A 72,089-nucleotide genomic window follows, 5' to 3' on the forward strand; every position below is an offset into this window, starting at 1 on the left:
ATCAAGTGGTGCCAAGTAATGCATTAAAGATGTTTTTCAGTTGATGAATATATCAAAGCAACTGAATTATAATTCTATTTCGAGTACCCTAATTCTTTTGGTTAACTACATGCATTTTATTTGGAATAAGCTTCATATCTTTTTTTTTAAATCTAGCATTTAATTTTATGTATCAGATTATGAAAACAAGCACAGAACGGAAAGATTGTCAATATTATTTAAAGACTTGGTCTTTATTTTTTTTATTTTCAAGTAATTGTAGCTAACAAAATAGTTCCATACATCATACCTGCCATGCACCTTCACTATACAGTGAAAGAAACACAAGCATTAACCAATATGTACTTTCAATGTAAAACTTGAAATCTGGTACTACACTAGGTTAAGGAAATCTCAGTAGGCAAGGTGGAACATTTCACCTGTTGAGTGAAATTGTCCCCACCACTTCAGGGTTTTTTATTCCTATCAGTAACCAAACCAGCTGCATGCTCTGCAGCCAGTAAGTAATATTGATCTATTTTCATTACTGCTTGCTTAGATGGACAGCAAAAGACGTGTTTACCTATCTTGGTTCAAAGGCAGCAGGAAGAACTTCGCTATCTGCTTTTCTTTTTTGTCTTATGCAATCCTCTCTCAATACCAGCAACAGCGACTTCAAGTATTTTTAGGACTATCTTTTCCTCCTCAGTGAGGTCGTTTTAATCTCCCTTCTTTTAATTTCATTCTGCTCACTAGATCTACCCATTTATTTCTTATTTCGCCTATTGTTCTCTGCATCTGTGATCACCACTATTTTCTTCATAACTAAATTTCCTGACACTTGCTAAATAGAACAGATTTGTGCAGACCAACCGTTTCAATAATTGTTCAAATTCTTCTTTTGAAAAATTGGGTTTCCTTGGCACACCTGCCATTGTATGTAATTACATAATAAGTCTTTAAAGTTGATTACCATAGTTACTGATTTTTGTCAAAGCAGATATCAAAAGACTGATCGCAAGTGACAGCACTTGCAGTGTCGACCACTGCATACATCGCAAGCACAGAACTTATGAAGCAAGAAATCTAAGAAGTTCCTTTCAGGTTGGATAGTACCAGATGTTTTAAAATGAGAATATACATTTGCTGTAACGTGTGTTTTTCAAAATTCCACATTTAAGACTAACATAACAAAGTGCACAGCGGGTAAGATTTATTGAATTGTTTTCTTTGCGAACATTACTTGTGTTATTATTCAGCATGGTGTTTACTATGTGAGCAGAACTGCATTGAAAGTAACATTGATCAAATGACTGCACAGTCATAGCCTTTTAATATCACTCCAAAGGGACGGAGGATAAACAGGGTCTGTGTCTGGTACCCCTAGCCCAGGGGTAGGCAACCCTGGTCCTGGAGAGCCACAATCCTGCAGGTTTTATAAGTATCTCTTAATCATCAATTGCTGAATACCTAGAACAAATGTTAATTCTGACCAATTAAGCCCAATCACTGAGTCAATTAACTCAGTAAGAGGCTTGGGTAAAATAGAAACCAGAATACCCTACAGCTCTCCAGGACCAGAGTTGCCTACCCCTATCCCAGCCAAACAAGTATTAAAACACACAGGCGTTGATTCAATCAATATTTTCAGTTTTGCTGTGGAACTATAATATAGGTGCCCTCCACTTATAATGGATCCTTTTAAGCTGGGTCCACACCTGAGCGATCAGTTGCGCAACTTAGTTGAATGCAACTGAGTCGCTTATATGTGGACGTCCCTGCAACCAGTTGCAAGCAGTTGCTTGAAGAACTGCCGGGGACTACTTTCCAAGCAACCTCCCGAGCGATTTCTGTAGACATAGGCGATCATGTGGCAATTCGCAAACTCTAATTGGTTCTTATAATGCTGACAGCATGGCTTGAATATCCTGTCAAAGAGGCACTAATTTTAAAAATGTTGGCAGTAAAATTAAACTGGGGAGAGGAGGCACTCAAGCACACTGCAGAGTTACTGCAGGAGAGAGAGAAGTACTATGGAATATTAGCAAAAAGTCTTACAGTAAAAAACCTTTACAAGACATAGCTATACAGGACTTAGCGGAGCAACTTTGCTTAATTGAGCCGTGTATGACTGTGGAGCATGTAACAACAAAGCTGCACTTACTCCGCATTGTCTATACAAGGGAAGCAAAAAAAAAAAATTGAACAACATATACAAATCGTCTGTTTGGTGGTTTGATCTCTTCTCCGTTTGGAAAGATCAGGCCACCTGCAAAAAAAACACCTCAGTTATCATAAAAAAATGTATATCTTGTAGGACGCGGGAACTTTGTTGCACAAGTAATTGATCAGATGTGGACTTGCGAGTTGCGTGATTTCGGGAGCAATTGGGTTGCGTAACTGATTGCTCAGGTGTGGACCCGGCTTTAGAACGGAGTTCCGTTTGCAATGTAGCGAGGAGGCATGTCCCAGCCAAAGAACCTGGGCTCTAAAGGGGAATTACTCTGGTTAAAACAGATTAGTACATAACATATACACCATTTAATATGTACAGTTTTCCTGTTCCACAGATAGATATTTTGCAAAAATAAGGTACATCCAGGACAGTAAATTACAGTCACAGCAGCATTTGTGACATCAGGCAGGAAAAACAGTTGCTGCATATTTTTGTTCTTCTATGTTTCTGTTTTTACATTTAGCGAAAATATAAATTCTTAAAATAGTACAACTTATTACGTTGTTTTGTATAAAAAATAAGTTCCTGTTCTTGGCAGTTAAGCTTTCTTGTACTGTTTATATTTAAGGTACTTATGTTCGTAGTTACATACAGCATTTTAAATTGTTTACTATGTACTTTGTTTATAAAGTACTGATTTCCATTGTCCCTTGGAGTCTGTTATAAGAGAAGAGCACATATATTAGGTTTTACACAGATTATAATTGTGCTCATGCAGTATGTCCATCAATTAAATTCCTTTTCAATATGCTATACTGCATAGCACGATAAAACAAAAGAAAACTGACACAGAGATACAGTAGATTGTGCAGCTTTATCTATGTCACAATATTTCAATACCGTACAGCAACTTAATTACAATAAAACATTATAATCTTATGTAAAATCGGTTGTATAGTATGACTGACAAATACGATTGACATTATACGGAATGTGATTGTAACTAAAGACGTACTATCAAAAGCATGTCTCCACTCACTATATTCTGGCTAGGACAATTCACATGGTGGCAATCAGTGGAGTGCGATATTAAAGTGATTGCAAAAAAAACACTTTAAAACTCTCACCTGTTGCGCACTTCCATTCATTATATACAGTGGCTCTCAAAAGTATTCACCCCCCATGGACTTTTCCACATTGTATTGTGTTACAACATGGAATCAAAATGGATTTAATTAGGAGTTTTTGCCACTGATCAACACAAAAAAAGTCCATAATGTCAATGTGAAAAATAAAATCTACAAATTGTTCTAAATTAATTATAAATACAAAACAGAAAATAATTGATTGCATAAGTATTCACCCACTTGAGTCACCTTTGGCAGCAATTACAGCCATGAGTCTATTTGGATAAGTCTCTACCAGCTTTGCAAATCTGGTCACTGCAATTTTTGCCCATTCAAGTTGGATGGGGACCTTTGGTGAACAGCAATTTTCAACACTTTCCGCATATTCTCAATTGGATTGAGGTCCGGGCTTTGACTGGGTCACTCCAGGACATTGACCTTTTTGTTTTTAAGCCACTCCAGTGTGGCTTTGGCTGTATGTTTGGGGTTATTGTCCTGCTGGAAGATAAATCTTCTCCCAAGTCCCAGGTCTCTTGCAGACTTCAGCATATTTTCCTCCAGGATTTCTCTGTACTTTGCTGCATCCATTTTGCCCTCTATCTTCACGAGCTTTCCAGGCCCTGACGCAGAGAAGCATCCCCATAGCATAATGCTGCCACCACCATGCTTCACGGTAGGGATGGTGTTCTCAGGATGATGTGCGGTGTTAGGCTTGCGCCAAACAGAACGCTTAGCGTTGAGGCCAAAAAGCTCTATTTTGGTCTCATCAGACCATAGAATCTTCTTCCACTTGGTATCAGAGTCTCCCACATGCCTTCTGGCAAACTCTAGCTGAGACTTGATGTGAGTTTTTTCAACAATGGCTTTCTTTTTGTCACTCTCCCATAAAGGCCAGTTTTGTGAAGCACCCAGGCTATTGTTGCCGTATGCACAGTGTGTCCCAGCTCAGCCGTGGAAGACTAACTCCTTTAGAGTTGCCATAGGCCTCTTGACGGCCTCCCTGACTACTGCCCTTCTTGCCCGGATACTCGGCTTTTGAGGACGGCCTGTTCTAGACAGATTTACAGTTATGCCATATTCTCTCCATTTCTTAATAATGGACTTTACTGTGCTCCGGGGGATATTCAATGCCTTGGAAATGTTCTTATATCCTACCCTTGATTGGTGCTTTTGAAGAACCTTATTCCGATTTTGCTTTGAACGTTCCTTTGTCTTCATGGTGTAGTTCTTGTTAGGAAATATCCTAACCAACCATGGGACCTCCCAGACAGGTATATTTAACCTCAAATCATGTTAAACACCTTAATTGCACACAAGTGGACTCCATTCAACTAATTATGTGACTTCTAAAGACAATTGGTTGCACCAGTGCTTATTTAGGTGTGTCATAGCAAAGGGGGGGGGTGAATACTTATGCAATTAAATATTTTCTGTTTTATATTTGTAATTAATTTAGAACAATTTGCTGATTTTATTTTTCACTTTGACATTATGGCCTTTTTTGTGTTGATTAATGGCAAAAACTCTGAATTAAATCAATTCTGATTCCATGTTGTAACACAATAAAATGTAGAAAAGTCCAAGGGGGGTGAATACTTTTGAGAGCTACTGTAGGTCGCAAATGTGCAGCTGTGAAAGAAACATGTTTCAGAAAACACTGACTAGTATTCTAAAACATAGATAAGATAACTGGTGCTACATAGTGAATGAAATCTCTTTTCCCAACCCTTAATTTCCAGCTGTTTTCCCTACTGACTCACATGCTTTCAGCCAGTAACATGCTTCAATCTAGAATACACTGCTGAGCTGAAATGACCCAGGAAGTACAAGTGTAAGACTTTCTTAGAGCAAATCTTAGAAGCTAAGAACTAACCTAGTGTAGTACCAGATATCATGTTTTAAAATGAAGGCATATGTGTGCTATAATGTGTGATTCTCTGAAACTGCACATTTGAAATGTAACTAAAGGAAGTGCACAGTATGTTTGTATTTATATGTTTGTATTGTATTTTTGCTAGCTCCAGTTCCTTTTTGATTGATTGCACTGACCTGGTCTTTGAGCTGCTTGCAGGAGTGCTGCAGGGTGAGGACCTGGCTGAGCAGCGGGCTCATCAGGGCGTCTCTCAGCATGCTCAGCCTCTCGCAGTGGGTCACATCCCCCTTCTCTTTCAGCTTGGACTGCAGTCTCTCCAGCGCCTGCACAACCTGCTGCCTGTCTGTGGCAGACATACCTGAACAACAAACACCTTTAAGGTACAAGGGACACGTGTCCCACAAATACAAATGAGGAGAACTTTCTGATTTCTGCACTCTGGTGCACGAAACAGGGCTTACAGTTTACTGACAGGTTGGATCTGGTCAGCCAAATTGTCAGTTTCGAACCTCGAGTGACTCTCAATTGTATTTTAAGAAGAAACCGTTTGAACAACTGCTCAATTCCTTGCGTATTTAAGGGGTTATACAATGGAAAACTGGGCTTAGGACAACGTACAGTACCACATAATGTTTCACAGACAGAACAATATATTGTTTCTGATTGTAAAACACTGCAAACATTCCAAATATATGTAGTAATCTAGAATTTGTATCTTTCAAAACTATGCTATTGACAAGAAGATCAATTTATGCCTGCATTGACCAAATGAAGCAATATACTTTCAAAATATCTCGAGTTGCTGAGTGCTTATTCCTAATTTAGTAATTCATAGATCTTTTTTTTTTTTTACCTTTGTAGCAGATATTTATTGGTAATCTATCTTACGCTTGATATTGTCCATTAGATCATCTAGTAGAAATTGGACTACATGGACTATTTACCTGCCAATTACCACTGAACTTTGAAAAGAACAGCAAAGCAACTACTAAAGAGGAGAAGAACTGTGAATAGACCAGTAAAAGAAAGCGTTTCTTTAACAGCTATTTAGTAAATTATATATATATATATATATATATATATATATATATATATATATATATATATATATATATATATATATATAACACACACACACACACACATACCCAGCCTTTCCAGTGTATTAGGCCTTCTCTGCACAATTGAATTTGGTATTGCCTGAATTACTGATGCAAAGGGTGATCATCTGATCCCTACTTGACTCAAACCAGTTGGGAATACATCAACAGCGCATATTTCATTATTCCAGAAGTTTATTATTCAAATAGATGTATAAACTTTTAAAGTTCAAAAGTCGTCCATATTCATTAAATCATAACTTTTAAATGTGTGCATAGCACTATCGCCAGATTATGGGGCGCAAGGCAGGAGATCAATGTAGTTTATCAAGCATTGTATTTTATCTATAACTATAGACCCTTTAACACTGGCATGCTCTACCCGGGCCGCGACCAGGTGTCATGTGGGTCAGCAGCACAATTTGCTGTGGTGGACTCCCTATTGACAATGCTGTATCAGGGGTTCTGTTTATTTATAAACACCTCACAGACTCGTCGGTGCTGTCGTGGGCCCCCTATTGACAGTGCTATATCAGGGGTTCTGTTTATTTATAAACACCTCACAGACTCGTCGGTGCTGTCGTGGGCCCCCTATTGACAGTGCTATATCAGGGGTTCTGTTTATTTATAAACACCTCACAGACTCGTCAGCGCTGTTGTGGACCCCTATTGACAGTGCTATATCAGGGGTTCTATTTATTTATAAACACCTCACAGACTCTTCAGTGCTGTCATGTAACCTCTATTGACAGTGCTATATCAGGGGTTCTATTTATTTATAAACACCTCACAGACTCTTCAGTGCTGTCATGTAACCTCTATTGACAGTGCTATATCAGGGGTTCTGTTTATTTATAAACACCTCACAGACTAGTCAGCCCTGTCATGGACCCCCTATTGACAGTGCTGTATCCAGGGTTCAGTTTATTTATGGTCCAAACCATTTGTTACAATTTTAAATTCTAAAAGATCCATACCTGCAGGAAGATTTTCATACATGCTTTGTTTGCAGTGTCACCTCTAAAAAACAACTACAAAAAAAAAAAAAAAATGATGTTAGCAAATGCATTTACACACACATATAGACGAAAGGCGATGTATTTGCCCAATTGGAGAAAATGCCATATTGCCCAGACACGTGAATAGCTAGAACCACAGACGTTCGTAAATCAAACAAATAAATCGTATTATTTCCTTTTTAATATCACATAATCATTCTCTGAAATTTTAACAATACGGTAACAAATATGAGGGCACTATACACTACATATACAAAACTACACTATTTTCATTCTAAATAGAATGTTTTAAAAAGTTGTAGGATACTCTATTAAATTAAAACTGTACAATATGTTGCAAACATGTAACAACTGCAAACAGCCTAGTTACTGTAACAAAACAAATATTTAGTGCAGGAACAATCCTACAATAGCATTTTAGTCAACTAACTTCCTAACAGGAAGTTATATTTAATGCTAAATATTTGGAGGCGGAGTCTGTTTCAGTAGATTCTCTAGTAACTGAAACTGTACACTGAAAAAAAAAATCCACACAATTAATTACTTAACATTTAAAAACAATTCCCGGTGGATTTCAAATGTCCGCGATTTGTGTATTTTATTTCATTTCATTCAATTTACCGGGTCTTTAAACGCCAAGCTAGCTACGTCAGGCTCTTCCAGTTCCAAGAATGTTACAGTCCGTGCGATGATCAGAGAACAAATGGCAAAAAGTTCGACAGCAACTTTACACATAAGTCTGTTAAATTAGCAATAACTTTTTTTTTTTTTTTTTTTTTTTTTTTTTTTTTTCTGATGCGAAAACAATACGATTGAGAATTCTAAAGTTGTAAGTACTTTCACCTCAACCCCCTCCCTCCCCAACTCTACCTCGGCCAAATCAGACTGTGATTCCTGGCTCAAAGTCAAACGTCACATAACTTGCACATTATACTTTAAATCATTTGTACGGACTTTACTTGTACGGTCAGGTGTTTGTAAAGTCGTATATGCTGTGCTAGCTAGCTACAGACATTATTTAGGAGACTTATAATGCACTGATTTGCCCTTAGTTCAGCTTACCTGTGCAACGGAAGTGTTTAAGCTGAGTGACCGCACCTCACCTGAGAAACAGGAAGTAGCTCATCTGTGTCTAGTCGACATCAGCGCAGGGCACTTCAGACAGCTGCATATAGTAACCCTAAACTGCAGCTGGCAAAACAAAGTGCGTTTTGCATTGCTAGACTGCATCTTAACTGTAATTATAATGCGGCTTCTGACTTACCTGTACTCCAGTATGATTCCAGCAGTCATACGGCGTGGTGATAATAGGAACAAGGATTTACTGCTCTTTTACTGGGCAACAACAAAATATATATATATATATATATATATATATATATATATATATATATATATATATATGGGTAGTGGTTTTGACTTCTTGATATAATATGAACCTGGTATATTATAGAAGAAAACCAGCATCAAGTCTCTTTAACCAACACAGACAGTTGAAAACAAACAAACCATCAGCTTAAACCAGTGCTGGTCATTTCTGAAGCCTGTGTTATAAATAATAGTCATTAAAAAAAAAAAAAAAAAAAAAAAAAACATTAAAACCAAGTAAAAAATTTAGAAGAGATTACTAACATTTAGAAGGGTAAATAAATAAAGAGGAAAGGCACCTTTGCCAAACACATTATTATTGTGTATACAGTCACATTTGTAAATTTCTTGTTCCCATATGCATTTGTAACATATTATGTTTGAAACATTTGTACCTATTCTATTGCCAACGGAAGCTGCAACTGTATCTGAAGCGGTACAAAGTGTCACAAATACGTATTCATGCTGGAGCCTGAATTTCACTTGCTGTTCATGAAAACTCCCAGAGCAATAAATAGCAAACTGTTTGCCTTGGTAATTTTCCAGAGCCCTTTGGAACCGCCTGTTTTGCTGGGCGATGAAGTTCCCTGATGTGCAACAGTATCACAGGAGCTAATACACGTTATTAAACTGTAGAGACAAAATGTTTGTTCCGGTAAAAATCCATTTATAAAACTGTAGAGACAAAATGATCGTTCCGGTAAAAATCAGTTCCCATATGTATTAAAGTATCTGAATTTGTGTTAAAGGAGCGGGGTGGGGCATTTACACCTAATTACTTTTTGATGTAAAAAAAAAAAAAAAAAAAAAAAAACTATCCTGTTGAAAATGCAAAAATTACTGAAAACTTGAATTAAATGTAGTCATTATGAGTTGTTGCTGTATGAAATTTCAGTTAGTATAAAAATCAGTTATTGCTACTTTATTCTAAAAATAAAACAAGTTGATATTTAAAAAATATGACTAAAAAAATAAAAGTTAATGTGTTTCTAAAATGGGGCTGAAGGTTTTGATTTTATAACAAATCAAGAGCTATTGATTAAGTAAACCACAACAAAACTAGGGTTGCCAGATTTGTAAAAAAACTGGATTTTTTTTCTTTAATTCTTTGAAGCTGTAGCAATTGTGAAACAGTTAAAATAAATATATAACACACAATCATAATTTAAAATGAAATGTGTGTGTGTGTGTGTGTGTGTGTGTGTGTGTGTGTATATATATATATATATATATATATATATATATATATATATATATATATATAAAAGAAGGATGTGTGTACCAGTGCTAAAAGAAAGTTTACAAACTTTTCTAAACCAGGGCGTCTGTGAAAAAAATGTATCAAAAAAGTACCATTCCAGCCATAAAGGCACAGAAAGGAAAAAGATGACAACTCCCAAAAATCCACAAAGTTTTTATTCTTACAAAATTAGCTTATACGTTTCAACAGTATGTCAATTCCCATTAAATCCCCCAACAACAGTAGAATCTTATTATTGTATTCTGACTGACAACACTTTTCATATTATTTATTTATTTGGCAGACGCCTTTATCCAAGGTGATTTATAAATGTTACAGGGCAGTAAAGGGTTACAATGGAAGATTAACATTTTGATACAGTGTAGATGTAACAAGTTAGGATTAAAACAAGTTATATCTACTATGACATATCAGTAGTACAACCCATGTCAAGAGTGTTGCATGATAAGGATGCAACCTGCCCGTCTAAGCCTTGCAGAACAACAGATGCCATGCTCAAGAAGGCGAACGCATTGGCAGCGCTGTCAGTAAGTGCAGCAAATGCCATGGCTATACTGGTGCTCTATCAAACCCAAACTCTTAGTGGAGAGGCTGCAGGAAAGATTCACAGAGGCAGACATAGGGGAGCTCCAGGCAGTGGCAAAGTCGATGACTGACCTAATGAGGGAGTTAGGCCAGGCATCAGGGAGGTTTCTGGCGGCGATGGTGGCCGCTCGCCGGCATTTGTGGTTGACACAAGCCAAGGTCGTGGAGACCGAGAGGGTGGCGCTACTGGATGCCCCCATTACACCAGGCAGACATTTGGGGTGCCCATTGATGTGAGCCTTGACAGTTCCCACAAGTCCACGGAGGCCGCCTCCAAATTCTCACGCCTTCCGGCTTACCGTCAACGCACAAGGTGACATTCACAGCCTGCTGGGGTAAAAGGGCCTGAACACCGCCCTCCACCACAGAGTAGACAAGCAGGCAGAGGAAGAGCTTGGGCAAGGGACCACCGTCAGCCAGGGTTAACCGATTCTCCGGTTGGAGACCGAGGCCGGGGCCTAAGAAAGACCCGTCCCCTCCCAAGCCCAAGGGAGACCGCCCCTGAGGGGCCCCGGCTGCCACCAAACCCCCCCCCACAACCATACTGACCAACGGCAATGACCCATGGCAAGGCTGCACCCTGGACTCCTGGGTGCTATCGACAATGAGACACAGATACACTCTACAATTCCGCATAGGTCCGCCACCCTTCAAGGGTGTGCTCCTCACCACTGTCGAACCAGCGAAAGTGATACTTCTTCACCAGGAGATCGCCAATCTTCAACAGAAGAACGCTGTACACTTGGTAAGTCCAAGCGATACCCTCAGCAGCTTTTACTTCAGGTACTTCCTGGTGCCCAAGGGGGATGGCGGTTTCAGACCAATTCTGGACCTCAGGGCCCTCAACTTGTTCCTCAAACAGAGGAAGTTCAACATGTTGACAGCACAGCGTATCCTCCAGTTTGTCCAACCAGGCGACTGGTTCACATCGATCGACCTACAAGACGCCTACTTTCCAGTCCCGATCCGTCCCAAGCACAGAAAATATCTGTGCTTCACCTTTCAAGGCAACACGTATGAATTCTGCGTGCTGCAATTTGGCCTCTTGCTGGCGCCCCGCACATTTTCAAAGTGCATGGATGCAACACTGGCTCAACTCAGGCTGCGGGATATTCGGATCCTGAACTATCTGGACGATTGGTTAGTTTGCGCACATTCCAAAGAACACGCAGAGGCGTATACAAAACAGGTCATAGATCATGTGACGAAGTTAGGGCTCTTGATACATCAACAGAAGAGCAACTATGTACACTTTCAGTCCACAGTGTTCCTGAGGATCAAATCGAACTCTTTGAGCATGCTTGCCTCACTGTTAGAAGACAGGATTCTGCCATGGGAGGCCACACTCTCCCTATACAGAGAGGATGCTCTCCTACAGGTCAAAATATATCAAAGGTTGTTGGGGCTGATGGCAGCCGCCTCGAGAATCCTTCCACTAGGGCTGCAGAGAATGTGCCCGCTTCAAGCCTGGGAAAATAGGCTCAAGGTGCACCCGGTCTGAGATTGGTACCTGCTGGTGCGAGTATCCAGACAATGCCGGAAGACACTGGAGTGGTGGCTCCGTCCCGGCAATCTGCGCTTCGGATCTCCCCTCTGATCCCCCTACAGAAGGGAAGTTGTCACTACAGATGCCTCCAGTCTGGGCTGGGGAGCAGCCTGGAACGGGAAAGGAATAACAGGTCAGTGGAAGGGACATTGGCAGCAAACGCACATAGATGTGCAAGAGCTGCAAGCAGTGAGCCTGGCATTATCCCATTTCACTGGCAATTAGCGCACAAACATGTGCTGGTCCAGACGGACAATACCACAGTGGTAGCCTACATAAACCACCAAGGCGGCCTGTGCTCGCCGGGCCTTCACCATGCAGTGCACAGACTCATGTCCTGGACGCACAGAAACTTGCATTCTATCAGGGCAATTCACCTCCCCAGTGTGGACAACAAGACAACAGACATCCTGTCCAGAAGAGCCCCAGACAGCTCGGAATGGAGACTGTATCCCCAAGTGGTGCAACAGATTTGGGAGAGGTTCCGTACTGTGCGGGTCGACCTCTTTGCCACAGCCGAGCCCACTCATTGCCCCCTATGGTTCTCAATAGAGAAAGAAGGGGGACCCCCTGGGAGTAGATGTGCTATCTCACCCCTGGCCACAGGGGCTTTTATTTGAACAGAGCCGTCTATTCAGGTGTGGTTTGCCAGATGCAGTGGTAGAAACACTATAGTCTACTAGGGCGCCGAGCACTAGAGCCCAGTACTCATACAAGTGGAAAGTCTTCCAAGACTGGTGCATCGCCGAAGGTCACGATCCTGTGACCTGCCCTATTGAGATGATATTAACCTTCTTGCAGCATCTGTTTGATGCAGGAAAATCAGTGTCTACTTTGAAGGTAAACCTTGTAGCAATATAAGTGTGCCACGACAAAATTGACTTGGTGTCCCCTGGGGCATATTTCCTGGCAGTACAATTTCTTAAAGGGGCTCGGAGGCTTCGTCCTCCCATGAAAAGTATAGTCTCCAAGTGGGATCTAAAATTGTGGGTCCGTATGGGTCTCCCATTTGAGCCCATGGCGTCAGCAGAACTGCGCGCTGTTTCCTTAAAGGTGGCGCTTTTAATAGCCATTATTTCTGCCAGACGAGTAAGTGAGCTTCATGCTGTGTCCATCAATGACACATGCATGGCTTTCACGGGAAGTGACTCGTGGGTAACATTACAAACAAATCCAGCCTTTTTGCCAAACCTTTTTGGTATCTTCATTCCATATCAACCAGCCGGTGGTTTTGGAAACTTTCAGACCTCCCCAGCACAAGTCAGAGGAGGACCATAGACAGCACACGCTCTGTCCAGTTCGGGCTCTGTGTTGTTACCTGGATAGGATGCCGTCTTGGAGACAGTCCAACCAGGTGTTTGTCTGCTATGGGTCCTGCTCTAGAGGTCAGGCCCTATCGAAGCAACGTCTAGTGCAGTGGGTGGCAGATGCTATATGCTTGGCGTATGAACAGACGGACTACCTCTTACCGAGGGACATTACGGCCCATTCTACCAGAGGCCAAGTGATTTTGTGGGCTCTCCTTCATGGCGCCTCCTTAGATGAGCTATGCAATGCTGCTACATGGACAGGTAGTCAGGCATTTGCGTGTTTTTACCACCTTGATGTTGCAAACCGAGCGAGACCCTCTCTGGGCTCTAGGGTGTTGCAGGCGGTATGCTATCGCCGTGAGGCTGTATTGTCGGTAATCTGGAGCCACGACAGCTTTGGTACAGCTTCCCATTCGGTAATGATTGTCATTCCATTGAAAGGGAACGTTAGGTTATTACCATAACCCTGGTTCCCTGAAAGAGAATGACAACCATTACCCTTCGAGGTTGTGTCCCCAGCTGACCTCTGATTTCGAAAGAAAATGGCAATATGTTACTATGAGAACTTATCTCTTCAACATAAGGTGGTTGGGACTTCCCCCTTGCCCTGATAGGGCAGCTTTTTTATATATGCTCATTGATTGACTGTCAGACAGGGCTCTTTCTCATTCGGTAATGGCTGTCATTCTCTTTCAGGAAACCAGGGTTATGGTAATAACTTAACGTTGTCTCCTCTAATGAGAGAAACTCTCTGGACTCGTCCAATTAAACCTGTGCTATATCACGTGATCTGCTACTGCTAGTACTATGGTTAATAACAGATAGGAGTGTATAATGGAGCCTTGCCTCCTCTGAGGAGTCAAATTTGCTGTTACTATGTTGAATCTATGGTTTAGGTTAAAATGTCATTTTTTTCTTGCACTTTAGACAATATTTTAGTTTTATTGAACATTATTATATTATAATGCTACACATCTATCTATCTAGATAGATAGATAGATAGATAGATAGATAGATAGATAGATAGATAGATAGATAGATAGATAGATAGATACAGTTATATTAAAAGTGTACATAACCCAATGGAAATGTATAATTTTTTTAAATTTCTCAAAAACAAATAATTATAGGAAAAATCTTTTATAGCAAAGTTTTGCTTTTGTGGATGAGGAGAAAAAAAAGTTACAAGAAACTTCACGATTATTTATTTCAGCATATTTTTTGCAAAACTCTAAAAATGCTAATTCAAAAGTATTCATACCCTGACAAGGAAAATGAAATTAATAGCTAGTTGAGGCAACTTTAGCAATAATAACCTCTTTAAACAATTAGGAATTGGCATAATTAGGAACAATTACCTTTTGGCATAATTCTTTAGTGATTTTTTACCATTCTTCAACGCAAAATTGTTCCAGTTCAGCACAGCCTTTTCAACTCATACCAAAGATTCTCAATCATATTTAAATTGGGACTTTGACTAGTCCAATCCAGAACCTTGATTTTATTCTTCTTTAACCATTCTGAAGTAGATTTTGATGTTAGCTTTGGATCGGTGTCGTGTTGGAACATCTAGTTGCGCTTTAAACCAAGTTTGGTAGCGGAGGGTTTCAGATGATTGGCCAATATCTTTTGGTATGCTATTGAATCCATTTTGCCACTTATCGTAACTAAAGTCCCTGTGCCATTGGAGGAAAAACAGCCCCATATAAGGATATTACTGTACTAGGATATTAGCACCTCCATGCTTGACAGTAGGAACGGTGTTCTTTTCTTTGTACGCCTCACCAGACTTTCTCCAAACGGAATGACTATCAGAGTGACTAAACAGCCCCATATTTGTTTCATCACTCCACAAAACCTTTGACCAGAACTCATATTCATCATTCAAATGCTGTTTTGCAAACTAAGCGATTGTCCTTGTGACGTTTTCCGAAGAGTGGCCTTTTCCTTGGCCTACAACCATTGAGACCTTCACCATGCAGTACTCTACTTATGGTTGAAATGGAAACCCCAGTCACACTTGCAGACAATTCACTCTGAATATCTTTGGCAGTCAATCTCGGATTGTTATTATATTAACCTTACTCACAATTCTTCTACTTGTTCTTGGTGAAAGAACCTTCTTTCTTCCAGACCGAGGGAGCATTGTGACAGTACCATGAGTCTTGTACTTCTTGTTAATAGAAACAATAGTTGGAATTGGGATACTCAAATGCTTGGAAATCTTCTTGTATCCTTCTCCAGCCTCTGCCTGAGGTCTTCAGATAGCTCTTTACTTTTTCCCCTATTAATTATTGGTAATGACAGCAATTATCCTATGCCTAACCCTTTTATACTCCCTAAGAATGTTCACTTACAATCCAGCATTTTCTAGACTTTTCTATGAATTTGGTTCTGCATCATCATAGTGAAATTTCAAAATACTTTTGAATTAGTATTTTTTGAGTTTTGCAAAAAAAAAAAAAATACTGAAATAAATAATTATATTTCTTGTAACTTTTTTTTCCACAAAAGCAAAACTTTGCTACAAAAGATTTTTCATAAAATTCTGTTTTCCAGAAATGTCTACAAATTATACATTTCCATTGAGGTATGTAAATTTTTGACTACAACTGTCTGTGCGTGTGTGTGTGTCTCTCTCTCAAATTGTTGTGCTATTGGGTTAATCAAAACACAATAGGGTTAAATGGAAACTTGTGGCTTGAAAGCTGGTGGCTCTTCTAAGATAAAAACATAAAAAAATTAAAGAAATTATCCATGGTCCAGGAAGGTAAACAGAATATTAATTCTAAAAATGTCAATACAAAACAGCAAACCCGGGACGATTTAACAATGTTCCTGTTTCCAATCCAATTGGAGCAGAACATTAAGGCTGAAAACTGGGACAATCCCAGCTATCCCGGGGAAGCCTAGAAAAACGTAACGTGAACGACTTCATTTTGCATTCAGTGTACTTGCACATCAGTTGCTATAGAAGAGCAATTGTGTACTGCCTCTTTAAAATCAGAGCACGTTCGCGAGTCACGTGAGAGTACGTTTGTTCCGACATGGCTGCATCCAGGAAACGAAAACTGTGTTTACCTCCGCTTTTATGTTTCTTATTCTATCGTATTTGTTCCACCCTGGACGCAGTTTCGGCAGGAGAGGTTGAAAACTGCAGCGAGCTTCGACTGGGACAATATCCTTTTTTTTTTTTTTGTGTGTGTAAATAATTGCCAGTCGTTTTAAATGATCGAGGGTGCCTGTTCTGTGCGGCCTCATAAGAATCCATTCATATTGGTGGTTGTCTATTGAAAATAATTGCGAGTAGGATATTTCAATTCAAAACTGAGCTGATGATTTTGAATACAAATCTGTAGCGAGTAGCGTAAACCTTTCTCTTTACTGTACAGGTCACGATTAAGATCTATGTTATTATTACTGTGCTTTCTAGTTCTACATCAGCACGATTTGATTACTGAGTTAACACGACTGGAGAATCTAGAACTACCTACAGTCGAGTAGACCAAAAGTTATAAAAATATATTTCCCTACAGCCTACATTGCGTTAGTCACAGTTGTACTGGTTCTAGCATCATTGTGCAATTAAGCATGTTATCGCTAATGCATTTTCAACACTTAAAAAAAACACACACACACACACACACAGAGAAATAGCTGCAAGACGAAGTCGTTTCCCTAAGTAATGTCTAAGTTAGTTGTTTTAAATAAGGCTGAATGTTTAATACAATAGGTTTGTAGTCTTAGAATTCGTTTATTACGAATGGTGTGTCCACAAAATATTGAACGCTTTCCTTATTGTTTAATACATATAAATGTGACCCTCCTAAAATAAATCATACAACACAAGAACCTGAAGATTGCAGCAGTTTTGCAGCACGTGGTATGTATAAGTATATGATTGTTTGTTTCTCTTATTTCAGTGATGGATATACTCCCGTTGCAGTTCAATGCAGGTTTTAACTTGATATTAATATTAACATAGACAAATGAAAAACATACTGTTGTATTTGTTTTAAGGTGAGCATTGTATTTTTTTTTTTTTTGACATAACATTGTTAACACCATAAGGTATATAAAGAATCCAGCGCTTGTTCAAACGGTTTGTTCTTAAAATACATTTGAGAGTGGCTCATGTATCACAAGGAAGCCAACCATTTGGCTGACCAGATCCAACCTGTTAGAATTTTAAACCCTGTTTCGTACACCTCATTGCAAAAATGCTAAGTATTATCTTTTAAAAAAAATGAAAAAATATCCATCACGCCATGATAGGCTGTCAGAAGAATCACTAGTCTCATGCCATTCTTACAGATCTCTCATATTAGTAGCAAGCAAGGCAGTTGTGTTAAGGGTTAGAGAATATAACATGTTAAAGACTTACACAGGCCCACTCCATTGTTAATGTATGGCATGGGAAATGTGGAAAATCAGACCTAAATGTTTCTTGTTAAAGTTTGACCTTTATTATACAAATCATATACACACATTATTAAATATATTGGTATCATTGAATAGATTACCACCTCTCCTATAGAATTGTGCAACACAGAAGGCCATCTCACAAGTACAGTCATTACCCAAAATGTTATTAATTTTCTAGGAGGACCATTAGACCCACTCAGACCCCTTGTTTGTGTCCCTGAATAGATATCTGTCTCCTAAAAAAATGGGGAGAGGAATGTAATGAAATAGAAATTCCATCAGTGCAGTGGTACCACAACTGTTATCCATTTACTTCCACTGCAGAAAAAAAACTGGTTGGGATGTTTGGTCTTTATGTTCTCCGAATAATAGGTTTCTGCAGCAATGATTGTGTGAGATATATATTACTCAATAACTCAAGGACAAATAAAGCATGGCTGTGAGCTCCTGAGTGGCGCATCCAGTAAAGACACTCCACATGGAGTGCAGGATGTGCCCTATAGGCTGGGGATCGCATGTTCGAGTCCAGGCTATGTCACAGCCGACCGTGACCGGGAGTTCCCAGGGGGTGGCGCACAATTGGCCGAGTGCCGCCCGGGTAGGGAGGGCTTAGGTCGGCAGGGGAATCCATGGCTCACCGCGCATCAGCGTCCCCTGTGGCCGATAGGGTGCGTGTTGCTCTGCAGTGGAGCCGCAAGATCTGTGTTGTCCTCCGGCACTATAGGTTTGGTGGCCTCGCTGTGAATCCGCAATGCGAAAAATGACAGATTGACAGGAGCACATTTCGGAGGACACCTGCTTCAGCCTCCGTTCCCCGAGTCGGCAGGGGGGGGTGCGAGCTGTGAGCCGAGGATACAGATAATAATTGGGCACACTAAATTGGGGAGAAAACCAGGGTAAAAAATTGGAAATGACTAAACTAAAAATAAATAAATAAAGCATGGCTGAGGTGACACTAATTAACGATACCTGTTCCAAAACCACTGCTTACAGATAAAACATTTACAGAGATGCTGTACTTGTAGAAAAATGCTGAATGACTGGGTGAAGCATTTGTTTCTATTTTACCCAAAAAGCGATTTTATTGAGTGGTGGCTGCCGCAACTGGCACAGGTAGTCTTAGCCAGAAACCTGTTTTTGAGGGTAAAGTGAAAGGGGCATGTCATACCCAGTCATTGGTAGTAAATGGATCATATTTGAGGTACCACTGCACTTGTGGGACAGACTGCTCATTAAAATGTACTACATAGTTCTAATGAGGATGTGATTATGTATACAGGGATAGCAAGATATTTAATGAGCAAGTAAGAGAGGTTATTTGGCAGAAAGTTTTACTGCTTTTGTACAAGAACCCCAACATTTTGGGGTTTGGGGTACCATTCTACTTTAGAGGTGTAATGTGAATGAAAATCTTTGGCATATTTTTATAGAGGAGGCAATGATCTATTAAGAAGTACCAATATGTTTCGTTTTCTTGCTGTAAATTGTATATTTCCATAATTTGTGTTGGCACTGTATATTAAAAAAAGCTTTGATATTTGATGTAGGAAATGTCAGATTTCTTACCTTTTCTTTTGCTTTCAGTTCCTTGTTTTCCTGCTCCCAACATTTCATGCCGGGATTACAAAGGGACTGAGATCAACTTCAATGGATCACAAATTGGATTTTACAAACATATTCCATGTCGAAATGTGTGAGTAAAGAAATGTATTTCTTCAAAATAAATTGAAGTTGATGTAATTTCTGACTCGCAAAACATCTATGAAAAAGCACCATTCAAGTGATTTTACTGAACAGTTCTAAACACTACCATCACATACAAAACACTATTGTAATATCTGTGAATATAATCGGAGAGGTCAACCTTCTTGTTGTAGTAAACATATAGTATAGGAAGATACACTTGAGACAGAGTTGGCCGCTATTTTTTATTCATGTTGCTGCTAGTTCCAACTGCAATAAAATCGGGGCCACAATTGTCTTGTTTAACCTAGGCAGGTGTGACATTTTTCTGTGTATAACGTGGCCTTTTGTAGATCTCGCCTCTTTATAAGGCCGCTCCCTTTATGCTAACTTGGCCTTTTTTCTACAAATTATACAAATTCACCAGTAACCAGGTCATACCAGTTTAGCTTTAGTAAGTATGGACATTTAGAAGTGTTTGCCAGGTATTCCCAGTTCACTTTTTAGCATTTTGAAATAAAAAATAAATCACACAGACCAAAGTTAGGAAAGAGTGTTTTAATATTTCAGAAGTGTAAGAAATTGAAATGTGAGAAACAATATTATTAGTGAAGGTAATCTGATCTCAGTTAATAACAAGGATCAACAGATGAAATCGTCGTGATGATGAAGTGGCAATCTAATTGAACACATGCAATGTCATCCATAACTATTAAACATTCAATAGTGCTGAATTTAGAAGTGCTAAACTTAATAAAGTCAATGAAAACTTCAGAAGAAAACATTAAAAAAGACTTATTGTTAAATGGTTTGTCATTTAATGTAGGCTGTTTTAATATATGAAATGTACTGTGTGTGTGTGTGTGTGTATATATATCTATATCTATTTACATTTCAGTGCCTTGCAAAAGTATTCAGACCCCTTACCAATTTTCTCATATTACTGAATTACAAATGGTACATTGAAATTTCATTCTGTTCGATATTTTTTTTTTTTTTTAAAACACTTCAAGTCAAAATCATTTATTGTAAGGTGACATTGGTTTTATGTTGGGAAATATTTTTAAGAAAAATAAAAAACTGAAATATCTTGCTTGCATAAGTATTCAACCCCCACACATTAATATTTAATAGAGCCACCTTTCGCTGCAATAACAGCTTTAAGTCTTTTGGGGTAAGTATGTACAAGCTTTGCACACAGTGTCTGAGTGATTTTGGCCCATTCTTCTTGGCAGATTTGCTCCAGGTTGTTCAGGTTGGTTGGATGACGCTTGTGGACCGCAATTTTCAAATAGTGCCACAGATTCTCAATGGGATTGAGATCAGGACGTTGACTGGGCCGCTGTAGGACATTCACCTTTTTGTTCTTGAGCCACTCCACTGTTGTTTTGGCCTTGTGCTTGGAATTATTGTCCTGCTGAAAGGTGAATTTCCTCCCAAGTTTCAGTTTTTTAGCGGACTGAAGCAGATTCTCTTGCAGTATTTTCCTGTATTTTGCTCCATCCATTCTTCCTTCAATTGTAACAAGATGCCCAGTCCCTGCTGATGAGAAGCATGCCACCACCATACTTCACTGTAGGGATGGTGTGTCTCGAGGCATGGGCAGTGTTAGTTTTGCGCCACACATAGCGCTTTGAGTTTTGGCTAAAAAGCTCTATCTCGGTCTCATCTGACCACAAAACCTTTTCCCACATTGGAGCTGGGTCACTCTCATGCTTTCTGGCAAACTCCAGACGTGCTTTCAGATGGTACTGGAGTAACGGCTTCTTTCTTGCCACCCTCCCATACAGGCCAGTGTTATGCAGAGCTCTTGATATGGTTGATATGGAGGCCAATGGTAAGGTAATTGTGTCCTCGTTAGGGCAATTTCTTTCATCGGTGCAAACTGGGAGCTTCCGCAGCACAGGGGTTGAATACTTATGCAAGCAAGATATTTCAGTTTTTTATTTTTTTTTATTTTTCTTAAATATTTCCCAACATAAAACCAGTGTCACCTTACAATAACTGATTCTGAGTTTCAGTGTTTAAAAATAAAATATGAAACGGAACGAAATTTCAATGTACCATTTGTAATTCGGTAATATGAGAGAATTGGTCAGGGGTCTGAATACTTTTGCAAGGCACTGTGTGTGTGTGTGTGTGTGTGTATATATATATATATATATATATATATATATATATATATGTATGTATGTATGTATGTAAAATAAAATAACATAACCACCTCTGATTGGTTAAACAGCATCACATGACCGTGCGTATATAGAGCGTATACCATCCATTGCATACTAATGAGCCGCTTCACACTGAATAAATAGCTACGCACCACTACATTCTAAATTTCATGACAAACTGCCATTTTATTTGTTATTAGTTGCAAAATCACTACCAAAAATGAGTGGTATTTCACTTATTTCCTTTTAATATATCTGGGGATGAAAATCCAAGTAACTGGTACAACACCAACTTTGAGTGAAGACAGCAGTCCATCTAAAAAAAAAAAAAAAAAGTGCACCAGCAAGAACAGACACAACAGTTGATGAAGAACAGCTAAATGAAATAGAAGTAAAACAAAGATCGAAAAACACACAAAAAAAAAATTACAGCAGCGGCAGGTTAATGTACTTAAAGAAAAAAAAATATGGACATTCATTTTCTGAATGCAAAGTAACAAAATCCAAAGATATCTCAACAACATTAGGGGATTTTATGCCAGTGGAATACATTAATCTAAGGACCATTATTCAGTCTCCAGTTTTATAAATTTGAGCTGTACTAAACACACATTTTAACAGTAGAAGTTTTAACATCTCTGCTTACAGCAAGTTATAATGGACTTTACTGTGCTTTGGGGGATATTCAATGCCTTGGAAATGTTCTTATATCCTACCCCTGATTGGTGCTTTTGTAGAACATTATTCTGGATTTGCTTTGAATGTTCCTTTGATTTCATGATGTAGTTTTTGTTAGAAAATGTACTAACCAACTGTGGGACCTCCCAGAGACAGGTGTATTTAACCTGAAATCATGTGAAACACCTTAATTGCACACAGGTGGACTCCATTCAACTAATAATGTGTCTTCTAAACACAAACTGGTTGCACCAGAGCGTTTTTAAGTGTGTCACAGCAAAGGGGGTGAATAGGTATGCAGTCAATTATTTTCTGTTTTGTATTTGTAATTCATTTAGAATAATTTGTAGATTTAATTTTTCACTTTGACATTATGGACTTTTTTGTGTTGATCAGTGGCAAAAACTCCTAATTAAATCCATTTTGATTCTGTGTTGTCACACAATAAAATGTGGAAAATTCCAAAGGGGTTGAATACTTTTGAGAGCCACCGTAGAGTCATTATTTATCAATCTCATGTAAAACAGATACGATTCTATAATATATGTTGTAAAATGAAGGTATACTAGAAAATACAGTTTTTTGACTTTGTTCAAATGCTACGGTAGTGAACGTGAGGCCTTAGGCAGTAGTGCTGTCGGCAAGAGTTCCGTGTTCCGCCTGTTCTGGCTTTTCCCTAGTGCAAGTGTAAGCTTCTATTGCTGCTGTGGCGTTGAAGAACAGTGTTAACAAATCACTTCTGAGTCTATTTTCTTTGTTTCTGTAATAAAGATAATTTGATTTCTAAGATGTGATTGTTGTGAGCATTTTGAGAAATGGGTAAACAAGCCAAAATCCGTTTTTGTATTCTTTAAAATCAGAAAATGGAAAACGACTTGATTGCTTTTTGATTTCTCTGCTTAAAAAGAGTGAATGTAATGAGTCGTCATTTTCCAGTTTTCTCTTCACAGAGAGATTGGACTCAATGTACATGGACTGTTCATCTGTCTAAAATACTTTCTGCATTGTAGAGAAAGTAAAATGGATGCTATCCTTGAATTGCAGGATATACCTGGACAGCACTTGTACTGTATTTACTGTAATTGAGTTTTTTTTGTGATTCTATTTTTTTTTTATTTTTAATAACAAAGCATAAAAAAATAATAAAATAAGCTATTTACAACATTGCCAATGCTTGCCCCCATTAAAAAAATAATAAAATAACTAAGAAAAAGTTACTACAATATTGTTATCTAAAAATAAAATGACATACCAAAAGTATAAGCTAGTATGAAGATAATGGAAAGGAAGCCCATGTCATTTAAAATCAGCGTAGCCAAATCGTCAGCAGTTGCACTCCATGCCTGTTTAGTTGTCAGACGTAACTTATTAATCCTGACTGTGGCGCATTCCAAAAAACAACGCTTCTAAAGTCAGAGAGCCAGGTAGCAATCATAGGAGGAGTAGGTTCTATCCGAAGCCGTAAAATGCATTTCTTGGCTGCAGTTAACTCTGCCAGAAGTATCCTGCTCTGGTGTAGAGAGGCCTAGGGAGGAGTCATCATTCAATAGAAATACAACCAGATTTTTTATGATCTGAACCTCCATCAGCTCAGTAATAGTTTGAGCTACACTGTCCCAGAACACAGCCACAATCGGACATTCCCAAAACATGTGTAGGTAAGTGCCCACTGCACCAGTCTGACAAACTGCACAGAGCGGACTAGGGGTCCTTTTCATTTTAAAAAGTATGTATGGAGTAGCATATGCTTTATGGATAAGTTTAAAGTGTATTACTTGGTGAGTTCTTGGAAGATAAAAGCGTATTGTTCCATACACTGTCCCAATCGGGAGAAAAGCCCAGCTTTTCCATTTCACGCTCCCAAATTTGTGTAACTGGCAGAGTATTACATGCTTGTTTTAGCAAGCGTCCATAAATAGTTGAGACTGTCCCATGTGAACAGCTGTCGGTCACCAGCCAGTCTATCAAAGGATGAGGACATACATCATGCAGATATCTTTAAAACTATGCACACTGCTATTTGACAAGACAGAGTATATAAAAGGCTTACATCCTGTCAGTAAATGATTACTATTCCAAATAGGAGACGAATGAGAAAACTAAAATGGACCTACCATAAATTTTTCCACAACAAAAGGGCCAAATTTGAAATGCAAGTTTTTCTTGGGGATGCCAGTAAATAAGTCCTGTAGTCTATGTGGGTGAACTATAACTCCTTCCAAATTACGCCAGGCGACCTTAGAGTCTGTGTTGGTCCATGTTTTTAAGGCTCTAACTTGAAAAGCCCAATGGTATATTTTTTAAGATCAGGAAGAGACAATCCACCATTGGCTTTTGTACTTTGCAGTACGTTAGACGAATGCGGGGACGATTTTCATTCCAAATAAATTTAGATATAATAGAACTGGCTTCCTTAAAAAAACTAGGATATGAGAATAGGGTAACAGAAAATTAAAAAAAAAAAAAAAAAAAAAAAAAAAACTCTCGGTAATATGTTCATTTTAATTGTGGCTATACTGCCTTGTAAAGGGAAATGCAAGGGAGACCATCTCTGCAGGTCTTGTTTAATTTTGTTGAATAAAGTTGTGTAATTAACTTTGTTTATAAGTAGCAGAGAGGGGTGAATATATTCCCAAATATGTACATTTAATATCAGTTGGGATTGTATAGGGAGCACTGCATTCTTTGCAGCTAGATTTAGAGACATTAAAATTGATTTAGCCCAGTTAATTTTATAACCAGACATACTGCCAAATTTAGTAAATCGTGCTAGACAACGAGGAGTTGGTTCTGAAATATTTGAAAGATATAAAAGAATGTCATCTGCGTAAAGAGAAATGTAATGCTTGTGATTGTCATTGGAGAGATATTTATACTTTGTCTAACAGCTTGAGCTAGCGGTTCCAACGATAGAGCAAATAGCAATGGGGAGAGAGGTCATCCTTGACGTGTTCCCCGTTGAAGTTTAAAAGGAGAGGATTGACAGCTGCCAGTTATCACAGATGCCAAAGAATTGTTATATAGTACTTGCACCATATGAATAAAACCTGGACCAAATCCAAAGCATTCCAAGACCAACCAGAGGTAGTGTCACTCAATTCAATCGAATGCCTTTTCCGCATCCAGTTAAACTGCACAAGATTCAGATTGGGAGGCAGCATCACAAATAACGTGATAATCTATGAATATTGTCAGAAGCTAGACACCCTCTCACGAAGCCTGTTTGATCAAAGTGGATCAAACTACCAATATATTGTTCTAATCTAGAAACCATGACCTTAGCATAGAGCTTTGCATCTGTGCATATAAGGGAAATTGGACGCTAACTGGAACATCCATTAGGATCTTTATTTTTTTCAATAATAGTGAGATTAATGCTGTATTTTGGTCCCAATAAAAAGAGACTGTTTCAATAGTGTAGTTTTATAGAGTTCAATATAAGAGGACCAGCTATATCCCATATTGCTAGCAAGAACTCAGGGGGGAGGCCATCTAAGCCCGGAGACTTATGCTTTTGCATAGATTTAATTCCCTGTTTTAATTCTTCTAAGGCAATAGGTGCATCAAGAAGTTTACTTTGATCAGGATCCAGTTTAGGAAGATTTAGTTCGCTTAGAAGCAGCGTGATCTATAGTGGTCTCTGATGTATATAATCTGGAATAGTATTCTTGAAATGTTTTATTAATTTCTTTAGGTTTTGTAACCAATATATTATTTACAGGTTTAATCATGCTAATTGCTGCCAAACATTCATTATGCTTTAGTCTGAACCAGTAATCTACTAGGTCTTTCCCCGTGGTAATAATAATTTTGCTTGGTGCGATGAATGAGGAATTCTGCTCATGACAACGTCAGGGCTTTAAATTCGGTTTTGAGAATATTTCATTGTTTTGCTCTATCATCAGAAAAAGCCTGCTTCTAAAATTTCGGTTTCACCGTTAATAATTTGTGTGTTTCTAGAGGTGTGTAGATGGGAAGAGAATGCAGTGCAATTACCTGTCAGAAAACACTTAGTAACTTCCCAAAGAACGTGGGGATTCTTAACAGAGCTGAGATTAAATTTAATACATTCTTGTAGTTTTATTAAGTTGTGTAATCTAAACTGAATTTTGTAGGAGAAGTATTAAAACACCATCTCTTTGCTCGTGGAGGTGTATTGTAGGTAATATATTACACAGTACAGGGGAAATTAATATTGTCAGTGTCAATTTTTGTCACATATTCACTAAGTGTAGATGAGGTAAGAATATAGTCAATCCGAGAATAGGTTTTTTGTCGAGCAGAAACGAAGGTGTAGTCCCTTGCATTATCATTCTTCAAAATGCCAAATATCCTGCAAATTAGTATCTCTAATAAAATTATTAAAACCCACTGACGAATTCAAACAATTATCAGCTGAATTGGAATTAGATCGATCTAAAACTGGATTACTTACTGTATTGAAATCTCCTCTTATTATTAACTGGTGCTCAGAGACAAGCATTCGCTATACCAGGAAGAAACTTAATATCATAGTCATTAGGGGCATAAACAGAAACAAAAGCAAATTTAACATTGTTCAAGGAACCTAGCAAATAAACAAAACTCCCTGAGTCATCACCCCCAGATCCTTCAACAGAAAGTTTTCGTTTTTTATTTACCAATATAAGAACCCTCTTAGTTTTATTAGTTGCAGAACAGTATGCTGCAACACAAAAGTGTTTATTTTGAAAGCGGTGAATGTCCTCAGATTTAATTTGAGATTCCTGTATTAACGCAATCAAAATCCTTTTAAGGTGCAAAAATTTTAAGCACTTTGAGCGTTTAACAGGAGTAGTTAAGCCACGGACGTTCCAAGAGAGAATATTAATATCAGCCATCATGGTGGATCAGCAAACGAAAACCCCTCTCTCAGGAAAACAAACAAAACTAAGACACACATAGGGTGTATTCTACTAGTTGCAGCAAAGAGCACATTGTGTGAAAAGATAATATACCAGTTAAAATAGATATTGGACAGATATGGTATGCAAAACAGTACAATATAATTGTAGGCAACCACTGGCAAATAGAACAGCAGAAAAGAACAGATTCGTAGAAAGTCAACACTGAGACATATTAACAATAAACACAAGGCAGTCGGCAGAGAGGTAGAAATTACTCATCTGCCAAAAACATAAAACTTTGCTGATTCGTGACCCCTCGACACAGCAAGGTAACTCTCTGATCTCTAAACCCCCACCCTGACTCCAAGTCAACCACAAGACAAAAAATATCTGTATATTGGCTTTTTTAACCTTATACACCTAGCCCCGAAGAGAAAAAAAGGGGGACTTTACAGTATAGCACAAATGCAACCACATTAACAAATAATTTATCAATAAGCAAATAACAATCTGTAATGTCAGTTTTGTCCAGACAACTTCAGATATTGCTTCATGTTCAGATCCCTTGCTGAGTTGCGTCCATTGCCGAAATAGGACCCACAGACTCCAGAGACCGCAAAATCTTCAACTTCCATAGGTGTTTTAAATAGCCAGTGTTTCCCCCCATGAAACACTGTAACCAGAGCTGGGTAAATCAGGAAAGACTTGATCATTTTCTGAGCTGTGACATTGCTGTAATCTGGGGGAAAAAGCGAAGTGAACAGCCACCGTGCTGCAGGGTGGAGCTGGTCCGAGCTCCAGCGAGAATGGCCTGGCGGTCGTTGTAATGCAGCAGCTTGAAAATCAAGGTGTGCGGCCTATCTCTACGGCCTTCCTTTCTGCTGTAGATGCGGTGGGCTCTTTCGATCTCAATAGTTCTGCCCTCCAAAGCAGGAATCCATTTAGGAAGATTACATTGGAGGCATTTGATAGGGTCATCCTTCTGTTCACCCTCGTCTAACCCAACAAGCCTTGGATTATTTTGGTGCTGTTTGCCCTCATACTGGACCAGTTTCTCCTGCAGTCTATCAACAGTGAGTCTGGTTTCAACTGACTCCTGTTTGACCTCCCGAACAGTTACCTGCATATTGTCAAACTTAGAAGTAAATGTTTTCAAATCCTTTTCCAAGGATCCAAGCCTCTCCTTTAAACTGTGAAGTTCTTCCCAAATCATTTGTATAATAACTTATCGAAGTGGCTGTAAAATGCCCGGATAAAGTTTAAAGGAAAAAAAATAACTGTCGGGTGGAAAGGAACAGCAAACTCAGCTGTCCATTCCTGTCTGCAAGTCACGTGATCTCCTAATTGAGTTTTTTTAGTATTCAAATAATTATACCTTTTTTTTTTAGGTACATTATTAGATTTGACAGTACCTCTGTAATCCAGCACACTGTATAATCACAATTTTGCGGTCCCAAGCGATGCCGGATTAGACACGATTTACTGTACCATATGCATAATCTGCAATTTACATCACTCAAGACATTTCTGTCAGATATTCTCACAATTTAACTTTAAAGTTTCGAAATCAGGCATAAATCATACAGACAAGAAGTTTTTGTTTGGTGCTTTGAAAGAGAAAGCTTTTTTCTGTGTAACAACTCTTCTCAAAGCAGAAGGTGGTAAAATGTGGGAAAAAATTGAAGGTAATCTGATGCAGTTTGATTTTTTTAAAAGATTATGAGATGAAGTCATATGCAAGTGCTTCAGTAAGTTTGAAGTTATGCATACTGATGGCAATGTACAGCATAATCTGCAATGTAAGAGGCTTGGATATATGTGATATCATTGAAATATATAGTAAAAGACGAGCATGAAAAAAGGAAATGTCTGAGGGGGACAAAAGACCAGGAAGCTTCAAATGCAGTACATTTCAATTTGATACAGGAATGCGTTTGTGAAAATACACATCATTGCTTGAAGATTTTAAGATTAAGCATATCCAGTTTATTTGCTGCTTAAATACGTTGTTTCACTAAGGATTGAAACATTTTAATTGCAAACAATGTAGATTTTGAAAGCATGTCACCAGGTTTTTATCTGATAATATCTTTCTAGCATCCTTTGCATTGGATTCTCATTAGATAACTTCCACCATTAATGTGAATTGGAGGATCAGGTTCTGCAAATCCATATCCTGCCAGGGACTTAACTGAAAACCAGTCAGTCCCAGTGGCAGATGGAAACGTAACGTGGTTAAACTTGGATTCTGCTAACGTTATCTTTTTTCTTAAAACATTCAAACAATAACCAATCCATAGAAATTCAATCATTTTAATTAATTTTCCTTTTGTTTTTAGAAATGGTTATTCATACAAAGTGGCAGTGGCCCTGTCTTTGTTCCTGGGATGGCTGGGGGCTGACAGGTTCTATTTAGGATATCCAGCTTTAGGTGAGTACAGATGCACTTCATTTCAGTGACAGTAACTCTTCTGCCACCAGCAATATCCCCTACTTCTGTCTACAGACATGTTCTGTGACTATTCTACAACAGCTCATATATCTACATTGCAGTACCTTTATACTCCTTGCTATAGTCTGGGATAGTTGCCTGTGTTCAATTGACTCTTTCATAACTGGAGTTAATTGTTTTTATTTTACAACATTATATATGTTAGTAGACATGGTTATAGACATCTTTGTAAGCCCTTCTTAGTGTTGACTTGCTGGAGGGTAAAATTGTCCCCTCCCTTTCAATGCCTTCTTTCCTATGATTATCCAATCAATTGCTTCCACTACTATATTATATCCACTGGCATACTTTCTGCCAGTAAAGTCCTTTGACCCAGAGGCCAGCTTTATTTCACCTCATGTATCAAGTGTCATGTTTTAAAATGGAAATACATGTTTGTTATACATGTGTACATACATCATCCTCCTTAGTGACAATTTACAGTTTCTTGCAGACGTGTGTGTAAGTGAGCAGGATGTGACAGTGCTGTTTCTGAAACTGACAACACAAACAGTCACTGTTTGAGTGATTTTTTTTGAGGATGCAACATCAGATAATTGCAAAGCATCTGACATGGTGTGACAAATACAATGAACCTTGGTTGTAAATGGTCCTCCCGACCTGTAAGGGCACTAAGCAAGGGCAGAGTTCTTTGGACGGGCTGGCTTGATAGTTCTTTCCTCGGGTCGGGAAGTCGGTCAATCTGGAAAAAGGTGAGACTCGGTTGCAAGAACGTATTGACCTGGAATGGAAACAATGTTGCAGCCGCAGATTGTAAAGGCAGCTGCATTCGTTTACCATTATCTTGCTGTAGGATGAACCCCTGACCAACTAGGCGTATACCAGAGGGTATTGCATGGCACTGCAAATTGCTGTGGTAGCCGTTTTGGTTCAGGGTGCCACTCACTCTGTGCAAGTCCTCCTCCATGTTTGACAGTTGGTGTCACACACCGAGGAACCATCCTTTCGCCTACTCAACGGCGTACAAAAACCCTGCGTGATGAACCGAAGATTTCAAATTTTGATTCATCCGTCCATAAGACCTTCTTCCAGTCTTCAGTAGTCCACTGGCGGTGCTTCATGGCCCAGGCAAGCCTCTTTTTCTTATTTTGCCATCATAGCAATGGCTTTCTTACTGCCACTCCACCTGTCAAACCTGCAGCTCGAAGACTTTTCTTCACAGTTGAAACTGAGACTTGCTTACTTCAACCAGTGTTAAGCTGTGCTTGAAGCTGTTGTCCTGTGAGCCGCCTATCACGCAAGCTGTTGACTCTCAGAAACTTGTCTTCTGATTCTATTGTGGCTTTTTGTCTACCAGACCTCTTCCTGTCAGAGTTTCCTCCAGTTTCCAAGTGCCTTTTGATGGTGTAGGAAACTGTACTCACTGACACCTTGGTTTTCTTTGCAATTTCTCTAAAGGAAAGTCCTACATTTTTAAGGGTTATAATGGTCTGTCTGTCTTCCTTTGTTAATTGCCTTTTTCTCGGTATTATGATAGCAATCTACTACTTCGTACGGTACAATACTGTCCAAATAATGCTTAAGAGGGTGCAGTAACATGGTCTGTTCCAACACTGCTTTTATACAGACAGAGGGTTTGTAAGTAATCAACAAAAGTTGGGACACCTGTTGGAATTGTTAGCATCAACTTTCAGGGCATAATTTACTTCCATTGCTGCAGAACTGTTGTTAACCCATTACTTGTTCCCTGAAAAAGGCCTTTTTGTATAACTTGACTTTAAATGTACATTATTTTTCAGTTTTTTGATATATATATATATATATATTATATATATATATATATATTATATATATATATATATATATATTATATATATATATATTTTTAATATTATGATATGTCAATATATTTCTGCACTATGTTCTCAACTAGAGACGTATATTACTGTATGTTAATATACTCTACCTTATGTTCTATTATCACCCGCTGTCAAACTTAACATTGTGTCTGTCCATCTCTATGTCACATTTTTATTTTTCTGTATATCTGCAGAACTTGCTTATCTAATAGCAGACTTGTAGGACTGGAGTCACGGTTGCAATAGACTCGGGCCCAAATTTATAAAGGGGGAAAAACCGACCGCAAAAAGCCATGTAATGTGCGTGTTCAGTATGGCCACACTCATTGTCAATATAACTACCTATAATATAAGACTAGTTAGTTAAAGCAGGCGATTCCGCAATCAGCCAAGTTTGGGTCAACCCTGAATGTGTAGGCTACACATTCAAAAAGAAAATAAACGACATTTACTTACATCCATGGCAAACAGATGTATAATCCTTCCATTGTTGTACAGCAATATGTTCAGCATACGAACAGTCTGCAGTTTAACTACGACTTATATCTCAGTCTTATACAGTTACAACTCTCCTATTATGTTTGTCTGTATTTCTTACTCTGTATGATTTTAAAGCATATCTGTATGGTATATATGGTCAAAAAACTGTACTTGCTCTAGCTACAAACTAACTGCGTCATCTGTCCCTTTTTTTTTTTTTTTTTTTTTTTTTTTTTTTTACCATTTTCTTTCAATACTGACTGAACCAGTATTGTTAAATACCAGAATGCCATCTTACAAAATGTGATGTGCTACTGTGAGGACGTCCCTCTTCAACAGGAGGTGGGAGGGACTTCCCCCCTCACAGCAGGGCCCTGATAGGCCAGCTTTTGTATATTTGCTCAGAGATTGCCGGTCAGAAAGACTCTTCCCATTCGGTAATAGTTGTCATTCTCTTTTCAAGGAACCAGGGTTATGGTAATAACCTAACGTTCTATATGCTCTATTTGCATATATTCTGTTTTGTCATCTAAGCTATTAAACATGTATTGAAAACAGGAGTTTGTAAAATAATACGGTACCGGTATTATAAACTGTAATTTACAAACTGACTTGATCAGAAGGGTTAAAAGATGCAAAATGTTATTAATTGTTTCTTTGTCCTTGAAAACGATGTCTCTTTCTTGCTGCAGACAAGTCTCCCACATCACCTTGCATTATATACAGCCTACTGTCTGACTGCGGCAAATTAACGCCTGCTTTTCAGAGTTCTTCAAATAATAACGCCAATACGCCTCCAATTACCGTCAGCTTTAGTAAATTAGACAGAATATTTAACACACCTCATGTGCAAAATCCTCTCTGGTTTTGTTCAGAAAGGCCATAGAATTACATATGCATATATAGAGTTACATATGCATCAAGGGCTGAAGTGCACAGAGACTTTGCCCCCGCAAATCAAGTATTAATTGTGTGTTTATGCCATTGCATGTGTTTTAGAAATCCCATCCAAGAATTCAGAACCTTCAGTGCCCGTTTTACGGTTGTAAAACATGCGCAGTCCTTTTATAAATCTGAGCCTCAGACTTGACCTTGTGAGACTTGGACTCGAGCTCGAACCTTTGGGCTCCATAGCTCGGCGATATTATTTTATTTTCTATTATACAAGTAGTATTACAGTTACTAGGAAACTGTGCACAGTAAAAATCCACTCAACAAAACATTACCCAATCACTGGTTAGCCCAGTTGGCTTTGCAGCCAATAAGAATAAGAAATTGGAAGCAAGTTCTGTTGTAGCGTAAACACCCCCCCACACAAATCCAACTGCATCCATCGTACATAGTTATTTTTTCTTCTTCTTTTGCATTAAATTTTATAAGGAATAAATAATGTCAGCATGGTAAACGAGTAAGTAATTATTTGGCTTTTAACAAGCCTTTCTCTAACTTTAAACCGTGTTCTAAGTTTAAGCACTGTAGAAATACATTTCTTAAAGTGTGTTCTTGAAAAATATGTAATTTTGATTTTGCTGCGCTCTCTGAATCTCTGGAATATAATCTGTGTGTTTGCTCTAAAAACAGTAGAACATTGGTCACCTTTAATAATGTTGAGTTTACTGAAAACAAAAACGAATGAAAAAAAATACTAATCATACTTTTAGACCTTAATTTATATCAGAAAGTCGCTGTGTGATTAAATATTCTGTGCTTTGCTTCTATCTCTACTTGTTCCCAGCGTACGCCATCACTGTTTGCAAGCAACGTCAATTAATTCACCTGGCACATTCAGTGTAAAACTAGACACAAGTCTCAAATCGAAAATTGCCTACTGTCAAACAGGCAAATATATGAAATATGACATGACAGGAGGACTGATTGATAGCAAAAGAAATATCGACAATATAACTTAATACCACTTCATTTACCAAATTAAAAAGAATGTATTATGGTTGCAGGATAAACACATTAATAATACGCTGTCAGCGTCAATCTAGAACTCTGTGTGAACGCAGTTTTTTATTCCATTATGAACCTACACAAATGGGAAATACATAAAATGTTTTTGTGTAAAAAATCTGAAATCAAATGAACTGAAGCACAATCTCGTAAATGCATCATTGTATTACAGACTTAAGTGCAAATACAATGAAAGTGAAACGTAACATTTCTGTTTTGCAAAACTAATACTACTAAATGTACAATTTAAGAACACAGTATATATACAGTTCCGGCAATGTCTAAATCGGATTGGCAGATTTTACCCAAATTGAAGTGTAAGTAGATGCTATAGTCTGAGATGAAAGTAATTTTAATTTCTTACCTTATTTTCAGGTACACGTTAAAGACTGGTATTCCGCACACTGTGCTTGCTAGCATATGCCTAAACAACTTCAACTAAGAAAGTAGGGAAGCGCCCATTCAAATCTGTTACGTTATGCTATTTTCTATGTTTTACATCTTCTTTTTTTTAAATTTAATTTATTGTATTTTACAGTCTTTTTTTGTCATTTTTATGTAATTTGTCATAATTTTCCACCATTAAGAAATTAGTATGCAAATATGTGTCATAAGCAATACATTGGGTCTTGTACATTTGTTTTAATTGTGCAACTTTGTGGTGGACTTCTCGTGAATTGTCTTTTTTCTTTTTAGAGAAATTGATTTATCTGTTTCCAATTTAAGTTTGCAAAAAAATAATGTAATTAATGGTAAATGTACCTATTTTTGACAATAGGAAAACACCCATCAGATCGCAATTGATTGCACCTGTACCAAAATCTGACAGTATATCACTTGCAATCTGACAACATACCACTTTCTGACATTACACATGCCATGTTTTGGTATGCGTACCACATTCTGACAACATACCACTTTCTAACACTACACCCGCTGTGTAGTCCAGATCACGGCTTCTATCAAAATTAAAAACAACATCCACAAACTTGAACTTGAAGCTTAGCTGTAAACATCAGGCACATTCAAACAGTATTCCAATTCCAAAAGAAAAGAAGATAGTGATAGACAAGTTGAATAGCTCATGCAAATAGAATAATCTATTTAGAAAAAATAAATTGAAATAATTTTTTTTTTGTATTTTTATTTTGTATTATTTCAGCATTTTTCCTGAGGGATATCAGACAACTTTCCCCTACTACAACCACTAGTTTAATGAAAATTGATTTGAGTTTGTTTCAAGGACTCGTGACTCAGACTTGGAGTCGAATGATAGTGACTCGGACTCGGACCATGATGAATCAGAATCGAGATTTGAGGACTCCAAGACTCCAAGATTTGAGTCTGTCTAATAGTCTGAAACTTGGTATCAACGTTATTTAGCATAAATAGTTTAGAATATTAGATTCTCTGAGTGTATAGAGGTGTCTCTCTGTATATGACATTTTTTAGTATATCAAATTGTAATGAAACACTTAACTGGTAATTAAATTCTGTGCTCTTGTGTACAGACTGTTAATGTCACAGTCATCACGTTTTTCTTCGTACAGATAGTTCTAATTTTGCATTGTTGTTATTATGTGTGTTACTGATGTACTATTGTTCAAAATGGTATATTTTTAATAGGTAAATGTGTTATGAGAGACATACTCTGTGAATTAAAATTTCAACCCAACAGTCAGGATGCCTATGATGGTGTCTGGGCTTCACAATACCATTGTGCATGAGAGGCTATTACAGATCTCAGGACTTAGTGACTCAGAATAGCCTGCAATCTAGGACAGTAGTTTTAACATTGAAGCTATCTAGTTGATTACAGATGTTGCCTTTGGCTGAATATGCAGTCTGGAGCACGGATCGCAGTCCAATTGAGTATGTGAGGCATCTTTCCACCAGATGTTGACGGATCAAAGCTTGAGAGACTGAAGGGAAGGGGTGACTTGTTCTTACCTGTCATGGAAATGTGGAAATGTATCTCATTACTTTCAGTTAACAGGAGAACGATTCTCTATTATTATTATTTTTATTATTATTATTATTAATTCCACAATTAATTGTATTATTATTCCTATATTACTGTTTGACATTTTACAATGCTGCACCATGCTACAGCGTACATATATAACAAGACACATTTTTCCATACATCTAGAGAACCACTTATCTAGTTGTCATGAAACATTGTATTAACATTATTTAGCTGAAGGTATTGAATATCATATTCTGGGGGTATAGGGGGCTGTCTCTGTCCGTTCGTCTGTATCTTACTTATGTTTTTGCAATACAGTAATCTGTCGCATACCCAACTGCAGTGGGGACCAGAGTAAGGGTGGATATGTGAAAATAAATGAATCATGTTTTAAATACCATTATACACAGCTGTAACAATGACTGTATTCGGCTTTTTTTAGGGATCTCCCCTAAATCTGTTGTTTATAAATAAAGGGTATTAATTCTTGTGACAGAGTAGCCATCAGCCATGTGGATGCATGCATTCGCTGCTGAGTGTCAGGCAGATCTGCCCCACAGACGAATAGGACTTATTTATATCAACACACCGAACAGCTCATGTGACACTACCAGCAATGGCAGCTCACGGAGCACATATAACACAGTGTACGAAAACTTTAGTGGGATCTACAGTATCTGAACTAATCTTCTCTGTTCAATAATAAACTAACATTGCTGAAGAGGTTGATCATGGCGGATAAATGGCTAGGGCGGTTAAGTGACAGGTGGATACACGAAGGAATACTGTATCTGAAGAATTGCTAATTCTTCTATACTATTTTGTACATACTGTTGGCATATGTCTTGCTCATCAGCTTTTTTGTGAGTGTTTTACAAAGTCGTGGTGTTGAAGGTTGCAGTCTGGTTTTGCTAGCACTTATTAAGCAAGCATGTCGGTGACATTAATCCCCACCACTGCAGTAAATTCAATATTAGAGCCATCAGTAACATGCAAAAGTAAATCACAGTGACCTACATACACTGTGTGCACGTTAGTTTGACATACACACTGATGGACAGATGCCTTTATATATCCCCATATTCTTAGAAAGTAAATAGCTTGATTCCTTCATACCCATTGATTCTGATTCTGACTAAGTCAGTATTTGACAAGTGGTTCTCTAGAGAAATTAAAAAATGTAATTGTGAAATAGTGAATGCCTCCATTCAGCCCCACATTATGATGCACTCAGTAACTTGAGCTAAAGAAGTTTTTTGGCAAGTTTCATACCAATTGGAGAAACTGTTCTTTTAGATCAATGTAAAAATGTAAGTTGTTTTGACCTTAGTTCAGAAACTGCTCTTCCATTTCAGTTATCAAGCATAGGCTTAAGTAACACAGACTAGATTAAGTGTCTTGTTAGAAAGCGTCAGTCAATTAATGATCTTGTAAATCAGTACCAAATTATTTTACATAGATGGCGCTGTGCTACAAGGTAGAAGATGGGCAGGTAAAAAGTTCACCCTGAAATGGCTGATTATGAAAATAATTAGAATTCACTAAAGAAGGTAACATTTAGTGAAAAAATGAATCCATTTGATTATATTATTAGCTTAAACACATATTTTTAAATAGTGGAAAGAATTACACTATATAAGCCAGTAGCTAAAACAGTGCATTCCAAACCAGAACAGTATTGTGTGAAAATGTGCCATTCCCAATAAATATTGCTGTCATTAGCTCACCCGAAAGGAGTATTATATAAATATGCAATAAATCAAACATGAAAGTCTAGCATGAGCCAGCATGTTTTTTAATTAAGCACCTGCAAAACCGCAAAAGAAAGCAGTGTTTTAAAACCTGCCGTGTTTGTTACATGTCAAAAGTACGTCTGCATTTTAAACAGAGAAGCACCAGGCTTTATTTCTCAATTTCCTATTTATGGTGCTTTCCTAATTAGCTATTTAGTTCTGTCAAGCTACACATTTATAATAAAGAAATATTGAGTACAACTGAGGGTTTGAGGTGCGACCTCTTGCCAGAGTCCTGGAATGAACCATGCTTTAAATTCAATATCTACCTATCTGTTCGTTTACATCTGATGTGATGAACCACTGATTTATTTAAGGTCTGTGGGAATGAAATTCAGCTTGAGAGTGAGTATGCTTTATAGTTTGTAGAGCCCATTTATCTATCTGCCGGCACGCAGTATATTTGTATTAATAAAAAGGGATACAAACATTCTGTTACTATCGTTAATTTAGGGTTAGAAATTAGCAGTGGCCAGCACCAAATCATAGGTTTCAGAGCTACCTTTGTTTAGGTGTATTATTTCATTCATAATTTAAAAACTCAATCATATACAGTATATTCCTTACAATACCCTTCTAATGCTGTCTTTGTAAGACTAAAAGCCTCCCAACATACAGTAACTAAAGTAAACATCTTTACAGACTTTGCTCAAAACATCTCGAATGCATATCGCTGCCTGAGCTACTGGAAGCTCCTATGTCTATATGTCACACTTTGAGTTTTTATATTCATTGGGTTTGCTTGCTTATGATTTTGATGAAACTCGGTTAAGGCATTCTTTTTCACGATACTGATAGCTATCATGAATTTACAGTAGTGGCCAAGAAGTCAAAAAGTTAAAGAAGCATAATGCTTTCTTGGAAGGTAGCCCGTACATTTTTTGTCTTTTTTTTTTTTTTTTTTTTTTTTTAGCAGGAGATAACAGATTTAACAAGACAAGAAATCACTCAGGGTGCCTTAAGGACTGTCACCTGTTAGGTTAAAGGGAAAGTAGGGAAAGGATAACTAATTGCAAAATCTCAGTGTGAAGCATTTTTGTGGTTTGGCAAGAAACAGGCCTCTAGAGTGTGCAGACAAAGATTGTGTGTGTGTGTTTTCTGCAGGCGCATCTCCAGACAGCTTTGAGCTTGGAGTGGAGCGCATCTCCAGACAGCTTTGAGCTTGGAGTGGAGCGCATCTCCAGACAGCTTTGCGCATGGAGTGGAGCGCATCTCCAGACAGCTTTGCGCATGGAGTGGAGCGCATCTCCAGACAGCTTTGCGCATGGAGTGGAGCGCATCTCCAGACAGCTTTGCGCATGGAGTGGAGCGCATCTCCAGACAGCTTTGAGCTTGGAGTGGAGCGCATCTCCAGACAGCTTTGAGCTTGGAGTGGAGCGCATCTCCAGACAGCTTTGATCTCAGAGTATGAGTGAGAATCAGAGCTTACAAAGTTCTAGTTAAAGAATAAAATAATTATATCTCATAATGGTGTCCATAGCTGTAACACCACACTCCACTGACCCTCAAATTTATACCTGCCAGTCGTGCTGTCTGGCGTATCATTAATATCTTGTTTCTTTTAATTGATTTACACTGTTTTGAGTTTCATTGCATGGTGTGGATTTGGAACAAAAAAATCTAATAATCCTGAAAGATTGGTTGCCCAGCCACCTCAATGTCAAATAGTATATGTCTTTCATTTCTCTTTCAGGCTTGTTGAAGTTCTGCACGGTCGGATTTTGTGGGATAGGAAGTCTCATTGACTTCATGCTGATTTCCATGCAGGTGAGTCGACAGCGTCCAGCAACACACATCTGACCTTTTATTTCATAAGCAGTTTCATAGCGTTTGGTGTATGTGTGTTTAATTTAATATTCCAACCACTGGAAATGCATTTTTACCAAATCTAGTTTTGGAATCTATTATCATGTATCCAATCAACCCCCCCAAAAGTTTTCACCTAAAATTGGTCTCATCCATCAAATCCATGACTTTGGTAGATACGTTTATGTTAAATAAAAATATAACTCTGTATAATATGGGTATGTCTGTTCAACATACTGAACTTGAGTACCTTTTTATAGGTTAACCTCACCACCTTTGCAGGGTTTGCCTTCACAAAAAACATAGAATCAGATGAGCTGCTTTTCTGACCATATTACCTGAAATTAATTATCTTTACCAGTTTTACATGTCTTTCAATAAACACTGAAGAATTCCCAGGAAATGTTATTTTTGCATTTGGGCATTATACTTTATTCTTAATTCTAATAATCCCTCCCCCCCCCCCCAAAAGGATCTGTTCCCCCACTGCCCAGTGCCAGAATAGTGAAGAATATGAGTCATCCAGCCAGCTGCAACCACAGCCTAGTACTGCTTTAATTAGGATGTGGTGTTTACTCAAGCAGCGCACATGTGGATCTTGTACTTTAGGTACAGTAAGACCTTAAGCTAATATAGGCTTGAAATAGAAGCTTGACAACCACATGCTAAACAGAGTCTGAGGTAGTAGTGACACAAGGGTTTCAAATTTTGGGTGAAAGCTTGTGTGCCAACATCTACTGATGAATCAACTGAACTGAAGTAAAATGCACATACATGGATATAAATAGGACATGCCCATAACAGTCAGCAACTTAATTCATTCACGTGTGCACTTGGATTTTCTCAGTACAGTTTTCTGTACATCAACCACAAACAGAAAGCATTATCTTTGTACAGCAAACTTTTACTTTCAGCACTAAGGAGCAAAGAAGTTAAACCTAAAAAAGACTATTTAAAGTTTCGTTATCTTTCCTTAACCTCTACATGTTGTTAGAAGTGTTAACTTGTTAATAAATATATACATTTGAAATCTCTAGCCCCTACCTCTCCCACTTCAGAAGCCAGAGTCTGGTTGAGAGCAAACCCGCAATGTTTTCCAAGGATGGCATCTATTAAGCTGAGCTTTCCAAACTGTATTGGCTCGTGGGCCTCCATGATGTTTAAATCCCGACAGAGGATCCCAAACCAATGAATCTATAGAAACTTTCAATGTTATTATGTTTTATAATCTTCTCCTTTTGTTGTACACTGGTACATTATTGTGGATGTTACGGTATCAAGATGAATCATGATAAGGAGTTAGCTGGCAAATCATAACACTGATGGAACATTTGCCAAAAGTCAGTGACTGAGTCAGTGTTTGAAATGATTAATGATGACCCATATAGACAAAATGGTGCTGAAACTGTCTAGTGGCAAAGCAACTAATTTAGTTTTATCTGAAGACTATGATCTGTGAGGTCGTAAATAGTCAACACAAGGCAGGGCAACTGAGGCCAATCATTATTCAATTTTTATGCAAGATGCAGATGTGGTTAATAATACCTTTCAACCTTATTTGGATGTGTCATATTAACTGTCTGTAACCATTTAGATGAATTAGAAATAAAAATGTGACTTGACTTGTCCTAAGTCTCACTCCAGGCTTTGCACACCTGAATAAAACAACCACTGCGATTAAAGAGACAAGGCCTGCAATATAGTTGTGCAGAGGGTTACAAGAGCCTGTAAGCTTTTACACCAACAAAGCAACATTAGTTTGAGTCTATCTCTTTCAGATACAGAAAGTCATCTCCCCTCCCTATACAGTAATTCTAACAGACCCAAGCATGTTTGAACAAATACATTTAATTTGCATATCTGTCTTCTGATAGGGAATGCTGTTTTATTACCAGTGATTGTTCCATCATTTAGTAACAATAAGGTGGGTATTTTTAGCCCGAGAACAACATCCTCAATCTGTCTCATTTTCTCTGTCAGTCAGAGGTGATGATCTGATTATAATTTGTCTTAAATGCAGCTCAAAGCACTGCACACGTTCAGAAGGTATTGTTAGTGTCAGTGTTCCGTATGGTAACTAATTCAACTTCATCAAAGTGGGATTAGCAAATATAAAGAGCTAGGGCTAGACCTACAGATGTTACAACAAGAATTTGCAAGAAATAGTGGGCAAACAGCTTGGCAGAGTACATTGCATATATTAAACCGCTTGCAACTCACCCCAGGTTTTGCATGTTTGGTTCCTAATCACGGAATCATAAACATTGTGTAAATCACTTATTACAGACAGTGATTGGAGATCACAGGCTCCATGTCAACATATTCAGTCAAGGGTTCCCAGTAAATCCTTAGAAATGTGAAATTGAATTTCTTACAGTCACACTTTTAATGTATAATGACACATGCTGTTAGCAAGGAATGTAAGATGTACATGTATGATAGAGCTCATATCAAGGATATGTACTGCATATGAAATACTGTAACCCCAAACACCTAATCCTCAGGTCATCTAATTCTCACCAAAACCTTTGCAACAACAGCCAAGTTGAAACAAAAAGATCACCCATATAAAGATGTGATATCTACAAAATGGGCCCATCTTAAAAATCAGATCAATAAAGATGTCATGAGACACAACTGGAGCTGACTTGGCCCACCCAGGTGTTCATATACACATGACCACATGGAAGGCCAAACTAATCTGCAAAGTTCAAGTGGATTGTATTCCATAGTTCAAATCAATTCTTCCATTTACTTTTTCAACAAGCAGAGGATTTGTCAAATTGTTTGGCTGCCTATTTTTAATCCACAGGATATTTAAAACCGGCCCTTCCAGTCCAGGTCTGTTAGATCTGTTCAGAAACAGAGTCATGGACTTCCAATATTTGGAATAGCTATGATAATGAACTAAATCTGCCATTAAAGTTCAGTCCTGTCTAAAAAGTCAGAGTGATTTGTCTCCCTCCATTCTGACCTATCTAGAGTCGTGTTCAAGATACGATCAAGGTTTAATCCCCATCCTACATGTCTTCATTGGAATAGAAGCTACTGTAGAGCTTCCTGCTCCAGAATGTGGTGCACAATAAATGCAAATGTACTTTTCAATTTGCTCTAACAGGTGGTGTATTCCATTCTGTCTGTCTGAGTGCTACTTTGGGCTGGCTGTACATTTATTCAGAAGCTTGTCCTTGATGGCTTTAACTCCTTGAACCTCCAGGTCTGGCAATTGGTTACAATCATATGTCTTGCCTTACTTTCCTCACTGTATCAAAATTATTTAATGGGTTCCTTCAGAAGGCAAGCTATTTATCACTGTCAAATAATACTTGTTTTTCTATCAAAGCTATAACAAAAAAAATCAATAGAACAACTAGAATGTGGTAACTTGATGGATAAAATGTGTTTCACAAAATAGAAGTGAACAAAAAAGTCTGGATACAAAAGGATAAGCAAAAAAACAATAAATAACTTGTAATCCAGAGTCCTGCAGAACAAGAAAATGGGGCCCAGTGATAATGTTGCTGGTAACACACTGCTGGTTTCCTTCATATAAGGTTAATAAGTATAAATCTCATCTCTATTAGTCCAGGCAGTCAAGTGTCCATTGATCCAGCATTTACTAGACTACTAATGCCACATTTCTACACTGGCTCCATCATGGAGTCAGTGTGTAAAACTCATTCTTATCTCACTCCAGCATCAAACACCTGATCACCTGATAACCAGCATGAGTTGAGATTGAGGTCTACCACCTCGCAATGATAACTGGGGCTGGCAGAGGCCCAAAATGATTTGATCTCAATCTGCTGCTGATTTGAAATGAACAAGTCTGATTTCAAATCATGTCAATCCCAGTCCCAGATACAAATGAATCATTGTTATTGAGGTACACCCCGTATATATCGAGTCCCTGATGTAGTGCTAATAATAAGAACATCTTTAAAGCATTGGTTATTGAAGCTACTACAAAAACTACTATGGATAAGACAAGGTCAAAGTGCTAACTTGGGGCAACATGTCCTAATTTTTCTCTTGCATTAAGCAGGCTGTTATATATTGTCATTATTGTTATTTATTTATTTGGCAGATGCCTTCATCGCAGAAGTAATGGGTTACAATGCAAGCTTAGTATTTAAATACAGTGTAGTTTAAAGTAAATGCAAATAATACTAAAATACAATTGATTCCTACCTATTAGAAATGATAAAATAAAGTTTTCTTTAAAGATGTAAAACTGTTTACCACGGTTCACTTTTTTTGTAGTTTCTATACAGTTAATATTTGTTTATTTAGGGGCACAGTCTCAAAGGACATGCACACCTCATAAGGTTATTTAAGTGCATGAAAAAGGGTTTATGCGGGGTCGGAGCAGCTATGTGCATTTTGAACGAGAGAGAAAAGTGCACACACATCTGGAGCACAGATACGAGCTTCAGGGCACGCAGGATTACATAGTAGTCGTGGTTTCACAAAAAATAGGAGTTCCCACAGATATGCAGAAGATATTCACATTCTGAAACTGCAAAAGACGAGGAGACACCATGCGTAAACTACTCGGCCTGAGTGCAGGAGTAGGGCCGCGTAGGAGCTTCAGCGTAGCAGCTATGAGTAGTAAACACAGTTTAAGACAACCACAATTATGATTAAAACACGCTATGTGAAGCCATTGTTAGTAGTAATAATAATACATTATTAACTTATGTTTCTCTGTTGATTTATGTTATAGCAATGTACATGTTTATTTCTGTTTTAAATGTTTCAAACTCTTGGCATTTGTTACTCGGAACTAGCAAAAAAAAAATCATGTTGATTTGTTCCTCCATGAAGCTGCTGCAGTGTTAAATACTGTTAGTTGTGTAAGAAATGCTAGTCAGATGCAAACTCCGGGCACCTTTACTTGGCCATTCAGAGGCGTGTCTCTGTTCAAGCAATATTTTCATTCCAGAGTCCGCAGAGCTTAAATCCCCACCCACAGCCAGCTATGTGGCAGAGATTTCTGTATGAGAATGCAAGTATTGTTAAGGGGCTCCCGAGTGGTGCATCCGGTAAAGGAGTTTCGTGTGGAGTGCAGGATGCGCCCTATAGCCTGGAGGTCGCCTGCTCGAATCCAGGCTATTCCACTGTCGACCGTGGATGAGAGATCCCAAGGGGTGGCGCACAATTGGCTGAGTGTCGTCGGGGTGGGGAAGGCATAGGTCGGCCAAGGTGTCCTCAGCTCACCGGGCACCAGCAACACATGTTGGCTGGCCGGGCACCTGTGGGCTTGCCTGTAAGCTGCCCAGAGCTGCTTTGTTCTCCGCCACTGTAGCTCTGATGTGGCTGCATGGCAGGCCTGCAGAGTGAAAAGAAGTGGTTGGCTGATGGCACACATTTCAGAGGACAGTGTGTGTTCATCTTTGCTGCTCCCAAGTCAGTGCGGGGGTGGTAGCGGTGAATTTAGCTTATAATAATACAATTAGCTATTTCAAATTGGGAGAAAAAAGGGGTAAAAATAAATTGGTGACTACTGAATAAAAAATAATTTTTTAAAAAAGAGAATGCGCATATTGTGGCGGTGCGTATCTCTCACGTAGCAACAATCGCCTAGGTCCAGGCTACGCAGGGTTTATGCACGTTTTTGAGAATAGACCCCTGTGGCAAAGTTTCCGCCCCTGTGTATTTTGTGTTGTGTGTTAATGTTCATGTATAGTCATTGGTACACGGGATATAAACGGGTCTGTGTAACACAAGTGTTTAAAATGTATATTTGTTTTAGGCACGAGCACTGCACAGTGCTTCATGTGCAAGTAAAATGTAATAATATGTGAGCACGGGAATTGTACTTTATTAATTCACGTGCAGTTGTACTGCGACTCCAATTGAATGATTGATTAGCAATCGAGTCTCGGTACAGCTGCATAAAAGCAGCATGTTTTCACTCACTCAGGGTTGTGTGTTTGGTGAGTGCAGAACGGGATTGGAGACGGAGGTTATAACAATAATAATAATAATAGTAAATAGTTAGAACTGTCTTGATTCGCCGTGTTTGTTTGTCTGTTATTCCACTGTTTAGTGGTAGTCTGTTTTGTTTTATCTCTTTGTTTTGGCTACCAGTGCCGTGTCCTGTGTTTTGTTTGTCTTGTAACCTTTTATTTTCTGTTTATTGATTAAACTGCGCAACATTGCAATTCACATTTCACCTGGCAGTACTGAGTGTTTCTTCCGGGTCTGACGTCACCATACACCACATCCTGTTACAACCCCTCATTTATTTATTTAATCCTGTTCATTAAGATAGTACAGTTTTTTTTTTCTATTGTCTGATGCAAACAATTTATAAAGCATGTATTTAAAGAGCATTTAAAGCATTTTTCTGTTTTAAATTTAGTGTGTGTGTGTATGTGTGTATGTATGTGTATATATATATATATATATATATATATCTCTATATATCTATATATATCTATATCTATATATCTATATCTATATATCTATATATCTCCAAGCCTTCATTAGCCTCTAGGGCTTCTCTGGTCAATCTGCATCTGATTCAAATAAATCCCATATATTCCCTCAGCTAGCACAGTGTTCTCCGAGTGACCCCACCAATAGCATTATTCACTGGACAACTGTAAAAAGCAACTAGAACTTTTAGCAGCAGTTGCCATGTTTAATAAACTCTGGATGTCGTGGAGACTCCCGTGGGGATCATTACTTTTACAAGTTCTAGTTGGCAATTGGGGCTACAGTTCCATAATATACTTGATTAGCAGTGCACTGTCTTGAAGCAACATCTTCAGTGTTAACTTATCATTTTTATGAAAAGAGAGTTTTGATATTCTGGAGAGGCCAATGGGAAACAGCATTGTTGTTTCTAACAGATCATGTGATTTTTATTCCTCCAATGTAATAAAACAGTACTCATATAAAGCTAGAAGTCTGTTGCTTGTCACCCATACTTCTATACAACAACGCTTTTACCACTGAACTACATCTGCACCTTGTGCACCCACTACTCACTAAAATTAATTTATTCATATTGTATCTTTTTTATATGAATTTGATCACAGACAAGGTCATACCAAGGAAGAAAAGCATTTGATGATTTTTTTAAATTTATTTTTTATTTAGTAGTAGCCAAATTTATTTTTCCCATTTTCCCCAAAATTAGAATATGCATTTATTATTTAGGCTCAGCTCACCGGTACCACCCCTGTGCTGACTCGGGGGCGGCGAAGATGAACACACTATGTCCTCCGAAGTGTGTGCTGTCAGCTGACCGCTTCTTTTCACACTGCAGACTGACCATGCAGCCACCTCAGAGCTACAGCTCTGAGGAGTGTACAGGCAAGGCCGCAGGTGCCTGGCCAGACTACAGGGGTCGCTGGTGCACAGTTAGCTGAGGACAAACCCTCCCCCCACCCCAGGCGGCAGCACCTGGATTCGGACCGGCGATGTCAAGGCTATAGGGCGCATCCTTCACTCCACGCAGAGTGCCTTTACTGGATGAGCCAGTCATTTGTTAATTTTTATAAAATATTCTACATTTCATTCACAGGCAAGAAATATGTTGCGTACATACATTGCATGGCCACTTTATTAGGACCTCTGCATAATATTGTTTGGGCAACAGTTTGCCCTGGTTACAGCCTTTATGCAAAGTGGCATAGACTCCACAAGGTTCGTGTCTCGTTAATCCCTTAAGGTACACAAGGAATTGAGTGGTTGCTTAAACGATTTCTTGTTAAAATACATTTGTGACGGACTCAAGTATCTGGAGGAAACTGACAATTTGAATGATCAGATTCAACCTAGCAGTACATTTAAGAATATAAGGAAGATAGCATAGTTTTATTTGTGAGACACATATGTCCCTGGTACCTTAAGGGTTAATTAGAGATGATAATCCATTCAATCCATATTTCATGCAGTTGGTGCAGAGGATATACACATTGCCTATAGAAAGGCTACACCCCCTTTAAAAATGTTCACCTTTTGTTGAATTTAAATAGTTTTTTTTTTTTTCCATTTATCTACACATCCTACCCCACAACTTCCAAGTGAAAAAAATATTCTAGAAATTTGTAGAAAATTAATTAAAAATAAAAACTGAAATAGCTTGGTTGGATAAGTGTCCACCCCCTTGTAATAGCAATCCTAAATTAGCTCAGCTGTAACCAATCGCCTTCAAAATCACACACCAAGTTAATTGGCCTCCACCTGTGTTAAATTGTAGTGATTCACATGATTTCAGGATAAATTGAGCAGTTTCTGAAGGTTCCCTCTGCTGGGTAGTGCATTTCAAAGCAAACACTCAACCATGAGCACCAAGGCGCTTTTAAAAGAACTCTGGGACTAAGTTGGTGAAAGGCACAGATCAGGGGATGGGTAAAAGGCCTTGAATATCCCTTGGAGCATGCTCAAGACAATTGTTAAGAAGTGATAGGTGTATGGCATCACCAAGACCCTGCGTAGATCAGGCTGTCCTTCTGAACTGGATGACCGAGCAAGAAGGAGACTGATCAGAGAGACTACCAAGAGGCCAATGGCAACTTTACAAGAGCTACAGGCTTTTATGGCCAAGACTGGTCAAAGTGTGCATTTGACAGTAATATCCCAAGAACTCCACAAATCTGGTCTGTATGGTAGGGTGGCAAGAAGGAAGCCATTACTCAAGAAAGCCCACCTTGAATCCTGTTGGAAGTGTGCAAAAAAAAAAAAAAAAAAAAACACTCTGGAGATTCTGTAGCCATGTGGCAAAAAGTTTTGTGGTTTGACAAAACTAAAAAGGAACAATGTTTGGCGCAAACCCAACAGAGTGCATCACCCAGAGAACACCATCCCTACTCTGAAGCATGGTGGTGGCAGCATCATGTTATGGTAATGTGTCTCATTGGCAGGGACTAGGGCACTTGTAGGATAGAAGGGAAAATAAATGGAGCAAAGTACAGAGAAGTCCTTGAGGAAAACCTGCTGCCCTCTACAAGAAAGCTGAAATTGGGAGAGAAGTTCTCCTTTCAGCATGACAACCCAAAGCACACAGCCAAAGCTACGCTGGAGTGGCTAAGGAACAAAAAGGTAAATGTCCTTGAGTGGCCCCGACCTAAATCCGATTGAAAATTTGTGGCATGACTTGATGATTACTGTCCATCATTGCTCCCAAGGAACATGACAGAGCTTGAACAGTTTTGTAAAGAAGAATGGTCAAATATTGCCAAATCTAGGTGTGCAGAGTTGGTAGAGACCTATCCCAACAGACTCGCAGCTGTAATTGCTGCCATAGTTGCTTCCACCAAGTATTAACTCAGGGGGGTGGAGGCTTATTCAATTATGATCTTTCAGTTTTGTATTTTTAATATAAAACTTTTTTCTTAGCAGTGTGGAGTATGGTGTGTAGATAAGTGGAAAAAAATTCTCATTTAAATGCATGAAACTGAGGTTCTAGGGTTGCCATGGAAGATGCATTAAGTCTATGTCATACTCCTCAAACCAATGGGCATAGTTCTGTCACAGTGGATTATAGTCTTGAAAGTAGCCATCATCAAGGTACATGTGCAGCATTGTTGGGTGGACTTGATTCGCAATGATGAGTAAGTAAATTACACCATGAGCGTTAATCAAGGGACCAAGGACATTCCAGGAGAACATGCCCCACACCAGCAACCAATCTAATACAATGGCCAAGCAGAATCTGCGGATGTCAAATTTTATATGAAGTAAGCAGGGATAATTGGGGAACTATTCTCCACAACTATTTAAACACCTGCCTATATTTTTCTCAAAAACACCATTGTATTGTGTTTTGTTATTGCTTTTGCGATTCTGTACGTGTGAACTGCATTATTTAAATTCAACTTCCAGTAAACTAAATCAAGGTGTCTACTGTTTTGCAGGTTGTTGGCCCATCGGATGGCTCAAGTTATATAGTGGATTATTATGGAGCGAGATTGACCAGGCTCTCTATCACAAATGAAACTTACAGGAAGACCCAGACATATCCCTAAATAAAGAGGTAAGTATACAAGCAAATAGTTACCAGAAAGGTGTACTGTATTAACTAAGACTATTCAGAAAAAGACAAGGGCTGATATAAGATGGGAATTCTACCTACAAGTGACAGCCAAAAATGAAGTATTAACTGAGGAAGTTGTTTCGCCTCCACCAGAATTACCAGGGTATATTTTCAAAAATTAACTTGGTTATTGCCACACAAAATGGGTCTACTTAGGATTTTATACAATGTGGTAATAGACAAGGTCATTGCTACAAATGTACCCTGTTAAAGTAGTAAACATTTCATTTTCAACTGCCACTTGTTGGCAAAAATACTATTTTACACAACACTAAAAAACCCTAACCCTAACACTGTACTGTATGCAGCGTGAGTCTTACAGGCAGGGGAACACAGGTTCGAGTTCTGCCTGAGCAAAGTAGCAGGATTCCAGAGAGAGTGCTCCTGTAGATTAGGGAAACAAAACTTCCAGAGGCTGGTAGCTTCTGACTTCCTGGGTGTAAAGAGGCAATTGGCTTGGTCATTGGATAGGTGGATGTCCACTAACAGGTTAAAATTGAACATTCTAAACTGTAAAGGAAATCAGGGGTAAAATAATTGGACAACTAAAAAAAAAAATGTATTGTAGAATTCTCTGTATAACATTAGCTTTAGCTCCACAAGTGATCTTCCATATTTCTGCAATGCACAGGGGAAAAAGTTGAGTCTGAGAAACTAATGTAACTCATCCCAAGAGTTTTGAACTGTCAGAAGAAGTAATTAGGAGCCCAGTAAAATCTTTAGTGTAACCCACCTAACCAAGCCGTATAGGTCACTTCACCCCTATAGAGTGAACTAAGCAGTGGTATGGATATGATTAAATGTCAAGATGTAAAACAAACTTTTAAAAAAAACTGACAGGGTCATGAGATTGCACTCATTAAAGCTTGCTACAGAGTTCACTCTGAGTTCCTCCTAGTCCCTCTGTTTAAGATTAAACTCCACTGTCTTCTTGTGCTGGCAATGTGCAGGCTCTGTCCCAGCATATGGAAACATAAGCAATCTATTAGGATTGGAAATGTTTACATTTTCACTATCCAGATCTGTCTCAAGCTCACTTGCTCAATATAGATTTATATATTTGCTGCATTGTCTGTCCCTTAGTATAAATGGTAGCTTTAAGATAGCAAAGTTTACTGTTCTATGACATTTATTTTCTTTATCTTTATTTCCTCCTCAATCTTTGCTAAGGTGCAGATGTTTAAGAAAGAGGAGTTTCATACTGTGCCATTTATTCAATGGCTGACTGTAGTAATATACAGCGTAACCTAAAATGATGCAAAACAAAGGTTCATAGTCATTAATTAGAACCTAACAGAAATTGCCACACCTTCCAAACTACGTTAAAAATCAAGATCCCTGTACAAATTCGTCGAGATCCCTGTACAGATTTGTCAAGATCTCCATACATATTCTGTTTGGATGATTTTTTACACCGTCCACGTTTCAAGCCAATAAAACAAATAGCCCCTAATAACAGCGACAACCAATAGATCAAACATCAATTAAGTCTGCTCTGTCAACTGGCCTTCGGAGTTGCTTGCGGCATGGTTTTCATCTTTCTGTCTCTGCTGATTTGGCTTCTCTGATGCTGAGTGTCCTTCCAGTTACAGGCTTCTCTGTAGATGCTCAAGTGCGTCACAATGCTGTACCCTGCTGTATCTTGGGGGCTATCTGTAGCATTGACATGAAACTTGATTTGACACTTTTACAGTACTATTCAATATGGCGGGCATCTTGGCAGTTTTAAGGTTACCACAAATACTTCTAAGGACTGAATGGATGATAAGGTGAGTTTAAAAAGGATCCAGTCAAAGATGACTGGCAGGTTTTCTTTTACTGGTAGTACTACAAGCATCCACAACTTCCACCATTGTTATAAACTGGCTATGAGTGCTCCAAGTCTCGGCACATATAAAGAATGCCTTGCCTACAGCTTTAAAACTTCTCCCTGCAATTTAGTCATTAGCACCCAGCTTAATTAATGCCTATCCACAACCACAATCCAGAATTAACCAATCTAGTAGTCTTTCCCATTAAGAAATTACTATAAATAATGCAGTAATGAACATTAACTGTTGCAATTGATTTATTCAGCAAATGTGTGTGTTATGCCAAGTCTGTGTTCTTTTATAGAAGTAAATGCTGGGAGGAGGATACGTTAGTTAGAGTGGTTCATTTAAAACCACAAAAGGTGTGGGTGGTGGTGAGGGTTTACAACTGGAAATTTCAGTAATTATTTACACAGGTTACAAAAAAAAAAAAAAAACACAAAATTTTTTTTTTTTTTTTTTTTGCACAAGCTTTTACCATCTCTCAACAGTGAGACCCAGTTAAGTTAGAATTAGTGGCCTGGATTGCAGTCTCTCTACATACCATTGACATTGTTATGGCAAGTTTTTCTAAATGTACATCCAACCACTATAGGATATACAGTGCCTATAGAAAGTCTACACCCCCTTTTCAAAATGTTCACCTTGTTTTGCCTTATAGCCTGGAATTAAAAAAAATATATATATATATATATCTTTTTTACTTTATATAGGCTCTGTATAGGGGATAAGATGTTTATACAGGCTATATGGGTTCATGAAAACAGGTAAATTTAAGGCTGTAATAGTTTAAACGGTTAAATTGTTTTGCATTTTACTTAACAATTAACTGAAAACATATTGTTTACTTCATAGAATGTTCACATTTAAATAAAGTGTAATCATTTATACTATCTTGATGCATTAAAAACCACCATAATTGAATACGGTACGTGGAAATATATTAAATTTGAAATAAATAAAAAGGTTAAATATAAATGATTATGAATACTAAATTCTCAAATGTGTATGATAGTTAAACAATGGTTTAAACATGTAATATATTAAAACAAGTTTACCTGGTAATGGTGTAAAGTCATACTGTCAGAGGAGTGAAGGGTTGAATTTGTACAATTTGTTTTAGACAGAGAAACACTTGCCAACTAAGCAAAGATCCCAGTATCGAAAAATAACTGCCTAAACCCTGTTTGGTAAATGATATCAAATTAAATTGTTTTCTTTTTTTTTAGGTAGAATATTTTCTAATCATGAAGTTTTATCAGCAAACCCTTGATACGGCAAAGGTTTTCACTGTATCACACTGAGAAACGACCTGAACTGAATGCACCAAGCAAAAGCTTTGCAATACTATAAGAAACTGGGATGAACGAGGACTATTCAACAGTAAACAAGCTCCTGTATTGTAAATAGTCACCAGTCTTAAGCTGTGATATCTGTTTTCTTTCAAACAATCAATATACTGTCCTTGAAGAACATTCAACTCCCAGGAACCTGCTGTACAGCACTCCCCTTACAAGAACATTCAACTCCCAGGAACCTGCTGTACAGCCCTCCCCTAACAAGAACATTCAGAACCTGCTGTACAGCACTCCCCTTACAAGAACATTCAGAACATTCTGTACAGCACTCCCCTTACAAGAACATTCAACTCCCAGGAACCTGCTGTACAGCCCTCCCCTAACAAGAACATTCAGAACCTGCTGTACAGCACTCCCCTTACAAGAACATTCAGAACCTGCTGTACAGCACTCCCCTTACAAGAACATTCAGAACCTGCTGTACAGCACTCCCCTTACAAGAACAATCAACTCCCAGGAACCTGCTGTATAGCACTCTTCTTACAAGAACATTCACCTCCCAGGAACCTGCTGTATAGCACTCTTCTTACAAGAACATTCAACTCCCAGGAACCTGCTGTACAGCTCTCCCCTTACGAGAACATTCAACTTCTGGGGTGGGGGGGTTATTATGTTGTTCTTAAGGGTACACTGGACATTGATAATGTAGAGAATGATTTGCAAGCCTGTTCACTGCTATGTGGAAAGAGTCATTGAAATTGGTAGGTTGCGGCACCAAACCGTAAGCAGCCACCACCACAGATCATACACTTTAGCTGAATCTTAGTAATGTTATAGAACATATTGATGTCTCTTCTAATGATCAACTCATTGCTATCCTTTAAGAGGGTTAGCCTATAGTACTAACGCTGCCCTGAGCATATTTATAATTTAAGCTATCAGGTCCCTCTCAATTGATAATACTTATCAGTGTTCATACAGAAATAAGTTGTGTTTTTTGGTCATTAATTGGTAGCCTATTAGAGCTGTTGAAGGAGCATTGTTAACACTATTTATGCAAGGTGGTTTATATTCAATTACAGTGAATATGCTAAAGAGAAGACTGCATAATAACGATCATTAAGATAGATAGGGAATACAGTATACTTGTCTTTGTTACAAAACTATTAATAAGCGACTCTGAATGTTAATTTAAGGGATCACCCAAGTTGTTTGTAACTAGTTTTGTAACATTATTTACTTGTTTCGCAGACTTTCATTAGAACTAACCTAGGATTACCTTAGCAACGGTAACATAAGGCAATTGTTACTATAAGTGTATCTGGGTATTTTGTTTGCAGATTGCACTTTTAAATTAAATAAAACTCCCAAAACAGTACTTTTAAAGAATTTGAACTCGCCCCCAACAAGTTAGATTTTGTTATTTATCCTAATCTTTTTCCATAAACATATTTAGGTATCCTTACCAATTCACTGCAAGCTGTATTTTGTTAAAGCTTTAACTTATTTTGATAAAGCCCAGTATGCTTTGCTTTCCTGTTTTGTATATAGATTCATTGTTGTGTATGGAATTTGCATAAGCCATTCAGGTTGTTTTCTTTGTTTGTTTTTTTTTTTGTTCACTTTTACTTTTTTTTTGTTAAATAAAAAGAAAACAACATTGTCCCCGGTTGTTTTGTGTTTTTTTTTTTTGATAAAGCTGTCAAAAGGTAAAGCGCTTGTCTTTCTACCAATACTATTCACGTCAATGCGAGAACAAAGGCCAGTCAGACCATGCTCAAACTGTAAACCAAGAAAACCGAGTACCATAAAAAGATAGCTTGCCATGACAAATGCTACTCTTGTGATAAGTTTATGAGGAGCACGCTTCTTTGTTTTGATGAGGAATGTGATAAGCATCTGAATCGGTGTGCTGTGGTAAACTTGTTTGGACTGAGCATGTCATGCCTGAATATGTGCAGTAAACTGAACCGTTTCACTCTGATTCTAAGACACTGAAACGTCCCATCCACAAGGAGTCATGGGGCAACTAAAGTAATGTATGTAATGTGTAATGTATCGAATGACAGATTGCCTCCATATATACACAGATTCTGATAAGAACGTAAGAAAGTTTACAAATGAGGGGAGCCATTGTTTGGTTTAGTAGCTTATTGATCCCAGAATTTCATCACGCAGCTTCTTGAAGGATCCCAGGGTGTCAGCTTCAACAACATTACTGGGGAGTTGGTTCCAGACCCTCACAATTCTCTGTGTAAAAAGAGTGCCTCCTATTTTCTGTATTGAATGCCCCTTTGTCTAATCTCCATTTGTGACCCCCTGGTCCTTGTTTCTTTTTTCTGGTCAAAAAAGTTCCTTGGGTCGACACTGTCAATACCTTTTAGAATTTTGAATGCTTGAATCAGGTCACTGCATAGTCTCCTTTGTTCAAGACTGAATAGATTCGATTCTTTTAGCCTGTCTGCATATGACATGCCTTTAAACCCGGAATAATTCTGGTCGCTTTTCTTTGCACTCTTTGTAGAGCAGCAAAATCTTTTTTGTAGTGAGATGACCAGAACTGAATGCAGTGTTCTAGATGAGGACTTACTGATGCATTGTACAGTTTTAACATTACTTCCCTTGATTTAAATTCAAGACTTTTCGCAATATATCCGAGCATCTTAGCCTTTTTTATAGCTTCCCCACATTGTCTAGATAAGGACATTTCTGAGTCAACATAAGCTCTTAGGTCTTTTTCATAGATTCCTTCTTCAATATCAGTATCTCCCTTATGATATTTATAATGCACATTTTTATTGCCTGCATGCAGTACCTTACACTTGTCTCTATTAAATGTCATTTGCCATGTGTCTGCCCAGTTCTGAATCTTGTCTAGATCAATTTGAATGACCTTTGCTGCTGCAACAGTGTTTGCCACTCCTATTTTTGTGTCATTTGCAAATTTAACAAGTTTGCTTACTATACCAGAATCTAAGTTATTAGTGCAGATTAGGAATAGCAGAGGACGTAATACTGATCACTGTGGTACACCACTGGTTACCTTGCTCCATTTTGAAGTTTCTCCTCAGTATTTTCTGTTTTCTACTTATTAACCACTCCCTAATCCATGTACATATGTTTCCTTGAATCCCTACTGCATTCAGTTTGAGAATTAATCTTTTATGTGGGACTTTGTCAAAAGCTTTCTGGAAATCTAAATAAACCATGTCATATGCTTTGCAAAATATCCAGTGTCGATGTTGCATCCTCAAAAAAATCAAGTAGGTTAGTTAGACACGATCTCCCTTTCCTAAAACCATGTTGACTGTCTCCCAGGATACTGTTACCATATAGGTAATTTTCCATTTTGGATGTTATTATAGTTTACATATACTAGAAGTCAGGCTTATTGGTCTGTAGTTACCTGGTTCGGTTTTGTTTCCCTTTTTGTGGATCAGTATTACGTTTGCAATTCTCCAGTCTGTCGGTACAACCTCTGTGTCATGGGACTGTTGTATGGTCTTGGTTAATGGTTTGTAAATAACTCCTTTCTTTGAGTACTATTGGGAGGATCTCATCCTGCCCAGGGAATTGTTTATTTTAAGCGCTCTAGTCCCTTTAATGCTCCCGCCTCGGTTATGCGAAAGTTATTTAAAACTGGATAGGAACAAGTTGACATGTGGGGCATGTTGTCAGTATCCTCCTTCGTAAAAAATTGTGAAAAGTAATAATATGTTAGCTTTTTTTTTCTTCATCTATGATTTTGCCATTTGTATCTCGTAGACATTTAATCTCCTCTTTGAATGTTCGCTTGTTTTTACAATATTTTGGAATTGGTTTTCGCCCCCTTAGCAATGTTTATTTCTATCTTTCTCTTGGCCTTTCTAAATTCCTTTTTGACTTGGCTTTTGCAGTTCCAAGTACTCTTTCTATGTACTTTGTTTTTGGCCCCTTTTAAACGCTCTGTAAACTGCCTTTTTTTCACTGAATATTTTTTTAAAAGACGAGTGTTTCTTATGTATAGCGCTACCCCTCTGCCTCTTCTGTCAATCCTATACAGTGTATACCCATTAATATTAGTCTCCATCACTCTCAGACATCCAAGTTTCTGTAACACCTATCACATCATAGTTACTTGTTAGTGCAGTAGCTTCAAGTTCTAACATTTAGATAAATACACTGAACAAAAATATAAACGCAACATGTAAATTGTTGGTCCCATGTTTCATGAGCTGAAATAAAAGATCCCAGAAATGTTCCATATGCACAAAAAGCTTATTTCTCTCAAATTTTGTGCACAAATTTGTTTACATCCCTGTTAGTGAGCATTTATCCTTTGCCAAGATAATCCATCCACCTGACAGGTGTGGCATAACAAGAAGCTGATTAAACAGCATGATCATTAGACAGGTGCACCTTGTGCTGTGGACAATAAAAGGCCACTCTAAAATGTGTGGTTTTGTCAAACAACACAATGCCACAGATGTCTCAAGTTTTGAGGGAGTGTGCAATTAGCATACTGACTGCAGGAATGTCCACCCGAGCTGTTGCCAGATAATTGAATGTTCATTTCTCTACCATAAGCCGCCTCCAACGTCATTTTAGAGAATTTGGCAGTACGTCTAACCGGCCTCACAACTGCAGACCACGTCTAACCTCCACATCCGGCTTCTTCACCTGCGGGATCGTCTGAGACAAGCCACTCGGACAGCTGATGAAACTGTGAGTTTGCACAACCAAAGAATTTTTGCACAAACTGTCAGAAACCGTCTCATGGAAGCTCATCTGCGAGCTCGTCATCCTCGCCAGGTCTTGACCTGACTGCAGTTCAGCGTCATAACCAACTTCAGTGGGCAAATGCTCACCTTCGATGGCCACTGGCACGCTGATAAGTGTGTTCTTCATTAATGAATCCCGGTTTCAACTGTACCGGGTAGATGGCAGACAGCGTGTATGGCGCCATGTGGGAGAGCGGTTTGCTGATGTCAACGTTGTGAACAAAGTGCCCCATGGTGGCGGTGGGGTTATGGTATAGGCAGGCATAAGCTATGGACAACGAACACAATTGCATTTTGTCGATGGCAATTTGAATGCACAGAGATACCGTGACGAGATCCTGAGGCCCATTGTCGTGCCATTTATCCGACGCCATCGCCTCATGTTTCAGCATGATAATGCACGGCCCCATGTCGCAAGGATCTGTACACAATTCCTGAAAGCTGAAAATGTCCCAGTTCTTCCATGGCCTGCATACTCACCAGACGTCACCCATTGAGCATGTTTGGGATGCTCTGGATCGACGTGTACGACAGCGTGTTCCAGTTCCTGCCAATATCCAGCAACTTCGCACAGCCATTGAAGTGGAGTGGGACAACATTCCACAGGCCACGATCAACTCTATGCAAAGGAGATGTGTCGCACTGCATGAGGCAAATGGTAGTCAACCCAGATACTGACTGTTTTTCTGATCCACACCCCTACCTTTTTTTTTTTAAGGTATCTGTGACCAACAGATGCATATCTGTATTCCCAGCCATGTGAAATCCATAGATTAGGGCCTAATTAATTTATTTCAATTGACTGATTTCCTTATATGAACTGTAACTCAGTAAAATCTTTGAAATTGTTGCATGTTGCGTTTATATTTTTGTTCAGTGTACATTTAATGGCTGTCTTGCCTGAGTTGTTGCCCTTGTTTTGATACTCTCATCAAATGGTGCTACATAATGTATTAACTTTTTGATCCAATTTATTAATATTATGTTTGATTAATTAATCATATAGTAGACGCTTTTATACAAAATGACCCTCTAGTCTCTGTGAGTTGCTTTGGATAAAAGTGTCTGCTAAATGAGTAATTTAATAATAATAACAACAAACAACAACTTGGATAGAAAAAAATGTGTCAATTATTGATGAGCTGAGGGTTCTCATTGATGAACTGAGGGTTTTGGGGGAGAAAGTTTCACAGGAGGAGTCCCAGAAGAAGGAACATGATCTAAAGCACCCCTGTCTCACAAATCGAAGTTTAGCTCACCATTGCTTTAAGGAAAAAGAAAAACAGTGATGGATATAGTCAGGTACAGGTTGTTTCTTTAATTGTAATAAAATATGAGAAATATCATAATCTAGATGGGCGGGAGTGTTCCGTCTATAAACAATTTTCCGTCCTTATTAAAAATATTTTGGTAACTGAAAAATTAGTTTGCGAGCTGATGTTGTTGAAGTTGTTTTCAGCTTCTTGCAATTTATCGTAAAAAATATGCATTTTATTTTCCTTACAGTATTACACTGTAAAGTCATACTTTTATCAGAGCCGTGCATTTGGTAAAGAAATATCGATCTCATGATTGGTGTTCGAGTTATACTTATACTAGTCTCTACATTGACCTAGCGAGTCAGTGGCATATATGATGTTACAATTTATTAACAATTTAAAGGTATCTGTGGTTTTAAAACTTGATAATTATTTCTACATAGTATTAGAAATGTAAAGAAAAATAAAAAAACTTTGTCATTTAAGGTTTGGCATGTATGATTTATTGATTTAAAGGCAGAAAAATATGAATATTGCATGTTTTTTTCAATAGTATGTCAACATAATTTTGAAAGGTTTACAAAACTTTAAAATGTTGCTGAAGTTGTCACTCAAGGTTGTTTAAAAAAAAAAAATCTATTTTTGTCTCCTTGTTATGTTTTTTTTTGCAGCCAATATATTTATAGAGAACATTGATACATTGATTTTCAATAGAGACTCGAGTTTCATATTTGAATGCCGTTTGACCTTTGATGCAGCGTAAATACTTCCAATGTTAGCTCAAAGATATTCTATTTAATACAATAGAAATAAATAGAATATTTTTGGGTAGTCTGTACCTGGGAAAATACAGTGAAAACAAGCAGCCATATTTAGCTGGAAACGAGGTATTCTCAGCACAGTAATAAGCTATTAGTTTTGGTTAGCAGGAGCATAGCCTGTGGGTTGTTTGTTTGTTTGTTTTTTTTGCATTTGCTTGACAGGCACCCTTATCCATGGTGACTTATAGGTAACAAGTTATTACAATAAGATAAACAAGCAATACAATTTTTTAGTTTCTGTTTGCACTTTGTTTTGTAAAATTAAATGGTTTGTGTAATTATTGTACACAGTGTGTTTGTTTCTGTAGGTTGCATATGCATATTTGCGTTGTATGGAGTGTATAGGCTACGTGCAACTACTGTTAAAATATAAACTACTAAAAATGTTTGCCTTGCTTCACTCGGTACCATACATTTTCCGTCTCGGCTACTTTGCTGTGCTCCCACCCCTGTCTAGAGCTCATTAAAAATCACAAAAGGGTCTTCCACCAGTCTCCCCTACTGAAACTCAGATTAGACATACCATCCCAGAGCTTCAGCTTTCTAAGTTGCTACCATGGAGATGCAGTGATCAACTAATTACAATGTATTACATCACTTCCTTCTAAGAATTCCAAACGCCATGTACACTTTGTCTAAACAGGTCCTAATCCCCCCCCCCCCCTCCCCCCTTTCTGGTTTCCAAGAATGTTACAATGATGTAATTTTCAGTTGTTTGGTCTCACCAAACCTGAAAAATGTCAGGAAGGTATTTTCTAAATCCTCCCAGAATTTGGTTCAAGCTGCAAAGGAGTGAACCACCCAAAATATATCTGCCAAGAAGGGCAGCTACTTCTCAGATAACACAATTGCAAGATTGCATTAAAAAACACATGCTAACCTCCAACCAGTTCACCTTTCTTATGCTTCAAAAGAAAACCGAGTGAAATGGAAAATCATAAAATATAAAGAAATCTTTGTTCTCCAGCTGTCCCTAATTTTCATACCTTCCCCCCGCTCCCTCTTCAAGTACATCCTGTACTTCTGGCAAGTTCTTGGCTCTTTACAATCTTTCAGAGTAGGTCACGGCTTTTAAATATCCATGCAAGGTCGTGAGCCATGTGTGTTTAATCAAAATTCAATTACTGCACTGTACCACGCTCCAAAGCCCATCAGTCCAGGTTATGAAGTATGACGCAACAAGCCAGCCCTAATTGGTTCAGTATGGAAGCAATATGAAGCTAGCTTGTTATGATAAATTGCTTCCTGTGTTAAAGGTTCTCTAAGGTATATATGCATTCCATCTCTCCTCTTTCAGTTCATTTATGTGATTGCTCCCTGGAAGCGGTTACATCATTCTCCCTCTCATGCAAATAGGGATGAAGGCCTTTGTGTTGCTGCTGTTTATGCAGCTTGTTTTCAATGATGTTAATTATGTGTTGCTTAAAGGTGCCAGAGTAACAGTGCTAAGTAATTCAAATAGGTAAAAAGAATAGTTGAATTGGCAGACTTGCCACCACTTGAAAAAAAAAATAAGAATCAATCACTTATTGGAGAGTGTCTGGTGCTCTATTTGTGTGCATACTCTTTTGTAATACTTTGATGTATGTGCACACTATTTTGTAACTAACAATGTTCTAAAATGCCATTTATATGTTAATGGGCTCATCTGAAACCACATGTTTCAGATTACCAGTTCTGAAGTCAACTGTCACGTTACTATTTGACTGGTCAGCTATTCAGTGCCATTCCTAATGCTAAGGCCATCCGTTCCATACAGAGCAGACACACAAACACCTAACGTAACACTGTCACAGGGTGCAGGTCCACATGGGCAACCAGGATGCCATTCCTTTCACTTAGCTAGTCATAGTGCTTACATTGTGCTAGAGGGATATAAGAACGTAAGAAGAAAAAGGAGGCCATCAATGCTCGTCTGGTTTCTAGCAGCTGATTGATCTCAAACCTTTGTCAAGTTGGGTCTTCGAAGATCCCAATGATTCAGCACCAACAACATGGCTAGGTAACCCGTTCCACACCCTCAGTACTCTCTGTGTGAAGAACTGTTTCCTTCAGCAACATGGCTAGATAACCCATTCCATACCCTCACCACTCTCTGTGTGAAGAAGTGTCTCCTTCCCTCTGTCCTAGGTCTATCTCTACTTCATTTCCCACTGTGTCCTCTGGTTCTTCTGTGCTGCATATAACGTATTGATTTGGGTTAACTTTGTCAACTCCTGTTAAGATTTTAAAGACTTCTATCACATCCCCCTGTCTCTTCTTTGTTCTAAGCCAGGGCTTAATTTGTAATAAAAAGGGTGCCTGATCTTGTAATTAAGGGGGAGGGGTAACATTTTAGTTTCTAGACCTAATGCACTGACCTTGATTTACAGTAGCTCCCATGTGTTTCAAATCCTCTTCTGCTTTATCGTTGGTGTTTGATAACCTTAACCCTAGCCCCAGCCCTCATCCTAATTCTCACCCTCTTCTGATACAAGTGTGTACTTACATATATTGAGCTAAAATATTTACACATTAAGTACATTGTAAATATGCATAATAACGTTGTAATTATGTGTAAGTATGCATTTATTTACTAAGTAACTACTATGTAAATACACAGTAAGTAGAGCTTACAAGCTTGATGGGTGGGTATGCCATAAGTAGGGCCCTACCAAATTCACGGCCGTGAAAAACACGTCATAGGCTGTGAAATCTGGTCTCCCCTGTGAAATCTGGTCTTTTATGCACTTTTACACCGTAGTAATGCAGTTATATGTACTATTACAGGTTCCTGATAGCTTGTTTCAGTTTAAAAAAGAAAGCTCATCATGAACAAGACAGGATTTATTGATTGACACTTGACACTAGGCAATAACTGGGCTCTACTGACTGATTGGTAGATACAGGCATCCGGGGCGGGTTTAGTATGACCTACAGAGCTCAACTGGTAGTATCATCAGGGGAGGCAAATTAGACCTACACTTTTCATGAGTGTCTAAAATAAATCAAAAAGTGCTACAATCATTACTCCAGCGGATCATATAAAATTATTTGGAAGCCAAATATATACCAACTAATAGTATGAGCAGAAAAATTCATAAAAAAAAACACTGCAGGACAAAAAAATAAAATAAAATAAATATGTCTAACTTCAGAGACTTCACGTTTATATTTTTTAGTCTCTTATTAACCAATGACATTGAATGGACACAAATGCAATTCAAGCCCACTAAATCAAGGAGCATCTCTATAATTAAAGGTAAAGTAGTAGATAAAAGGTTCTACATTAATGGTGAGGCAATACCAACAGTGTCTGAGAAGCCAGTGAAAAGTCTAGGGAGATGGTACGACGGGGATCTAAAGGACACAGTTCGTATAGAAGAAGTTAGACAACAAGCAGTGGAAGGGTTGAAGAGCATAGACAAACTGAAACTGGTGCTTTCAGTTTGGTTTACTGCCAAGACTGCTGTGGCTACTGACTGTGTACAAGGTTTCCTTGACAACAGTTGAGAAGCTGGAACGGAAAATGGTTGGGATTTCCACGCTGTCTGAGCAGAGTGGGACTTTATGGTAAAGGAATACTGCAGCTACCAATCTTTGCTCTAACCGAGGAGTTTAAGTGCTCCAAAGTCCGACTGGAAATGACATTAGTAGATTCACACGACAAATGCATAAGGGAGACAGCACCTGTGTTGAAAACTGGAAGAAAATGGACGGCAAGGAAAGCTGTGGAAGATGCGAAGGCTGCCCTTTGAATCGGAGATATTATGGGGCAAGTTCAGCATGGAAAAGGAGGTTTTGGTCTCAGTTCAGCTCATCCTACATGGCACAAGGCAACCCCAGCTCAACGGAGGAAGCTGGTAGGCAATGAGGTGCAAAAGCAGGAGGAAAGGATCAGGTGTGTATAGGTCATTTCCTAGGTGAAGCAGGGAGAATGGATGAGATGGGAGAGTGTAGAACAATGCAAGATTGGCTGGCAAGACCTGTGGACAATGGAACAGAGCAGCATATGATGTTCTCCCATCACCACAGAACCTATACCTCTGGCTGGGTGAGGATCCCTCATGTCCTTTGTGTTCATCATCTGCAACATTAAGGTACAATTTGACAGGATGTAAGGTGGGTGTTAGCCAAGGACGGTTTACTTGGCGTCATGGCCAGGTGCTGCGATGTTTGGCCTTAGCATTGGAAGACAAGAGTAACCTGACCAATAAGTTGCCTCCAGTTCCATCAAAGCATTACACACAAAAGACAATATTACTCTGTCCAGGAGAGCAAGCACCAAGAAAAGGTGTTAAAACCAAGCCTTGCCCAGGACAACTGGAAGCTGCTAGAGACTGGAAGATGCTGGCAGATGTTGGTCAACGGCTTATTTTTCCACCTGAGATTGCCACCACTAACCTTCGACCAGACATTGTCTTGTGGTCTGGATCAGCACGCCTTGTTCATCTGTAGAGTTAACTGTGCCATGGGAAGATGCTGTGGATGAGGCGTATGAGAGGAAGAAACTTCGGTATGCTCAACTAGCTGCTGAAGAGGAACAGCGAGGATGGTGAGTCTGAGTTTACGCAGTGGAGGTGGGTTGTTGAGGATTTGTGACACACTCTACAACCCGGTTTCTCAGAGATGTCAAGTTCAGTGGTAAAGAGTTGCATTGCACAGTGAAGAACTTATCTGAATCAGCAGAAAGGAGAAGCAACTGGCTGTGGTTGAGACGGAAAGATTCTGGATGGTGATCTCAAGCACAATAGAAAGCAAGCAACGCTGATGTACAGGTAATAAAGCTGGGCTGAGCTGAGTGGGGAATGGAGGGGGCTGATGCTGGGATGCCAGAATCACTGTTGAGCCCTCCAGGTGTCAGGGGCTAGTTAACGAAACACCGAAGAGGAAGGTGCCCAATTGAAGACCCCAGAGATGTACCCTACTTAGCTCAATCCAGACGGTTGTCATGCTGATGCGCTGGGGAGATCGCACTGGGTTGATCCCCGGAGCCAGCATCGCAGCCGTTGTGTGTGCTGATGTGCTGGGTAGGCAAAATAAGCTGATCCCTGGAGCCAGCATTACACTTCAGCAATCAACACCAGACAGAAGGATATATACATCATCAGATGGAAAACAATGCAAATGGGTGGAGATGCAAATGGATCACATTAGTTTACTGCAAAGCTACATCTTAGTTGGTGCTTATCTTGGCGAGAGCCGAGTTCAAATCAGCATGAAGTTCAACATCTACTCTCATGTAATGGAAATCAATCTTGTCCACCTATAGACCCGTCCCTACCTCGGCGCTGTCAGTCAATTCCAACAAACTGCGTGGATGCAGAGAGAGCTGTGTCTAAATATGGACAGGTATTTACACAGCAGAGACAGGGAATGAAGACAAACAATATTTCGGAATAGTTTCCGAGTTACTGTTGCATACAATGTTGTTTAAAACCAGAATTTTCTTTGTTTTAATAATAACAATAACAGAAACACAACAATCATTGAGCAATCCTCTGGATTTCAGTTTTAACGTTTTCTACTTTGTTAGTTACATGCTTTTTGTTAACTTCAGGGCTTTAACTGTTTATATTTTGTCATTTTTAACTACATGTTCATACTTTGTTACACCACCGTGAAATTTATGATTTAAGTAGCTGAAACCATGACATTTAAGATTTTTTAAATGTTATGAAATGTGCCATAAGTCTATGTTGAGCTAAATAGCTCTAACAGGTGGTTATTCTCTCCATTGTGCCATCCAACAGAGTGGACAGCATTAACCTGGAGTCCAAGCCCACTCCTAGATAGGAGGCTGTCTGAGAAGGCATGAACAGGCTCTTCGCCTGATTCACCAGAAAACGCAACCAGTGACGATGGCAGCTGACAAGTTCCGTGTAGGCCTGTGCTGGAGACTGGGCACAAATGAGCCAGTCGTCCAAATAATTGAGAACTGAAGCCTTGAGTCTCAATGGGGCCAGAGATCCTAATAAATGTCTCTCTCTCTCTATATAATACCATACGTTGAATTTGTTCTTTCCTTAGGGCTGTATCATCAAAATATGAAATAACATCACAAAGACAGGTGTTGAATAGCTGTTTACTATCAGTGTTCCCTTCTTTCTTACGTTTTATCGTTTGTTATTGATGGCTTGAACTGTAGCAATTGCCAGGGTTTGTAGCAGAAAAACCTTCATTTTGTTTTATTTACTGGTGATGAGGTAATGCAGTGTTATATTGCACATCCAATTCAATATCAACCCAAGCAAGGGCATCTCAGATATTGCACATCAATCTAACAGATGAGCTCAATCACAGTTAGGCTGGTATTGGCAAGGAGGCACCGATTGGATTGCTAGGAAAATATGCATTGCCATCTGCCTTCTTAACCTTTCACAATCTGAACCCAGAGAGAATATACGGTACACATCATGTATTTAAATGTTGTGCTACTGTGCTTATAGAGACTTCACAGAAGTACCAAACTAAAACTATAGAGAGAACTGATGTTTTTTTTTAGTAATCTTTAAATTTAATACAAAGATAGGAGTGCCATAATTTAAGCGGAAACCTAGCTTCAGTTATCAGCCCAAATATTTACAAATTACTGCTACCTGGTACCTAATTACTTCCTGTGTGGAAGGGAAGTCTGTCTCTGATGTTTAGCTGTAATTGTGTGAACTACAACACAGGGCACCCTTAGGGAACCAGGAAGCAGCATCTCAGTGCATGAAAAATGTATTTTAAAAAAAGCAAATAACCAAAAGCTTTTCATCACAATGCCATAATCGCAAAGCTTGAAAAACTGCATTAGCCTGTTGTTGTTTTCTTTAAAGGGGAAGTAGATGTTGATTGCATGAATTCTGCTCCCTTGGTTAACCCTGCCTTTTTCTAACTTGGTACACCCATCCCATATTCCCAGAATCCTACTGTAAAATGACAATGTCATGTGATCGAGAGTTCACCTCTAAATACAAACACAATCATTACCCCAAACCAGGACCAACAAGAGAGGGATTTTAAACTAGACTTAAATGCGTCAGTTTTTGTCAGACCACTTGCAGTTATGAGATACGAAATAAATCTGATTCCACAGGGTATAATGAATATTGAAAAGCACTGGATCCCCACATATTTGAAAACTTTAAAAAAAATTAGTATGCAGGGCCTGACTGCCTTATTCATGAAAAGGGAACGACATTAGATGGAAGGAGTTGGAAAGAGAGCAATGTATCTGCAACTCAGCAGCCAGACAGCTACAACGAGTAAAAGAAGCACGCATGTGAGATATTTCATTCGCTATTGCAACAGATACACTGACTACAAAAGAGCTGGGCTTGGCATGAGCTGGTACTGGCCTGGTATATTTGTGTGCAATACCTCATTTACAACACAGGGGTCAGTCTTGTTCCAACGTGTATCCAGCACCACACATAAAAAACTTATATTTAATCCAACATTTAAAAATATATCAAATAAAGTTGTTTGAACAGGGCCCATAGTTGCCAATACAAAAATACTAATTTGGAATGAAAGTTATTGAATATCTGTGCATTCATTCAGTTTCATTATTTCATTTTTGTTACATATCCTCTGTGCATTCAGTTTCAATACCATTCAGTGCAGTCTGCTGCTTGGCCATGTTTGCTGCAGGTAGATCCTGCACTCTGAAATTTTGGCCAGTCATTCCAAAAGTGGATTACAGTGTTCTGCAAGACTTCTGCATGTGGACACTTTGGGAATATTAACTATGTGTCTGGTACAGTATTATGTTGTAGCTTTAGATTTTGCCTCAAAGACACTAAATCCTGGTTCATACTGTTGCCAGTGAATGCGATATGTCAGACGCAGACTACTATAAAAGCTATGCAGCTTCACTATTTGCTTTAAGAAAGACGCATCATGTGACAGCCCTTTTTACCGCGCAGCTGTCGTTCATAGTTTTAAATATTGCATTCACGAAATTGGAACATTTGATATTTTAGGAGATGTGCTGAGTTTGTACATCTTATACAAGAGGTTTTAAAAAAAAAAAAGCAAAGTTGTTGGTATATCTGTCCTCTCAACCAACAGAGAACCGAAAGGGAGAATTTCAAACATTAATTAGAGAGCTATTTTAGGTTTTTTAGAATGGCAGGTTAAACAGATTGGGACAATCAATGAATAAAATACACATGTGATGCCAGTGACACCTGCAGAAAGATCTGCAGTCACACTGCACATACTGGCAACTGGCAACTCCCAGCAGTGTGCCCACAAGCTTCTGACCTTTCAAGGGTTTTCTTGCTTGTCACAAATTAATCAGGTTTTTCATTCTCTCCAGTCGTTTTCTATTTTTTTCCAAATACAAATTAACACTGTTTCTATTCTTTGGACATCTCTATATTCTTTAAATGAGGGATTATATAAATGTGGATGTTTACAAACTTTTATTAAAAGTTCCTCAAAGTCTTGATCCATGATTTTAGCCAGTTTATGACCATATGCCTTTCCAAAAAAGACGCATGTCTCAAGAATGTGGATGACGTCATTCGGAGTCTGAAGTATGAACCAGGCTTAACATTCAGATCCTGCTAAAAATGTTTGAGGTCGCAAAGAGCTCACAGTTAAATTGAAAATTGTTATTAAACACAGCCAATGAAACAAGCACAGCCTCAGCTTACTGTTTTAAGAAGGCACTCTGCAACTGTGGGAGCACAAAACCTTTTTGAAAAATGCCAACAGTACAATGGGTAAATGGTCTTGATGATTGAAGAACTGGTATATAGGGAGATCATTGTGGCCTAGTTTAGCAAGGTCGATGAAAAAGATAAGTTTGCTACATTGCTTTTATGTAAAAAGGAAAGTAACTGTTAATGTCACTGGAAACAAACCCCTTTGATTTGCTTAGAGTCCTCACTCACTGCACCACTTTCGCCTCCTTGTTATACTGCCATATACCATTGCAATGGTCCCTGTTAAACTGACACACTCACTCGCTGTCCACCACTTCTCAATGCACCCAGACAAGCCAATCTACAGTCTGCAGGATACTCACAACCAGTCAAAAGAAGTGATTCATCTTTCACATGTTAATCTGTAAACATTAAAGGAAACAATACTGCCATTGTTGCACTGAAAACGTGATTTTGGTAGTAATTGAATGACCCTGGTGAGTATTAAATCATCAAGCTTAAAACATTAGCACACAATAAGCATAACATAATCACTTGAAATCATTGTACCTTATTGATTGTTATTTCTATGCATGACTTTGCCAGAAATGTTGTCCCTATGGAAATCTCTATACAGCGAGCAATGGACATTTGTGGCAAAACAGGAAGATGAGCATGCACTCAATTTAATTTTACATCAGCGACCTTCATTATTGTTGCAAACGCCCACCCCCACCTATCTCCAGTGATGGTGCAATACCTGAACACTCCCCTGGTTATACTGCCCCCTCACTGTGGTGCCAGTTCAAATTTTATTTTCTTACACAAAAAATTGTGCAAACTGTACTTTTTGGCTGCAGTTGCAAGTATGCCAGTAGCATACATCCAATATAAGTATGATGACCATGACATAAATCAACACTAGGATCAGAATAGTAGAGAATATGAACTAGCAAAAGAGTGTTTAATCAATATTTTTAATCCTCTAGACATATGCAAAAATTTAAGTATGACTGTGACAAAGCCCTCCAGGTCAAGGCTGGTCTGCGCCCTTGAAACAATGATTCAGAAGCTACAGTTTAGCATTTTTTTCACACTTGCATTTACAAATTACAAAATCAAAACAAAGGTTTCAACAAAAACCCTTCTTAACACTACAAAACAACCCCCAAGCTTCAGCTCTCTCTCAGGGTATTATTTCTCTTTATGGCAGGATAGCTTGGGTGGATGACGTCAGACCAGAAATGAAACCATAACAGACAAGTACCGGGGTGCATTTCTTTATTAAAGAAAAGGTTGAACAAAAACACAAACACTGATACAAAGCAAAAGGCATGATGGCCAAAACAAACAAACATGTATTGTGCTGGTTTATTACTAGGGTGTCTGATTTTTGGGTGAATTTTCTTTAAAAATTCAGGTAGAATTATTTAAAGGTGGGGTGCAATGATTTAATTTTTTTTTTTTCAGAATTCACTTGTACAGTACTGTTGGTAGGTCAATAAAAGCATCTGTGTAGTTTTAATGTATAGGTATTAATGCTAGGTGTATAAAAAACAATTCTAAAGTTGACATCTATGAAAAGTCCAGCTCAGTCGAAGCTGCGGCTAGTTTATGTGTGACATCACACCAGGACAAGCTCGCCAGACACACAGTGCCTATAGAAACACCCCCTTGAACTTTTTTCACATTTTGTTGTGTCAGCGCCTCAGAGTTTCATGCATTTAAATGAGGATTTTTTTCCACTTATCTACACACCATACTCCACACTGCTAAGGGGAAAAAAGGTTTTATTGAGAAAAAAATTATATTTTAAAAATGCAAAACTGAAAAATCATAATTGGATATGTCTCCACCCCCATGAGTTAATAGTTGGTAGCAATTACAGCTGTGAGTCTGTTGGGCTAGGTCTCTATAGATTTGACCATTCTTCTTTACAAAACTGTTCAAGCTCTGTCAAGTTCCTTGGGGAGCGTTGATGGACAGCAATCTTCAAGTCATGCCACAAATTTTAGATTGGATTTGGTTGGGGCTCTGTCTGGGCCACTCAAGGGCAATTACCTTTTAGTTCCTTAGCCACTCCAGTGTAGCTTTGGCTGTGTACTTTGGGTCTTTGCCATGCTGAAAGGTGAACTTCCGTCCCAGTTTCAGCTTTGCAGAAGGCAGCAGGTTTTCCTCAAGGACTTCTCTATACTTTGCTCCATTCATTTTCCCTTTGATCCTGACAAGTGCCCCAGTCCCTGCTGATGAGAAACATCCACATAACATGATGCTGCCACCACCATTCTTCACAGTAGGTATGATGTTCTTTGGGTCATGCGCTGTGTTGGGTTTGCGCCAAGCATAACACTTTGCATTTAGGCCTAAAATTCATTTTTAATTCATTTCAAAATATCACTGTCCTGGTCACAAAAGCAAAGTTTGTGGGGAATAATAGCCATTTTCTATACTTTTGAGGCATAAGCAATTAGGAAATAACACTTACTACCCAGGAACAAAAATTGTGTTACATAGTGCTATCAATCTGGAAAGGGTTAAAAAGCCATTTCTAAGGCTCTGGGGCTCCACAAAACCACTGTCAGAGCCATATTGTCCAAATGGAGAAAGTTTGGGACAGTAGTGAATCTTCCCAGGAGTGGCCCTCCTGCCAAAATATCTCAAGAGCAAGGTGTAAAAAATCATCCAGGAAGTCACAAAGAACCCTAGAAGGGATATGCTGGCCTCTCTCGCCTCGGCTAAGGTCAGTGTTCATGACTCCACCATCAGAAAGACACTGGGCAAAAACTGGATTCATGGCAGAGTAGCAAGGCGGAAACCACTGCTCACTAAGAAGAACATGAATGCTTGTCTCAAGTTTGCCAAAAAGCACCTGGATGATCTTTAAGAGTTCTGGAACAATGTTCTATGGACAGATGAGTCAAAAGTGGAACTTTTTGGCCAACATTGGCCCAGTTATGTCTGGAGAAAACCAAACACTGCATTCCACGGTAAGAACCTCATACCAACAGTCAAGCTTTGTGGTGGTAGTGTCATGATTTGGGGATGCTTTGCTGCATCAGGACCTGGATGACTTGTCGACATTGAAGGAGCCATGAATTATGCTCTGTATCAGAGAATTCTAAAGGAGAATGTCAGGCCATCCGTCCGTGAGCTGAAGCTTAAGCGCAGCTGGGTCATACAGCAAGACAATGATCCGAAACAAACAAGCAAGTCTACAACGGAATGGTTGAAAAACAAGAAATTTAAAGTTTTGGAATGATCTAGTCAAAGTCCAGACCTAAACCCCATTGAGATGTTGTGGCACAGGCGCTGTGAGAGACTGATCAATAACTACAGGAAGCGTTTGGTTGCAGTTATTGCTGCTAGAGGTGGTGTAACCAATTATTGAGTCTAAGGGGGAGATTGGTGTTGCATAACTTTCTTTAATAAATAAATGAAATAAGTATCAAAATGTTGTGTTATTTGTTCACTCAGGGTCCCCTTTATCTAATATTAGATTTTGGTTGAAGATCTGATAACATGTCAAAAACATGTAAAAATGCAGAAAATCAGACAGGAGGCAAATAATTTTTCACGGTACTGTAATTTGTTATAAGGTTAAGTATATATAATATATTTATATAATATATAGTATATATATATATATATATATATATATATATATATATATATATATCTAATATAAATTATCCGCCGTCATCGGCGCCAGGAAATAGTAATAGTTAAATTAGCTTTCCGTCATCGGCGCCAGTTCTGCTCTTTTTCACAGACAACTGCCCATACGTTTATTCATATTCAGTATGTACCTATTCTGGGAGTTTTCGGGTTTTACCTAAATGCAGAAAAAAATATTCAGTGGGGAGAAATCAGGTTAAATCAGGTAAAACCTGAAAATCTGTCATCCTATTTATAACCAGCACACATGGCAATTGTTATATTTAACACCCATGATCACCCTATTTATACACCACATTTCCACGTGCTTTTA

At 38.5% G+C, this 72,089-nt stretch overlaps 1 protein-coding gene across 2 annotated transcripts; it reads left to right on the plus strand.

Annotated features, from left to right (window-relative positions):
* The first annotated feature begins 16,342 nt into the window (after positions 1 to 16,342).
* Positions 16,343 to 52,661, plus strand: tm2d1 (TM2 domain containing 1). Of its 2 annotated transcripts, XM_041277900.1 has the most exons (7): positions 16,350 to 16,522; positions 17,154 to 17,227; positions 19,354 to 19,462; positions 29,509 to 29,600; positions 39,371 to 39,444; positions 49,356 to 49,474; positions 52,575 to 52,661. In XM_041277900.1, exons 1-6 carry the CDS (start codon positions 16,392 to 16,394, stop codon positions 49,464 to 49,466), a joined length of 591 nt encoding a protein of 196 aa, XP_041133834.1. In that variant the 5' UTR covers positions 16,350 to 16,391; the 3' UTR covers positions 49,467 to 49,474; positions 52,575 to 52,661. The 2 variants fall into 2 exon arrangements, with proteins under 2 accessions (XP_041133835.1, XP_041133834.1); XM_041277901.1 differs by lacking the exons at positions 49,356 to 49,474; positions 52,575 to 52,661 and adding an exon at positions 40,521 to 41,327 and having other exon boundaries at positions 16,343 to 16,522.
* Positions 52,662 to 72,089: the final 19,428 nt, after the last annotated feature.

This window comes from Polyodon spathula, chromosome 18 (genome assembly GCF_017654505.1).
Source record: "Polyodon spathula isolate WHYD16114869_AA chromosome 18, ASM1765450v1, whole genome shotgun sequence".
Classification (NCBI taxonomy): domain Eukaryota; kingdom Metazoa; phylum Chordata; class Actinopteri; order Acipenseriformes; family Polyodontidae; genus Polyodon; species Polyodon spathula.

Bases quoted from the DNA above. Each gene is read 5' to 3' on its own strand.
- tm2d1 (XM_041277900.1), top strand. From the start codon at position 16,392: ATGGCTGCATCCAGGAAACGAAAACTGTGTTTACCTCCGCTTTTATGT. The intron at 16,523-17,153 runs ATATCCTTTTTT...ATTGTTTAATAC, and splicing joins AGCGAGCTTCGACTGGGACA to ATATAAATGTGACCCTCCTA. The intron at 29,601-39,370 runs GTGAGTACAGAT...TTTCTCTTTCAG, and splicing joins TTTAGGATATCCAGCTTTAG to GCTTGTTGAAGTTCTGCACG.